The sequence below is a fragment of the Moschus berezovskii genome, chromosome 3 (genome assembly GCF_049115385.1).
Source record: "Moschus berezovskii isolate FMDL1 chromosome 3, NW_MosBer_1.0, whole genome shotgun sequence".
In the NCBI taxonomy this organism is placed as follows: Eukaryota; Metazoa; Chordata; class Mammalia; order Artiodactyla; family Moschidae; genus Moschus; species Moschus berezovskii.
In genome coordinates this window covers 27060900-27123320 of record NC_142462.1, presented here as the reverse complement: position 1 = coordinate 27123320, position 62421 = coordinate 27060900, and the positions used below count along the sequence as shown (strand labels likewise).

The 62421-nt window shown below is 38.1% G+C and overlaps 2 protein-coding genes across 2 annotated transcripts; both read right to left on the bottom strand.

Annotated features, from left to right (window-relative positions):
* Positions 1-26150: 26150 nt before the first annotated feature.
* C3H7orf78 (chromosome 3 C7orf78 homolog) lies at positions 26151-32361 on the bottom strand. Its single transcript, XM_088832141.1, has 4 exons — positions 31982-32361; positions 29342-29428; positions 27947-28086; positions 26151-27387 (listed from the first exon to the last, which is right to left on the bottom strand). The coding sequence occupies exons 1-4, from the start codon at positions 32337-32339 to the stop codon at positions 27292-27294; spliced, it is 681 nt and encodes a 226-aa protein (XP_088688267.1). The 5' UTR covers positions 32340-32361; the 3' UTR covers positions 26151-27291.
* A 23456-nt stretch (positions 32362-55817) lies between these two features.
* On the bottom strand, positions 55818-56726 carry LOC129552038 (taste receptor type 2 member 2-like). Its single transcript, XM_055420226.2, has one exon. The coding sequence runs from the start codon at positions 56724-56726 to the stop codon at positions 55818-55820; it is 909 nt and encodes a 302-aa protein (XP_055276201.1).
* Positions 56727-62421: the final 5695 nt, after the last annotated feature.

Here is a 62421-nt window from a genome sequence, read left to right as displayed (position 1 = left end):
GTGAGGCACTGGGATACTTGGAGATCTCATAAAAAGATGGCAGAGTTCTTTTGTCTTTTACTACTATTTTTATTGTGTTTTTTCTTATTATAATAGTTACATATGTTCATTGAAGACAATTTTGAAAGTACCAATTATGAACGAGATTAAAATGATCCCTAATCACACAACCTAAGGATAAGTTCTGATAATATTTTAACCAAAAATAAGATCATGAAATGAAACTCTACATTTTGATATGTAGTTTGTTTTATCATCTCTAATATTAATACATAGATCTTTTCACTGGGTGGGTGGAGCTAAAATCAATGTAGAATTTTCAAAAGTCCTGTCCTCATCTTTGAGAAACCTTGATTTGTAAGGCATGAACAAATCATGTGTCATTTTAGAGTCTTTGAGAATATAATTTTACACTTTATTTTTATTTTAAAAAATTATAAGAGAGTCACACTCATGCATAATCACATTTTTCTTACTCTCTGTTTTGACAAACATTGTATTATTTAAGAAGTGAATGCCCATCTGGCCCATTGAAGTCCACTTTGTAGAGGATACATTTTAACAATCTGATGCACAGTTTTTTCAAGTTTTTCATTGTTACAGACATATCCATGAATCATCTTTATGACTTTCTGTCTATCCATCTCTGTTCATCCTCGCATCCACCCATCTCTGTGTACGTCAGTGGTTAAAAGCACAGTTTGGACTCAACGGTCCTAGGTTCAGTTCTCTGCTCAGTCACTTTGAGCTGTGTAATCTGTGGCACCTCAGTTTTCTCATCTCTAAAATGGGGGGTACCACATGGTAGGATGGCTGTGTGGAGTAAATAAGTTAATATAGATAAACTTGAAAAAATTCTTGGCAGATAATGAACTCTCAATAAATGCATATTAATATTCACACACAAACGCATATATTCACATACATATTTCAACCAAAATGGAGTCTGTATTCATATGTAGCTTGCTTTAAAAATTATTAATAAATTATAAACATCATTTCAAGTAAGGATATATAAAACCTTATTAAAAATAGTAACTGCTTTGTATTGCGTTGTATTAATATACCATTCCCCAATTATATACTTCTAGTTACTTTCAAAAGCATCAATTTAAATAAAATTTCAATAAACAATCTTCCATATGTATTATTCTTTATGCATGTGTCACTATTTCTGTAGAGCAGATTTCAAAAGTGAGATTTCTAGATCAAATAATGTCTACTCATGTCTATGTATTGATTTGAAAGATAATATATGTCATACATGAAATTCTTATTTCTAGGCTTCCTATTCCATCTACTGATTTATGGATTCATTGTGGCATGCTTCTTTTATCACAGTAATTATATTTTCCTTTAATTTCTGCTGTGGTAGGTCCTCACCATTTTCTTCAAAACTTCCTTGTCAATTCTTACATATTTGGCATGTAATATTAAGAATCATTTGAACATTAAACTTCTTGAATGACATTTATTGTTTTCTTTCTAATGTTACAAGACATACATAAATACATAAAGATTAACAATAACCCATAATCCCCACCCCATAGAGATAACCGTCACTAGCATTTTGATGCATTTCTTCCCAGTGTCTATGTATTTTTTTAATTGAAGTATAATTGATCTATATTACTGTTAGCTTCCAGTACACAACACTGTGACTCAATATTTCTGTACATTACACGTGACCATGATATGTCTAGTTATCATCTGTCACCATCAAAGATATAACAATAGAATTGACTGTATTCCTCTTGCTGTACATTTCATCCTCATGTCTCATGTTTTTTGATAACTCTTAATCTACCTCACAAGGAGATCCAACCAGTCCATTCTAAAGGAGATCAATCCTGGGTGTTCAGTGGAAGGACTGATGCTAAAGCTGGAACTGCAATACTTTGGCCACCTCATGTGACGAGTTGACTCACTGAAAAAGACTCTGATGCTGGGAAAGGTTGGGGGCGGGAGGAGAAGGGGACGACAGAGAATGAGATGGCTGGATGGCATCACTGACTCTATGGACATGAGTTTGAGTGAACTCCGGGAGTTGGTGATAGACAGGGAGGCCTGGTGTGCTATGATTCATGGGGTCGCGGAGAGTCGGACACGACTGAGCGACTGAACTGAACTGAATCTACCTCACCTATTTCACTCATCCCCCCAAACCCTATACCCTCTGGGAACCACCTGTTTGTTTTCCATATTTATGAATTTGTTCTTTTGTTTTATTTGTATATTCTTTAGAAGATTCTACATATAAGTGAAATTATACAGTATTCCTGTCTTATTATTTCACTTAGCATAATACCTTCTAGGCCCATACATGCTGTTGCAAATGGCCAGATTTCATTCATTTTTATGGCTGAGCAGTATTTCATTGTATACACATATACCACATCTTCTTTATCCACTCATCTTTTGACAGACACTTAGGTTGCTTTGATAGCTTGGCTACAGCAAATAATGTCGCAATGAACATAGATGTGCATATATGTTTTTGAGTTAGTGTTTTTTTCCCTTCTTTGGAAAAATACCCAGAAGTGGAATTGCTGGATTCTATGGTAGCTCTACTTTAAATTTTTTGAGGAACCTCCATACTGTTTTCCACAGTGGCTGTACCAATTTACATTCCCACTAATAGAGCACAAGGGTTCCCTTTTCTTCACAGCCTAACAATGCTCGTTATTTTTTAAAAATTGATTTTACTAATTTATTCATTTATTTTTGACTGTGCTGGATCTTTGATGTTGTGCAGGCTTTTCTCTAGTTGTGATGAGCAGAGAGCTCTCTCCAGTTGCAGTGCATAGGCTTCTCATTGTAGAGGCTTCTTTTGTTGCAGATCACAGGCTCTAGCGTACACAGGCTTCAGTAGCTGTAGCACTTGGGCTCAGTAGTTGTAGCTCCAGGACTGTAGAGCACAGACTCCGAAGTTGTGGCACATGGGCTTAGTTGCTCCATGGCATGAGGGATCTTCCCCGATCAGGGATCCAACCCTGATGTCTCCTGCATTGGCAGGCAGATTCTTGACCACTGAGCGACCCCACGGACTGCAGCCTACCAGGCTGCTCCATCCACGGGATTTTCTAGGCAAGAGTACTGGAGTGGCTTGCCATTGCCTTCTCCGACTGAGCCACCAGGGAAGCCAAATGCTAGTAGCTATTTGTTGTCTTCCTGATAATATGCATTCTGACAGGTATGAGATGATATCTTATTGTGGTTTTGATTTGTATTTTCTTGATGATTAGTGATGTTTAGCATCTTTTCATGTAACCATTGGCCATCTATGTCTTCTTTGGAAACGTGTCTATTGATTTTAACATTAATTTAATCTACTATGTTGGGAACATGGTATAATCTTGGCAATTAGTCATGTCTTGGTTTATAAAAATCAGTATTATTTTAGGATTTTAAAAAATTCTTATTCCTAAATCTTTTATAATTAAATATATGATACGTCTGCTTTGTTATATGTGTGTAACAATAGGCTCATCTTCAAGATTAAAAGAATAAAAATGATATAATTATATCAATAGATGATATAAGTGGATTTGATAACATTTAAAAATGGACATGAGTTTGAGTGAACTCTGGGAGTTGGTGATGGACAGGGAGACCTGGCGTGCTGTGATTCATGGGGTCGCAAAGAGTCGGACACGACTGAGTGACTGAACTGAAATGAACTGAACTGAAATGAACTGAAAAGGTTTAGAATAATATAGAATGGTTGGAAAGTTTTTCTTAAAATTTAAATGAAAGAAAAATAAAACAAGACACAAATTAGTATTTGAGAAGGAAATGGCAACCCACTGCAGTACTCTTGCCTGGAGAATTCCATGGACAGAGGAGCCGGACAAGCTGTAGTCCATGGAATCGAAAAGAGCTGGACATGACTGTGCAACTAACTTTCACTTGCACAAATTAGGATCTTCAGATTTGACTTTAAATTGTAAATGAACACCTTTTACTTAGAGTATTTTGTGTGTGCCATGTACTGTTTAAGTATTGCCAACCTAGTCATGCAACAATCATATCAGATGGGTGCTACTATTATCAGCTCCCTTTTTTTTTTTTTTGACCTCACCAGTGCAGCATGTGGAACTTCCCTAACCAGGGATTAAACCCATGTCCCCTCCAGTAAAAGTGTGGAGTCTTAACCACTGGGCCATGAGGGAAGTCCTTATCTCCCCTTTCATGATAGAGAAACTGAGATAGAGGTGGAATAAGGAATTTGTCCAAAGTCACTTTTGTAATTAGTGCTGAATTGGCTTCTGAAACTAGGCTATCGAAGTGCTGAACTCACCATCTAGACCAAGTGATCATCCCAACCTCTACCAGCGTCAGTACTAACATGTGCTGTGCTGTGCTCAGTTGCTCAGTCGTGTCCGACTCCTTGCGACCCCATGGATTGTAGCCCGCCAGGCTCCTCTGTTCCATGGGGATTCTCCAGGCAAGAATACTGGAGTAGGTTGCCATACCCGCCTCTAGGAGATCATCCCAACCCAGGGATCGAACCCAGGTCTCTGGCATTGCAGGCAGATTCTTTACCAGCTGAGCAACCAGGGAAGTCCATGAACACTGGAGTGGGTAGCCTATCCCTTCTCCAGGGGATCTTCCCCACCCAGGAATCAAACAGGGGTCGCCTGCATTACAGGCAGATTCTTTACCAGGTGAGCTACTAGGGAAGCCCTAGTACTAACATATCCAGGTCCTAATCAGGGGGACAGCATAATTCATGAAGTACAGTAAACTGATTTGACATATATTTGGATGTACCTCAGCAAGACTACGGAGAAGGCACTGGCAACCCACTCCAGTACTCTTGGCTGGAAAATCCCATGGATGGAGGAGTTTGGTCGGATTCAGTTCATGGAGTCTCTAACAGTCGGACGCGACTGAGCGACTTCACTTTTCCTTTTTCCTTTCACGCATTGGAGAAGGAAATGCAACCCACTCCAGTGTTCTTGCCTGGAGAATCCCAGGGACGGGGGAGCCTGGTGGGCTGCAGTCTATGGGATCGCACAGAGTCGGACACGACTGAAGCGACTTAGCAGCAGCAGCAGCAAGACTATGATTTTTAAATCTTAGAATCAAAGATAGTGAGAGTTGATAGGACCTTGGAGGAGCATGCAGTTCTTAGTTCTAGGAAATAAGCCATAATTTGTAAAAGTAATGTATAAAAGAATAACATAAATATTTAAAAATGAAAAGATATTCTAAATAAATGTCAATAAATTTGAAATTCAAAGTAAAATTATATTTCTAGAAAAATGTAAAATGTTAAAATTAACAAAAGGAGAAATAGAAATTCTTAATTGACCAATACGCATTAAGTAAACAAGGCCCCTTAAAAAGCAGAAACTTTTCTTCCATAAAGTACCAGGTCCAAAAGTTTCATAAGTGAGTTTTACCATGTATATCCTGTATTGTATACTAATATATCTAGAAAGGAGGAAAAAAGTTTCCATGAAGCAATTACAGCATATAAACTTCAATAAGGGTGGTTCAAGAAAATAAAATTACAGTTCATTTTGACGTATGAATATTAACACCATATCAGATCTAAATTTTTATCCAACCAAGTAAAAAATGAGTTTTGTTTAAAAGAAAAAATAAGATAATCTCAATATACTAAAAAAAAAAAATCTCTTTATGTCAACATTTTTAGAAAACTAGGTAGCTTTGGGAAAAGGGAACTTTCTTAACCTAATGACATAATAATAAATTAGAGCAATAACATATCAAGTGGGGACATTTTAGAAGGATTTCATTTGAGACTGGAAAAAACTAATAAGAAAAGGCAATGGGAACCCTAGTATCTCAGTAATGCTCAAGTGGGTACAGGAAGTCATGGGCAATACAAGACCAGAAAAATAAGTAGAAGAGATTAAAAACTGCTAGAAAGAATCAAAACTCATTATCTGCAGATGTTAATTTGAAAATTAAAAGTTTAAGAATCCTACTGACAAACTGATAGAACTAACAAGAAAGTTCAATAAGATTATGAAATGATTAGAATAATATGATACAAAATACAAAGTCAAAAGAATTAAATATAAAATTGGATGTATCTATGATTTCTGAGTAGAAAAGCTTTCTTAATACCAAAAGTAGCACAAAATATAAAGAGAAAAACTGATAGCTTTGACTACAAGGAACTAAAGATATGGTCTTAAAATAGGACAACAAAGATAAAATTGAAGATGTGGGTAGATTGAGTGAAAACCTTTTAATTTCTGTAAATAACTAAGGATATCAAGAACACATGCAAATAAAATAAATGCAGCAAGAATAAAGTCAAGGAACTTTATGGAAAAGTAATGTAAAGATATGGAGCACATTACAAAGAATGCTTATTTGGGTACTCGTTATTAATTGACGGAACTACATACACATCCAATATTTGAGTGCCACTACTCTAAGTGCTTTTAAAGTACAACTGTTCTGTTCTGACCTTAGAGCAACTCCATGAACTAGGCATCATTATTGTCTCCTTTTCCAAATTAGGAAACCAGGAACAGAAAGTTACACAAGCATTTAGGGGTGGAATGAGAATTTGAGACCATACGTGCTTGCATGCTCAGTCATTTCAGTCTTAACCAATTTTTTGTGACCCCATGGACTGTAGTCCACCAGGCTCCTCTGTCCATAGGATTCTCCAGGCATCCTATGGAGTGGGTTGCCATGCCCTCCACTAGGGCATCTTCCCAACCCAGGGACTGAACCCACATCTCCCACGGCTCCTGTACTGTAGGCAGATTCTTTACTACTGAGCCACCAAGGAAGCCCTGAGGTCACACACATAACCTCTGAAACTGGTATGACTCCACTGCTGTTACACCATCAGGTTGTTAAAAATTAGAAAGATAACATCAAAGGATGGCAAGGATGTGAGGAAATAATCTCTTATAATATTGAGAGAGGCAGTTCTAACACGATGTAACCATCTCGAGTGCAGTCTGGCAGCACTGAGTGAAAATTGTAGGCATATTTGTTGTGCCAAGTTCACTCCTGAGTGTGGACTTGAGTGATGCTCTTCTCAGATGCTCAAGGAGACATGTACAGTGATGCCTATCAAATTATATTGTGCTGGAAAAAGTTGAAGGCAATCTAGGAGTTGAGAAATAGGTAAATTGCTTTTAGGTATAAGCAACATGCAGTGTATTAATATGCGTGAGAGGGATCCTTATGCTTGAGGCAATGATCAGCATGGAAAAGAGAGCAGTGTAAGCAGATTTCATAACTATGAAGTTGAATAGAATAGTAAGGAACAGCATGTGATGCCAGTCATGCCAAAAAGAGCATATCTACATTAACAAAAATAAATTTCATGAATGCTCACATTGCAAATGACCACAAACCCCATGGAATGTGGATTGGAAGAGTGTACATTAACTGCATATGAGTAGAAGTCTGGTGGGGTTTGGAGGGGGTTGATGATGCAGAAATGAATGAGAAAAATCATGAAATAAAACATAAAAGAGAGAAGATGCACTGGTTGACAATAACAATTTGCCAAGAACCAAGGAGTATAATCAATTCAGTTCTGTGCACTTGAGATCCAAAATCCCAAAGCAAACAAAAATAAAAATAGCAACAAATTTTTAAAAATCTACCCATCTATCTATATACCTATCTATCCATCCATCCATGCATCCATTAATCCATCTATGTGACTGAGTTTTTTAAAATGTTGATATATCAATATATAAAATTTAGATCTACTCTAATAAAAAAATTATGTAGTGTTTTAAAGAAATGCAGGGCCCTAAAGAATAGCACAGAGGGAATTATTGAAGATGAATATAGTGGTTCTTGTTGCATTTTTCCTGTATGTTCTTTTAGTTTGTGTGACAGAAAGAAAAATATCTAACACAGGAAGTGTTTCACATGAATTGCAAAACCTGGGTTACTTATTTACTATTTTATTACAGTCTGGCTTAAGAATGTACAGAAAAATACTTGTTGCTATAACCTGAAATCGTTCACCCTTATAACCTGTCATTACAAAAGCATTCAAAAAATGAGGAATCATATGCTTCATATTGCATTTATGTTGGCCTTCTTTTTTTTAGTTTCTAAGCTTATAATGACCCAGAAAACATTTTACTTAGTGAATCAAGGAAACTGGAAGAAGGAAACAGCATGGTAAGTAAGTACTTAAAGAGAAGGCAGAAAAATGGGGAAAATTCCTTTCCTTTCAGCTACATTCTTTCCAGTGGTCTTAATTACTATCCTCTTGCATTCACGGCCTTTGTTAAGTAGTGCAATATTTAATTATTTAAATCAGGGCAATATTACGATGAATATATTCCTTAGTAATAAGAGGTTAAAAAGATAAAAGGATCTCATTCTCATTTAGAAATGTAGTAAAATGTGTATGAATAAAACAACACAGTGTCTGGGATTTACGTTGAGGGACACCAGGAGGAAAGCAAGGGAAGGTTAGAGGAAATGAAAGTGATAAAGTGGTAACAGTGTTGTTGTTGAGTGACAGGAATATAGAGGTCCGCTATTCTCTTAAGTCAACTTTTGTATAAGATTTAGATTCTTCTGTTATAAAAACTTTTCCTCTAAAAATTTTAAGCTTGGACTTTGTAAGGTTTAAAAAATCATTCTGCTATAATTGCATTCTGAAATAGTTATGAAATGAATAAAGCTCTTAGCACTTCATGGCTAGATACATTTGGAAGAGTTTAAAATGTCAGTCCAAAAGTCCAGCCACCGCATTCAAGATGAAGCATGGTCTGACACACATCTCCCATTTCCAAAACAACTGGCAGGTGTGGGCTGCTTTTCCACATTTGGAGTAAGCATTGGCAAGATTTCTTCCTCTCTGAGTTTATATGGGGCAGCTCCTGGCTGTAAAACTTGCTTTCCCTCTCACTGAGCAATTTCAAAATTTAATTGTCAAATAATAAATATTTATTGTAATCAAGTAGCTTTGCAAAGAAAGAGAAAGGGATTTTTGTTTGTTTGTTTGTTTACAATTTCCAAAAGACAGTACAGGGAACAATGACCTCAAAAGATTTTACTAACCTAAAATTGGTTAGTATGGATACGGTTTAAATTGATGAGTCATTTGTTTTAGGGAGAATTTTCTACACTAAAATACCCATTGAAAATTAGTGACATTTGGAAGTTCATGATAATTAAATATTTTAAGTTATGAGTACTAAAATCTGAAGGAGACTGTTGAGACGCTGATGAAAACTCTGGAGGTTTCTGCCAAGCAGTCTTTCCGATATGACAGCATAACTAGTTGGCTTCTTTCCCTTTCAGACGTGGTTACCAGAGGTGGTGAGGGGGTAGGAGGAGGGGAACTGGATGAAGTTAGTCAAAAGGAACAAAATTCCATTTGTAAGATAAATAACTACTAGGGATGTAATGTATAACATGATAAATATAATTAACCCTGTTGTATGTTATATAAGAGAGTAAATTCTAAGAGTTCTCAAGAAGAAAACATTTTTTATTTTGTATCTATATGAGATCATGAATGTTCACTAAACTTATTGTGTAATTATTTTATGATGTATGTAAGTCAAATCACTGTGCTGTACACCTTAAACTTACACAGTGCTGTATGTCAATTATATCTCAATAAAACTGGAAGGAAAATAGAAATAAATAAACTATAAATAGCAATGCCTATGTATAACTGACAAAATAATTGTTTTGAAGACTTTTTAGAAACATATTTGCTGTACAGAATGATATAAAAATGCAGCACAATTGAGTGATTCTAAAAGTTGTCCTGAAATTCCCTGAAAGAGACAATTTTTTTTCTCACTGGAAAACTACTTTCCGTGAGTTTTAAACTGCATCTGGTTTGAATTAGCTTTGGAAATCCTTGCTGTGTTTTTCTAAAGTAATGCTGGATCATCTCCACATGATCCTGATGATGGCACCATTTTATTTTATTTTGTTTTTGATATTTACTTCATTCCTCAAAACTTTCACAAAGAGAAATGTAAGTAGCAGGTTAGTCCTGGGCCTTTACCTATTCTTAATGCAATTGTTTGACTATTGATCATGAGCACAAGAGTAGGTCCATTTCTAGCTCACCATTGTTGTACAATTGTATGCAAATATAGAACATTTTCTCTCACTGTTTTCAACTCAACTATCAATATTCTCACCAACCTCAGAATTAAATCAATATTCTTGTGGTGCTGACACAAAGCTTCTCATCATACAGTGACAGTATTTTCTTCAAAAGCTATTTCTCACCTAATAGGACCTTAATATTTTAAAGTCACTGACCTTCCATCCTATTCAGTAGAGGTATCAAAGACAGATTTCAGCTACATATTGCCGGAGAAGAAAAGGAGCCTCAGCCTTTAAAAAATGCCCCAGAGCTCTTAAACTGCTCATGAATGACTCAAAGAGAGGCTAGGGTCCTTGGGAGCCTACAAGACCATGTACTAGGCCATGTCGGTGGTCCACTGTCTTGTTTCAGGCCGAATCTGTTCAGAGAAGTTTAATGAAAGGTTTAAGAGATGTGGGTTCTGGAGAACAACTGTTGAAATCAGTTCCAGCTCTGTCACCTAACTGTGTGATTTGGGCAAATTGTTTGCGGTCTCTAAAAATGGAGACTACTACTCTAGTTCATTGGATAGTTCTGAGGATTAGTTAAACGTATCCATGTAAAGTGCTTAGGATAGTGCCTAGCAAAAGGTAAGGACCTAGTAAATCCAGACTGAAGCATGTATGCTGCTGCAAGTCGCTTCAGTCGTATCCAACTCTGTGCGACTCCATAGACAGCAGCCCACCAGGCTCTGCCGTCCCTGGGATTCTCCAGGCAAGAACACTGGAGTGGGTTGCCATATGATTCTCTAATGCATGAAAGTGAAAAGTGAAAGTGAAGTTGCTAAGTCGTGTCCAAAACTTCGCGACCCCATGGACTGCAGCCTACAGCTCCTCCATCCATGGGATTTTCCAGGCAAGAGTACTGGAGTGGGGTGCCATCACCTTCTCCAAAGCATGTGTTCAGTTCAGTTCAGTCCCTTACTAGGGTCCGACTCTTTGCGACTCCATGAATCACAGCACGCTAGGCCTCCCTGTCTATCACCAGCTCCCGGAGTTCACTCAAACTCACGTCCATCGATTCGGTGATCCCATCCAGCCACCTCATTCTCTGTTGTCCCCTGCTCCTCCTGCCCCTAATCCCTCCCAGCATCAAAGTCTTTTCCAGTGAGGCAACTATTCACATGAGGTGGCCAAAGTATTGGAGTTTCAGCTTTAGCATAAGTCCTTCCAGTGAACACGCAGGACTGATCTCCTTTAGAATGAACTGGTTGGATCTCATTGAAGTCCAGGGGACTCTCAAGAGTCTTCTCCAGCACCACAGTTCAAAAGCAATTCTTTGGCGATCAGCTTTCTTCACAGTCCAACTCTCACATCCATACATGACCACGGGAAAAACCATAGCCTTGACTAGAGGGACCTTGGTTGGCAAAGTAATGTCTATGCTTTTTAATATGCTATCTTGGTTGGTTATAACTTTCCATCCAAGGAATAAGCGTCTTTTAATTTCATGGCTGCAATCAGCATTGGCAGTGATTTTGGAACCCGAAAAAATAAAGCCTGACACTGTTTCCACTGTTTCCCCATCTATTTCCCATGAAGTGATGGGACCAGATGCCATGATCTTAGTTTTCTGAATGTTGATCTTCAAGCCAACCTTTTCACTCTCCTCTTTCACTTTCATCAAGAGGCTTTTGAGTTCCTCTTCACGTTCTGCCATAATGGTGGTGTCACCTGCATATCTGAGATTATTGATATTTCTCCCGGCAATCTTGATTCCAGCTTGTGCTTCTTCCAGCCCAGCGTTCCTCATGATGTACTCTGCATAGAAGTTAAATAAGCAGGGTGACAATATACAAACTTGATGTACTCCTTTTCCTATTTGGAACCAGTCTGTTGTTCCATGTCCAGTTATGACTGTTGCTTCCTGACTTGCATACAGGTTTCTCAAGAGGCAGGTCAGGTGGTCTGGGATTCCCATCTCTTTCAGAATGTTCCACAGTTTATTGTGATCCACACAGTCAAAGACTTTGGCATACTCAATGAAGCAGAAATAGATGATTTTCTGGAACTCTCTTGCTTTTTCCATGATCCAGCGGACGTTGGCAATTTGATCTCTGGTTCCTCTGCCTTTTCGAAAACCAGCTTGAACATCTGGAAGTTCACGGTTCACGCATTGCTGAAGCCTGGCTTGGAGAATTTTGAGCATGACTTTACTAGCGTGTGAGATGAGTGCAATTGTGCGGTAGTTTGAGCATTCTTTGGCATTGCCTTTCTTTGGGATGGAATGAAGACTGACCTTTTCCAGTCCTGTGGCCACTGCTGAGTGTTCCAAATTTGCTGGCATATTGAGTGCAGCACTTTCACAGCATCCTCTTTCAAGATTTGAAATAGCTCAACTGGAATTCCATCACCACCACTAGCTTTGTTCATAGTGATGCTTTCTAAGGCCCACTTGACTTCGCATTCCAAGATGTCTGGCTCTAGGTCAGTGATAATGTTATCGTGACTATCTTGGTCGTGAAGATCTTTTTTGTACAGTTCTTCTGTGTATTCTTGCCACCTCTTCTTAATATCTTCTGCTTCTGTTAGGTCCACACCATTTTTGTCCTTTACCGAGCCCATCTTTGCATGAAATGTTCCCTTAGTATCTCTAATTTTCTTGAAGAGGTCTCTTGTTTTTCCTATTCTGTTGTTTTCCTCTTTTTCTTTGCATTGATCGCTGAGGAAGGCTTTCTTATCTCTCTCTCCTTGCTATTCTTTGGAACTCTGCATTCAGATGCTTATATCTTTCCTTTTCTCCTTTTCTTTTCACTTCTCTTCTTTCCACAGCTATTTGTAAGGCCTCCTCAGACAGCCATTTTGGTTTTTTGCATTTCTTTTCCATGGGGATGATCTTGGTCCCTGTCTCCTGAACAATGTCATATATCAGTTCAGTTCAGTCACTCAGTCGTGTCCGACTCTTTGTGACCCCATGAATCACAGCACGCCAGGCCTCCCTGTCCATCACCAACTCCCATAGTTCACTCAAACTCATGTCCATCGAGTCGGTGATGCCATCCAGGCATATCATTCTCTGTCGTCCCCTTCTCCTCCCGCCCCCAATCCTTCCCAGCATCAGAGTCTTTTCCAGTGAGTCAACTCTTTGCATGAGGTGGCCAAAGTATTGGAGTTTCAGCTTTAGCATCAGTCCTTCCAATGAACACCCAGGATTGATCTCCTTTAGAATGGACTGGTTGGATCTCCTTGCAGTCCAAGGGACTCTCAAGAGTCTTCTCCACCACCACAGTTCAAAAGCATCAATTCTTCGGCGCTCAGCTTTCTTCACAGTCCAACTCTCAAATCCATACATGACCACGGGAAAAACCATAGCCTTGACTAGACGGACCTTGGTTGGCAAAGTCATGTCTCTGCTTTTTAATATACTATCTATGTTGGTCATAAGTTTCCTTCCAAGGAGTAAGCGTCTTTTAATTTCATGGCTGCAGTCAGCATCCACAGTGATTTTGGAGCCCCCAAAAATAAAGTCTGACACCGTTTCCACTGTTTCCCCATCTATTTCCCATGAAGTGATGGGACCAGATGCCATGATCTTTGTCTTCTGAATGTTGAGCTTCAAGCCAACCTTTTCACTCTCCTCTTTCACTTTCCTTAAGAGGCTTTTGAGTTCCTCTTCACTTTCTGCCATAAGGGTGGTTATGAGCCTTTAGAAACCAAATAAATATAGAGTACTGATACAGAAATTTTTTTTAAGTGGTGGCTCAATTTTTTTCATCACATTGTGAATATAGAAGAGATTTTCTCTTTGAAAAGCCGTCAGCACTCATTTTCATTATACCATTCTCATATATAGATATAAATATATATCTACTCATGTGCACACGTACATACACAGACATATAAATATTCAATACATGCCAAAAGAGTGTGCCTTTTGATTTCATCTTGCAATTTTTACCTATCATGTATTACTTTTTCAGGTGAGTACTTGTGTATTTCATTAAAAAATTGCCATCTTGTAACACGTAATATTGATGCATCATTTTACATTGGTGTACCTTTAGTTTTTACTTACAGGTTTCTTGGTTTATAAATAATACTTAAAGCTGCAGTGTTCTATAGATAACTTTGTCTGTAAATAGCACTCTTTCTGAAGAATAGATTCCTAGAAGTGAAAGTGATTGTTCAAATTATATATGTGTATGTGTGTGTGTGTGTGTCTGTGTGTAGTCTCTTAATTCCCAGACCAGAGTTCAAACCTGCATCTCCTGCATTTAGAAGCTCAGGGTCTTAACCACTGGACCACCAGGGAAATCCCTCAAATTATATTTTTATTTAAAAAAAATTGATTGATAGTGTAAAGTGTTCACCAAGTACATTATGCCCACTTTATATTAACGGTTCTGGAAACTGTTCACCTTGCATTTCCACAGACCCTAACCAGTATTTAATGCTCTTAATTTAATTATTATAAATCTACTGGGTATGATATTGTACTGTATTTGGTCTTTATTTTCATTTCCCAGCTAAGAGGAAAGTTGAGCATATTTCCTTATATTTATTGGCTGTCTATAGGTATTTTATGACTTTTATGTTTTTATTATTTATGTATTTACATATTGTATGGTTTCTTTAATCTTTTTAAATTTATTTCTTTAATCATTGTGTATATTAGGAATATTAACTCCTTGTCTTGTGTATGTGTTACAAATATTTTTTCCAAGACTGTTGGTGACTGTGTGTAGACATTTCTCCTCTTTACCTGGGCCTTTCCACACCGAGCTTAAAATATTTGGCCATACTGTGTTCTAATAATCTTACAGCTTTGATTTTGCTCCTTAGTTATTTTATCTACATATAAAATAATTTTGCATTATTTTGGTGGTTCAGTTCAGTTCAGTTCAGTCGCTCAGTCGTGTCCGACTCTTTGCGACCCCATGAATCACAGCACGAGAGGCCTCCCTGTCCATCACCAACTCCCGGAGTTCACTCAAACTCATGTCCATCGAGTCAGTGATGCCATCCATCCATCTCATTCTCTGTCATCCCCTTCTCCTCCTGCCCCCAATCCTTCCCAGCATCAGAGTAATTTTGGTCGTAAGTAGGTTTATATATAAATATAGTGAATTTCCTCATAATTAAATAAATGTGAAATCACAGATAGAAACTGAAAGATGAATAGGACTTTAAAGATTATTTAGTCCTTAGTCCTATTTTGTTAGTCAGAGGAGTAAAGCCCAATATGAAGAAAAGGAGTCATTTACTTGAGCTCTAAGGGTAATTAAAATTGAATGTTAAGGCTTGATGGCTGATATGAAATTGTTTTATTTGACCAGATCCTCTCTTCCCAGGACACTTCCTGCTACATGGGTCTGTATTAAGCAGTCTGGCTAGCAGTATTTTCATGGTTTGCTTCCCCCTCTACATATTTATTTCCTTCTCAGAAATCACAGTCCTTTATAGCATTACTTTAGATAGGTATGAATTATTTTTGAACTCTTTTTCTTTTAACATAATTTTTTTTCAAAACTCTTCCCGAAAGAGCCAACTTTTGGTTTGGCTCAACTTTTCTGAAAATAATAAAATTTAATATTCCACCTATAAATATCTACCAGGTATGAAAATATTCACTGCTCTAGGCCAAACTCAGGTAGGAAACATAAAATTTGATTCTTAAAATATGAAAATACTTGACAAAAAATTTGAAAGGACAATCTGTGGTATAAATTTGTTTTTGAGAAGGATGATTTTAGCTTGGTTTTAATTTTTATTAATATTACTTATTAGCATTTATTGTTTCTTTTCTATGTGCTAAAGTAATGCATAAACTGAAGACAATATTGAAAAATTTAGAAGAAAATTTTGAAAAATTTAGAAAATATTTCTAAAATAAATTTAGAAAATATTTTAAATTTTCTACTCTGCATAATCACTGTAAATATTTCCATATATTTTATGTTTATGGTTATATATATGACATTTTGAACAAAATAAACCAGTCAATTCTATAGGAAATCAACCTTGAATATTCATTGGGAGGACTGATGCTAGAGCTAAAGCTCCAATACTTTGGTCACCTGATGCTAAGAGCTGACTCATTGGAAAAGACCCTGATGCTGGGAAAAATTGAAGGCAGGAGGAGAAAGGGATGACAGAGGATGAGATGATTGGATGGCATCACCAACTTGATGGACATGAGTGTGAGCAAACTGAAAGTGATGCTGAAAGAACATAATAAAGTATTATAGAATGTGCACTTCTCATTCTAGAAGACGATTCAAAGCTTATACAGCAGTAAATAGAGGAAAATGTATAGTTTTGAAAACATTGTTTAGAGTGTAAAAAAGAATATTAAGTATCTAAGCCTTTAAATAAAGATAGAAAATGACTAACAATAAACAGAATAGCAAAAAATAAAATAAATAATAATAATAGTCATTAAATGAAATGGAAGACAGAAATATGATTTATAAAACTGAAAGCTATTTTTTTAAGGATCAGTAGGTCAGACATACATTTGAAAAAAACTGATCATCAGTAAAAAAGCATGAATACAAACACCACACAAAATGAGGTGAAGTAACTGAAGACATTGAAACTTATCAAGTTTAATTATGAATAATAATTTAACAGTACACTGACAACCACATTAAATGGATAATATACAAATGTAGTGACAAAATTAGTAAAAGATGAAAAAATAACTTGAATAGACAAATAGCCACTAAATATATTACTAATTCTAAGTTTTCTCTCTTAAAAAGCTCCAGACAAGGAAAAGTTAATAGGTAATTACTACCATATATTCAGGGAACAGGTGCTTAGTTGCTCAGTCATGCCCAACTCTACAACTCTTTGGACTGTAGCCTGCCAGGCTCCTCTGTCCATGGGATTTTTCAGGCAAGAATACTGGAGTGGGTTGCCATTTTCTTCTCCAAGGGATCTTCAAGTCCCAGGGATTGAACCAGCATCTCCTGTGTCTCCTACATTGCAGGTAGATTCTTTACCTGCCTAGCCATCGAGGAAGCCTAATCCCTTATTTCTACAAACTGAACCAAAAACCTGAAAAACAGGAAAAATGCCAAGCTATTGTTTTGAGACTACATTAATTTTCCTTGGCCGCCCTTTTCCAAGAAGATATCTTTTAAGAAATCATTTTGAAAAGAGGTTTTTTGGGGGGAGAGGGTAAATTGGAAGTTTGAGATATACACAGTACTATAAAATTGAAAACTAATAAGGACCTACTTTATAGCACAGGGAACTCTACTTAATACTCTGTAATGATCTATATGGGAAAAGCATCTAAAAAAGAATGAATGTATGTGTATTTATAACTGATTCACTTTGCTGTACACATGAAAGTAATACAACATTGTAAATCAGCTAAACTCTAAAGAAAATTATTTTAAAAAATAAAAAAAGAGCTTTTCCCTTTGGCCATTTTAGTTTCCATTTGCTTTTTAATCTAAAAGTTCTTCAAAACTAATTTTTATGATAGTGAGAATCAGAATTAATCTCTTCTGTTATCTCTCAAAAAGGAGACGCTTCCAAGCCAAAGCTATAAAGTAGGACTAAGATAGTCCTTAGTTTTAATTTTCATAACAAATGTATAGTTATTTAGTCAATATGGGTTGCAAGAGTTAATTTTGAAGTCATCTCTGTATATTGCATATTGGTTAATGGCTCAGATTTTGCTGTTAAGAAGCCTGGGTCTTATTTCTGGTCCCTCCTTACAAGTTATGTAGCCTTTGGCAAGTTAATGTAAACTCTCTTAGCCTTCCCATCTCTAAAATGCTAACAATATCTTAAGGAATTTTTGTGAGAATTGAATTAGATAATAAATATAGAGAGATTTAGAATAACTGGCTCACAGTAATCCTCAATACCTTTTGGTCACTATCTGTGCTATGATAGATTTTGTTAGAATAGTTCAATTATAATTTTAAGAAAGAATCTTTAGCCTAAAGTTTAAGCAACATAGTGTTTATGATTGATAAGAAGTGTCTTTAAAATAACTGTTTATAAAACTAATTTATTGCCCTAAATGAAGTAATGCTATAGAATGATACTCTTTGTTATCCTTGAATGTCCTAAGATCTAATAAAAGACTTAAACCCCCAGTATTAACTAAAATGACCCAAATAAAGCCAAAGAAGTACAGCATGACCTTTCAATATTATCCTTGGGCACTATTTAACAAGACCATCCAATACTATACTGTCCAATATGCTAGCCATTCTTCATGTGTGGTTACTGAGGACTTGAAATGTAGCTGGTCAGAATGAGATGGCTGTAACTATAAAGTGGATACTAGATTTTCAAGACTTAGTATGAAAAAAGAATGTAAACTCTTTTAATAATTTGGTACATTATGTGTTAAATTGATGGTATTTTTGATATACTAAGCTAAACAAAACTTATTATTAATATTCTTTCTTTTTTAAAACATGCCTACTGGAAGATTTTGAATTACATATGTGGTTGACATTTTAATATTATTGGATTGTGCTGATCTTGAGACTATAACCTTGTATGACTCCTCATTTACAATTAATTAAAGCCTGAAACCTGTGAAGTTTCATATTAACTGGTGTATCTCCAGTAGGGATATAAATGATTTCCCTCTGGTAGAAAAGATAACCTCACAGGTTACAACTTTATTGTCGTGAAGGACAGCAAGCAGTTGTGTAAATGACCAGGAATCTTATTACATCATTTTGTAAATCATGTGTATCAATACCCAGAATCATAAAATGACCTTTTAACCAGCTCTACCATCTCCTTGGTTGCCTCACTAACGAGAGTAAAACTTTGCCAGGTGTTGACGCTGCAGGATTTAATAGATAGGCTCAGTCGCGACCGACTCTTTGCGACCCCATGAATCACAGCATGCCAGGCCTCCCTATCCATCACCAACTCCCAGAATTCACTCAAACTCATGTCTATCGAGTTGGTGATGCCATCCAGCCATCTCATTCTCTGTCGTCCCCTTCTCCTCCCGCCCCCAATCCTTCCCAGTATCAGAGTCCTTTCCAGTGATTCAACTCGTTGCATGAGGTGGCCAAAGTATTGCAGTTTCAGCTTTAGCATCAGTCCTTCCAATGAACACCCAGGATTAATCTCCTTTAGAATGGACTGGTTGGATCTCCTTGCAGTCCAAGGGACTCTTAAGAGTCTTCTTCAGCACCACAGTTCAAAAGCATCAATTCTTTGGCGATCAGCTTTCTTCACAGTCCAACTCTCACATCCATACATGACCACGGGAAAAACCATAGCCTTGACTAGACTGACCTTGGTTGGCAAAGTAATGTCTCTGCTTTTTAATATACTCTCTAGGCTGGTCATAACTTTCCTTCCAAGGAGTAAGCATCTTTTAATTTCATGGCTACAATCAGCATCTGCAGTGATTTTGGAGCCCCAAAAAATAAAGTCTGACACTGTTTCCACTGTTTCCCCATCTATTTCCCACGAAGTGATGGGACCAGATGCCATGATCTTTGTTTTCTGAAGGTTGAACTTCAAGCCAACCTTTTCAATCTCCTCTTTCACTTTCATCAAGAGGCTTTTGAGTTCCTCTTCACTAGGCTTTAGAAGAGTTCATTTCCAACTAAGAATATACATGAAAGAAAGCCTTTTTAAAAACTTTCTGAAAATCATATTGTGATGGGAAAAATTCTTACAGTGTTGTAAAATCTTTGAACTAGTTTCGCTTTTATTTTTTTGATTGCATGATATTTTTCTTAAAATTCAACTATGACATATGCAATTTAATATTCTTCTGAAAGCCACTCCCCAATTCACAAAAATTCTCAGAGGAATTTAACCCATTTATAGCATAGCCTTTTCCCACTGTTTTCTGTAAGGATATGAACACAGATATCGTAGAGGTAAATGTTAATTAGACTACTTTTGTTATGCAACCTTGAGCAATTAATATATTCTCAGCAAGTCTTAATATTAAGCCAATACCTGTCTGGTGCTGATAGAAAAAAGTCTTACCAATCATTTAAACACAAGTATTTTCCCTAAGGGCTTCATTTCTTGCCTTGTCAGTTGATATTTCTATTTCAAGTGCAATATACAAGAATCTTAAATTTTTATTAACATTCCTGATAGTGTGTGTACTTCTACACAAAAGTATTCATTTAGAAATCAAAGTTACATTTCACCTACTGTAAGCTAGAAGAGAAGTGGTAAATAACTACAACGGCTAGTGGATAACTTTAGCTTCACTGACTCCTAAGAGTGGGAATCAATAACTAGATCATCTGTACCTTATGCATCTCTCAGATTATTCTACTTAAGTCATTCATTCAGCAGATATTTAATAAGTACCTTCTATGTACTGCTGCTGCTGCTAAGTCACTTCAGTCATGTCCGACTCTGTGTGACCCCATAGACGGAAGCCCACCAGGCTCTCCCACCCCTGGGATTCTCCAGGCAAGAACACTGGAGTAGGTTGCCATTTCCTTCTCCAATGTGTGAAAGTGAAAAGTGAAAGTGAAGTCGCTCAGTCGTGTCCAACCCTTAGCGACCCCAGGGATTGCAGCCTACCAGGCTCCTCCATCCATGGGATTTTCTAGGCAACAGTACTGGAGTGGCTTGCCATTGCCTCCTCCGAGTTCTATGTACTAGCTTCTCTAATTGGCATTGCAGCATAACACTGAACACACTGACAGACTCTCTGCATTTATGAAGCTTTTCTGTTAGTAGGAGGAGCCCAGTGGCTGAAGAAGTATAAATAAACAGAGTTGTAGATGAGGGGCCTCCCTGGTAGCTTAGCTGGTAAAGAATCTGCCAGCAATTCAGGAGTCCCCGGTTCCTGAGTCGGGAAGATCCCCTGAAGAAGGGATAGGCTACCCACTCCAGTATTCTTGGGCTTCCCTGGTGGCTCAGTGGTAAAGAATCCGCCTACAATGCACGAGACCTGAGTTCAATCATTGGGTTGGGAAGATCCACTGGAGGAAGGCATGGCAACCCACTCCAGTATTCTTGCCTGTAGAATCCCCATGGACAAAGGAGCCTTCGGGTGGGGGGTGCTACAGTCCATGAGGTCACAAAGAGTCAGACACAACTGAATGACTAAGCACAGCACAGCACAGCAGATGAGAACAGAGAAGTAATCAGAGCCAGAGAGCAACGGACCATGTAGGATATTGAAAGAACTTTGGCTCAAGATGTAAAGATGCTGGAGCATTTCCAGCAGAGAAATGACATGATAGAAACTGCATTCTATAAAAGACAACTCTGCCGTTGTGCTGAGACTAGACTAAGGTAGGAGTGGGCTTCCAGAGTGGACTTTCAGATAGGGGGCTACTGCATAAATCAAGCAAAAGATGCTGGGGATTTGCATCCATGTATTTACTAGAAGTGGTAGAGTGGGTGCCTTCATGGTATAATGTGAAGTAAAAAGGACAAGATTTGCTGATAAAGGTGTAGACTAAAGAATAGAGACAAGAATAAACCCATTTTTAAAATGGAAGAACAGAGTTACTCTTTTTAATGAAATGGACAAGACTGAGAGGATTGGGGCAGAATCTTAGGACTAAGTTTTGGATGTAGAAAGTCTGAAAGGCTTTAGACATCATGGGGGTGATGTCAAGTATGTTATCATATGTAAGAGTCTAAGAGTTCAGGAGAGATGCCAGGGCGAGGAATACACAATAAGGTAGGTATGCAATGACATTTAAAGCAGTAAGAATGAGTGAAATCACTAAGGGAATACATATAAACAGGAAAGAGATGAGGGCCAAGAGCAAAACTCTGGAATACTCCAGCCTTGTTACTCATGTGCCCCAAGTAAATTCACCTAGTACCTTTAATCCAGTATTTGCTGCATTTATTTTTCTAAGGAATACATTTTCTTTTCATGGATCACCTATTAAAATTTCAAGAAACTTGAATTATGCAGAACATCCTTTGCAGAATGCAATAACTCATTGCCTCATCTTTCCACTTAATGCTGCTTATATAAACAGAGCTATTTAACCCTATTTGACTGTATTTCAATTAGTTTTGGAATTGGAAATTAGAAAGAAGATAGGATAATTCACTTGATAACAATGTCAGAGACATGAGGTTCCATCCTCATTTTGTTTTTTAAGATGATAATTATCAAATCTTCATCAGAAAAAAAGAAATTATAAGTGATTTCTTTTTCTTTCCTGCAAGATTTTTAAACAGAATTTTAGAAACTGATTTCAAACATTAAAAGAAAGACTATTTCCCCCTCTGGAACTATAAATTCTCCAAAGCTGATGATCTTCAAGAAGGACATATTTTGTCTCTGTTAGCTGAAGATCATCTGTCTTTTAGTTTATCTGAGTTTCTCAAGTAAACTTTAAAAAACATATATTGAAAAAAAGTGAAAAATAAAGATTCAGGTTTTGACTTAATATGCAGTAAACATAAAGTAAACTTTGACTGTTTTAATCTATGTCACCTTGTAAATATGAACATGAAGTTCATACATAAAACTCTTGAATTTTTCTTTGAGAAATAAATACAATCACAGACCATCTGGCATCTTGTGATTCCTGAAATAAAATCTACTTCTGGGAACAATTTAAGACTTAGGAAAACATTGCTATGCCACAAATTAAACTTTCCTATTTTTTTGTCTTGGAATAATATCCCCCCTGGAAAAGTGTCTTTTTTTGTGTGTGGATTACTTCCACCCTGGTTGCTACATTGTCTTCAATTTTTTTAGGTCAAAAATTTCTACCCTTAACCAGCTGACATGTTAGTTGCTCAGTTGTATCTGACTCTTTGTAACCCCATGGACTGTAGCCCACTAGGCTCTTCTGTCCATGGAATTCTCTGGGCAATAATATTGGAGTGGGTTGCCACACCCCTCTCCAGGGGATCTTCCTGACTCAGGGATTGAACCTGGGTCTCCTGCATTGCTGGTGATTCTTTGCTGAGTCACCAGGAAAGTCTACCTTTAACCAGCTGCTGCTAAGTCGCTTCAGTCGTGTCCGACTCTGTGCGACCCCATAGACGGCAGCCCACCAGGCTCCCCCGTCCCTGGGATTCTCCAGGCAAGAACACTGGAGTGGGTTGCCATTTCCTTCTCCAATGTGTGAAAGTGAAAAGTGAAAGTGAGGTCTCTCAATCATGTCTGACTGAGTGACCCCATGGACTCAGCCTACCAGGCTCCTCAATCCATGGGATTTTCTAGGCAAGAGTACTGGAGTGGCTTGCCATTGCCTTCTCCATTTAACCAGCTATATCCCCTCAAATAGTGTCACATTCACCCTTTAAAAGAATATACTCTATATATTAGGAATTATCCTTGTTACTGTGAAGGATACAAATGTAAAATTTGCAATGCCTGCCTCAGGAAAGCTTAATGGTGAAAACTAACAAGGATTATTCTTGTTTATCTCACTCTTCTTATCCCGAGATTAGACATGTCTTTAACTTTGCACATTACCAGAAAGTATAAGTTTTCTCAACATTTCCAAATATAGTTGAAAGTTCCTTCACAAACAAAATCAAAACCCTGATGAGTATTCTTACCTCTGTTACATCAAGGAACTTTGAAGTCAGATAATCTTTTAGTTTGAAAATTTTGTTGTTCTAAAACTTTAAAACCACTTTGTTTTGCCTCTGAGAATGTGTAAATTTCCCTCTAATCTGGTTGATGACAAACCCATTAATGTTCTCATAAGGAAATGCACAGAAAATGGATATTCACGAGGGACTTCAGCAAGTCCCATGTTCTTTTGGTTCACGAGCCGTCTAATTGAACAAAGGAGAAATGTGAGACAGATTTTCCTGAATTAGCTTCTATAAAGGGTGAGGTATACCTGATGTATCACTCCCAGAACCAGAAACTTGACTGCAAATGGTAGATGTCATCTGTTCAGTCCTCTTAATTCATCTAGACCAAGTTCATACCTCCATGATAAGAAAAATGACTCCTTGAATAGGGCTACAGCTGTGATACGGACTAAGAACTATATGTGTCAGTCAAGAAATTTATTTGGGGTTATTGATCAGAAAGGATGCACATGTTACTGTGATCTGCCACTCATTGTTTTTTGCAGTGACATCATTCATAAGGGTTATGAACATTAAATTTCTAATGGGACTTCGGTTTCCAGGTTTATAAAATTGCAATAATAGTAATACCTAACTAAACGTTACATGCTCTGGAAAGAATTGAGTGAAATTATGTCTATGAAAGTGATTGTACATTGCTGAGTTTGATTTGTAAAAAAACTACTAAAGGATGCAAAAACCAAGGACTCATACACATATCCTATCTCACACAGTTAAGCATCTCCTCCATCAGCCACAGGAAGATGGCGGAGTGCTGAGGAGTATAACAAAACAGACCACTTTATTTCTAATTCCTGGGAATCTATATACATGTATTACTAGGACCCTCATCCAGTTTCCTACAGTCATTCAATGAGCAAAGTTTTAGAGTACTACATTCCAGGCACACGACAAGGCCCTGTTTTTCACTATTTAGAAAAAGAAGCAGTGCATCACTTACAAGCATGTACACACCTGTCAGAATGGCTATCAGCAAAAAGAACATGAATAACAAATGTTGGCAAGAATAGAAAGGGAAGGAACCTTTGTACTCAGTTCACGAGAGTGTAGAATGGTGCAGCCACTGTGGAAAACATTATGAAGGTTTCTAAAAAAACTAAAATTAGAATTACCAAATGCCCCAACTGTTCCACTCTTGCGTATATATCCTCAAAAAACTCAAACATTAATTCAAAATAGACATTCACACCAATGTTTATAGTAGCATTACTTATAATTGCCAAAATATGGAAGCAACCTAAGCATGCAACAACAAATGAATAAATAAAGAAAATGTAGTGTTTGTGTATATATATATATAGGCTTCCCTGGTAGCTCAGTTGGTAAAAAATCTGCCTGCAGTGCAGGAGACCCGTGTTTGATCTCTGGGTCAAGAAGATCCTCTGGAGAAGGAAATGGCAACCCACTCTACTATTCTCTCCTGGAAAATCCTATGGATAAAGGAGCCTGGTGGGCTACAGTCCATGGGATTGCAAGAGTTGGACACAACTTAGCTACTAAACCACCACTATACATATGCAATGAAATACTGCTGCTGCTAAGTCGCTTCGGTCTTGCTGCTAAGTCGCTTCAGTCGTGTCCGACTCTGTGCGACCCCATAGATGGCAGCCCACCAGGCTCCGCTGTCCCTGGGATTCTCCAGGCAAGAACACTGGAGTGGGTTGCCATTTCCTTCTCCAATGTGTGAAAGTGAAAAGTGAAAGTGAGGTCGCTCAGTCGTGTCTGACTGAGTGACCCCATGGACTGCAGCCTACCAGGCTCCTCCATCCATGGGATTTTCTAGGCAAGAGTACTGGAGTGGCTTGCCATTGCCTTACTCAGCCATAAAAAAGAAAAAAATTGAAAATTGCCATTTGCAACAACATGGAGGGACTTGGAGCGTATTATCCTAAGTGAAATTAGACAGAGAAAGACGAATAGTGTATGATATCACTTATATGTGGAATCTAAAAAATAAAACAAATAGCAAATACAGCAAAAAAGAAACAGACTTATATAGATAACTAGTGTTTACCAAAGGGGAGAGAGAAATGGGGAGGAGTGATACTGGGGTTAGGGAGTGAGAGGTACAAATTACTCTGTATAAAATAAATAAGCTACAATGATATACTGTATATCACAGAGAATATAGCCTATATTTTATAATAACCATAAATGGACTATAACCTTTAAAAATTGTGAATCGTTATGCTGTACACCTGAAACATACAATATTATACATCAACTATGTTTTTGTTGTTGTTTAGTTGCTATGTCACGTCCGACTCTGCAACCCTGTGGACTGTCGCCTGCCAGGCTCCTCTGTCCATGGGATTTCCCAGGCAAGAGTACTGAAGTGGGTTGCCATTTCCTTCTCCAGGGGATCTTCCTGACCCAGGGATCAAACCCGCATTTCTTGCATCAGCAGGCAAATTCTTTACCAATGAGCCACTCAGGGGTTACTTTAATTAAAAAAAAAAAAAAGCTATGCTAGATAGAGGTATGCTCTGGGTAATGTTGGTGCCTGGATGGACAGGGGTATTCAAATAAGACTGCGGTTGTGGGGAGGGGAAGGAAGACCAGAGGAAGGCTGTTGGGAGGATGACTCCCATGAAATAGCTGAAGCCCCCTTGAGGAGTTAGAGAGCTGGTGCGCCCAGGCTCTCAGGTGACAGGAGGTAGAGTTCACTGAGGCAAGGAATACAAGTGTTAACAGGGTGTGGAAATGGGATGATTCCTGTTGTCTTGAAAGGAGGCAAAAGCCCCAAAGCAGAGAACACAAGGAAATAAGTACTCCTGTGTTTCACAGAGAAGCTGCTAACAGGCTTATTCCTACAGGGCTTTTTAAAGTGTGGGCAGGCAAGACCTGCTACTCTCACACTCCATTCCATCCAGATGAAGTAAATGATTAAAACTCTGAAGGCCTTTTTTAAGAAGCAGGCATTATTATCCTTGGGGGGAAGCACTGCAGAATATCCATTCTGGTTCCTCTGAGGAAGGAGCCAGTTCAGAGGGGCCAGAGTCATCACTTATAGAGCAAAGGGACCAAAGGTGCCTACGAGAGAGGGAACTGGCAGAAGCAGACATTTCAAGGATTCTAATGAAATCATGTAATTCCTCAGATGAGGGTAGAACCTGGGCAGGTGATAAAAGAAAAGGAAGGAAGTCAACAAAGTGTAAATAATTACCGAGACAATGGGAGTTGAACCCCCTTATGGAGCCCTGGGGAACCCCCTTGGGGAGCCCTGGGGAACCTCCTTGGGGAGCTCTAGGGAACACTGTGAAACAACCACCTCAGTTCTTGCTTCAGGGCTGCTGCTAGCAGATATAAAGCCAACGGTTACAAGGACCTGCTGTGGTCACTTCCACAGCCAGAGATAGCCCTTGGGCAAGGAGACGCGGATGCTGGCCTTTGAAAGTTAAGCACAAATTCTCTGGAATAATAAAGACTGAGGGGAATTGGCTGGCACCAGCAGTGTTGACGAAATTTGGAATTGTAACATGATCAATGTGTAGTTTTCCAGAATGATGCTGAAATCTAGGAAAAATCATGATTATTTCATCAAGGGACTGGATTCTTAAAATGGTTTAAGCACGACACAAATACTTCATTTATAACTCCTGTGACAGTAGAGCTTCTGTAAGATAAAGTACATTGTAGTGAAAACAGTCATATGAGTAGTAATTCTAAAGAGTTAATATAACTGTTCAACAAGAAATTTTAAAATTTTTGCCTATTGTTCTTGCAGGTCTTATTAAACTTTTCTTCCACACGATCCATAAACGCACTGTATGCATCTCGCCGCCTTCTGTGTCTCTTAAGGAAGATGGGACAAAGGAAGTTAGTGAAAGCAAGCATATATCAACTTTAATTTTCGTTTATCTTTTTAAAAATTGCTATTTAATAATCTTTGGCTTTAAAAACTTGCTCCATATGCCAAACACACATCTTGTTCTGTTTGTACATGCAAGACTATTCAAAGAAACCTAATTTGTCCAGGGAGAATTTGAGGCATAAAATGTGTTTCAGCATCTTTTTCAGGGTGTTTGGGAGAGCCTTCTTGTCAGGCCTTACTTGAGTGCAATACACTCAAAATGCTCCAAAAAAAGTGGGAGTAAATTTGGGAAAGATTTCCCACAACATTTAGGCTTCAATCCACCATGCCAACTATCTTTGATATAAGGAAAAAAAAAAACCTCAAATACTAGATAACCCGTTATTTGCATTTTAAGCAAAAGCAGAAATCTGAATGCTTCACTTTTAAATATAGGCATATCTTTCACTATAACAAATGAAAAATTCCTGCATTAAAGCAATTGTTAACAACAATGCTATATACAAACCACAAGAGCTATGGAAAAAGAGGCAAACTCACTGTGTATGAAGCAGATTTAATGGGCCAAGGGGATTTTGCTAAAATTAGCTTTGAATCCCAGGTACATTCACGAGGCTTGTAGGTGATAAATCTTTCTGTACTGTTCTGTTGGCCATTTTTCAGCAATGGGCATCCACTTACTAGAGACAGGAAGACAAATGAGAAACTTAGCAGTGACATGAGTCTTTTTGTTCATGAAGTCTCTCACAAGATGGTCTCATTTTTGGAGATCAGGACCCAGGAGCAGTAAATAGCTGGGCAATTTATAGGTGCAAATCTAAATTTAAAATTGCTTATCCCTTCTACTATTTCTGCTGGAATTAATTTTGCCCTTCTCCAAACATCAATTCAGATCCTGCCCTATTTTATTTCCTTGGGAACCTCTTAAAATTTTTTTTTTCTCATTAATGCTTTTGAAGGGCATATTTTGCATTCTACTTTATATTTGACTTAGATGTTTCCTAACATCAAAGACCTGGTCTTATAAAATATTTTTGGTGTTTCCTTCCATAGTGACTTAGACACGAGGAAATTTGAGATGACCTAATTATGTACCTAGACAAAGCCTTTTAAATTTAATCCATGCTAAAATGTGTACATTGTTTGCAAATAAATTATCTTAATTTTACAATTATAAAATTATTTGTTACTCATTTTGAAAAGAAGAAAATAAAATTCAACCATTATCCCACTATCCAGAAACAACCATTGTTAACACCTTATTGGTTTATAATTGATATGTAACTATAATAGTAAATACAGTATGTATTAGCCTTATCCATATAAAAATACTGGAGTATACAGATTAAGTCTGCATAAACACCATACAAATGGCACCATAATAATACTAATGGTATGTATATTACCATGTGCTAGACAACATATGCTTTACATACATTATTTACTAGCTGCTTTACATATGTATGGGCTTCCCTGGTGGCTCAAATGGTAAAGAATATGCCAGCCTTGCAGGAGACCCAGTGATTCAATGCTCACAAAAATTTTATGATGTAAACTCAACTATTATCATTCCCATTTATAGGTAAGGAAACCAAGGTATAGACAGCTTAGGTAATCTAGGGCAGTGAGGCCAGGATTCAAAGCTATGCATCTTGCTTCTGGAATCTATTTTAACTCATTGGTTCTCCACACAGAACACGCTGAGTTACAACGCGATTTTTAATAATTTTTAGTAATATATTAAAACTTGTGGATAACAAAGCATAATGGGTTTTTGCCATCAATGAACTGAGAATTTAAAAAATTTACTGTATCATTAAAGGTGATAAGTAAAAAAATACCTTTTTAATTATTTGCCTTTTTAAATATTCCTGTTAAGATGTAATGCAGAAAGCTTATGTTTGCCATGTTTATAACTTTATGATAACAACTTACCTGTACTTAAGTGTTGTGACTTAAATTTTAATCCAAAGGGATCCTTTTCATAAGTTGTCACAAAATTTGGTAAATCACGTTCGTTCTAGCCATGTAAAGAGAAGATTGTTCTATTACTAAGAAATATTGTTTCTTATTGCTAACATTCTACTTGGAATTTAGTTACTCCAAATAGTAAATATTTCACCAGTAAAATGTATTCTGAGGATTTTGTTGTAGCATATATAACCTGCATATGAACAGTTGATGTAATAATCCAAGATTCCAGACAGTGTTTAACCAGTTCATTTTATGATGGCATGAGAACTTCACTTATCCTTCTGTGAATACTTTAGAAAAGATATTTTAAACAGGACGAAATAAAAAGAATCTATTCAGAATTTAGCAAAACAATCTCAAATGCAAATAGAATTACATGTTTTATTTCTAGAGATGAATTTATTTCGGGCAATAGGAAAAATGTTGAATAAAGATAAAAATGATTTGCTGGGACTGGAATAAAATAAATATTGATTGTTTTTAGTATATTATAAAACAAAGTTTTTTTTTAATATGGCTTAAATGCACCAATATGAACTAAAATGGAATTTGTACACTTCCCAGAATCTAATCAAATAAAACAACACAAATGTCTCTGCTTGAAAGCTAAATCTGTGGCACGAAGGAGAATGAACTTGGGGATGTGATGCAGAAGTTAGACAAGGTTCTCTTCTCAGTGTTTCTAGTTATGCCACAGCAAATAAGAAAACACTAAAAGTCCCCAAGGAAACTCCTTAATACAAAATTTTTATCTTTCATCAAATCCAGTGTGAAGCCAAGTTAGTTTAGAAAAAAAAAGAAAAAATTGTCAGCTGTTTAAAGCTGCAACAATACTGCCATCTGGTGGTTGTATAATTTATATCTTGCGGCCTCCCATTCACTCTTAAAAAACTAATTAATTGACATAAAATTTCAAAGTCCGGGAACGGGATTGACATATGCACACTGCTATATATCAAACAGAAAACTAATAAGAACCTACTGATAGCACAGGAAACTCTGCTCAATGACCTATATGAGAAGAGAATCTAAAGAAGAATGAATATATGTATATTATATATAACTGACTCATTTTGTTATTCATCTGAAACTAACACATTATAAATCAGCTATGCTCCAATAGAACTTTTTAAAAAGTTCCTCATTCCTTGAACTTTTACTTATCCAAGTCGTGCAATTCTAATTTTCAGTTCAGTTCAGTTCAATCGCTCAGTCGTGTCTCTTTGCAGCCCCATGAATCATAAATAATTAAAATTAATTTAAATTAAATAAACTTGATATTTACTTGACCTCCCTTCATTTACAAAAGGTAATATGTTTCATTTACTACAAACAGAAGCATTTAGATGCCCTGGATTAAGTAAATAAGGTTATAGATCAAAGCTTTTTGAATTTCCCAACTTTTAGCCTAATAGTTCCTAAAAGTTCACTTTTATTGAGTACCTCAATATTTCCAACTTTGTTGTAAGAAATTTGTATATAATTGTCTCCTTCATTACTTAAAATAACCATATAAAACATGTAGCATTTTATTCCAGTGTACAAGTAGGGAGAGAGGCTTAACAACTTGTACAAAATTATTAGAAAGTAAGAGAACTAGGATTGGAGAGAGCGATGGCAGCCCACTCCAGTACTCTTGCCTGGAAAATCCCATGGATGGAGGAGCCTGGTGGGTTGCAGTCCACGGGGTTGCAGAGAGTCAGACACGACTGAACGACCTCCCTTTCACTTTTCACTTTCCTGCATTGGAGAAAGAAATGGCAATCTACTCCAGTACTCTTGCCTGGAAAATCCCATGGGTGGAGGAGCCTGGTAGGCTGCAGAGAGTCGTACACGACTGAAGCGACTTCGCAGCAGCAAGAGAACTAGGATACTCAATGCTCTTAACTGTTTTCCTATATTTTCCCACTGGAATAAGCTTTTTCCTTTTTCTGTTTTCTTTTTTAGATTTTCTGGTATTATCAGTCCTATTGCTTCTCTCTTTACCCAGCAAGAGTCATATTTATGTGTTAGATTATAGACCTAAGTATAGGATATATTCATGTTCTAATGGAATTATATTTTGACCTAATCACATCTCCTTAAATATTTATTTCCCACAACAATTTTAAATTAGGAATTCTTGCTCATATATTATTCAAAATATTAGAAAGACTCCAAACCATTAGAAAGACTCATTGAAGTAACACAATATCCCCCCTTTGTCAATTTTCATTCACTCATCCATTTGTTCCATGACTGAGTCATTACTAGACAGTAAACTCCTGGAAACAGTTTTCCAAACATACTTCAGTACAAGATCTTCTTGAACACTTTCTTAAATGGCTTTCTAAAGCCATTCCTAAATTGATCATCCCTTCCAGGAGATAAAACCCCATCAGAAACATCAACCAGGGTCTTGCCTCTCCTTTGCCATTTGTTTATTGCTGAATTTGAATTGTATTGTTCCGTGAGAAATACTGCTGAAACTTTATACACAATATATTCACATATACTTTTTTGTTCATATAATAGTTGTTATAGTTAAGAAATGAATAAAAATAATATATTTTCCCCATATCTGTTTTAAGTTATTTAGAATCAAATGCTTTTTTTATCCCTGTCGAAAGTCATGTGGTTTTGGATTAAGGTATACACCATTTGGATATTTTCCACTCTCCACAAACATTAACTTTGCTTTATATGAATCCAGACGTGGAAATGTAGTTATAAATTTAGGAGATATGGCCTTCTTGGGAGGATTCTTTAGGCTGGGAAGGTGAACCATTTTTCCTGGAAAATCAGGGATTTTTCTTCTTTCTTCTTCCATGATGGTCCTTGATGGCTTTTCTGCAAGCCTCAAAGATGTATACAATTTATAACTAAAATCAGGAGGCTTTATTTCCCATATGTTGACTTTTACTTCAGATTGTGGTGGTTGCAGTGTATTTATTTTCCATTTGGAGTTGCGATCTTGCATGAGACAGTGCAGCCTCTCTGCAGTATCCCTGCCTCTCCTACCTGTCTGGGACACAAGGGCGTTTTCACAGGTTGAAATCTGCAACAAATATAGAAACTGGTGAAGTATGCCACTGTAGCAACAGTGTTATCGAATATTTTCTCTCTGGGCCAAGGTAAGCTCTAAAAGATTTATGAAACAGGAAAAAAAAATCTCAGAAATGATAGGGAGGGTGTGTAGAGGTGAAGAAAGTATTGTGGTGGCTGCAAGCATTTATTCAACATGTTTGTCACAGCAGTTACTGAGCTAGGGGCTAGGAATTCAAAACAATTAACTTGAAATCCATATCTGTAAATAAGTGAGAGAAATTGGGAGAAAGGAATGAAGACAAAAAATAAAACCTATGTAATATGATAGATACCACAATAGTTTTATGAATGAAGATAAAAAATAAAGCCTATGTGATATGATAGATATTACAATAATGTTAAGAGAGGCCTGGGAGAGTGCACAGCTAGCTCCATCAGGAAAATAGAAGTGACATTGAAAGAAAAATTGTCATTTGCACTGATTTTGAAGAATAAGGAGAAATAAGTCAGGTCGGTAAAGTAAGGAATTAGCATTTCACCAAGGCACAGACAGTACGGAAAGCTTGTCATAAGCTATTTCTGAGGCATCTGTGGCCATCTAAACCATGATAAGTGTATTGGGCTTCCCTCACAGCTCAGTTGATAAAGAATCCACCTGCAATGCAGGAGACTCTGGTTCGATTCCTGGGTCTGGAAGATCCCCTGGAGAAGGGATAGGCTACCCACTCCAGTATTCTGGCCTGGAGAATTCCTCGAACTATATAGTACATGGGATCACAAAGAGTCGGACAAGACTGAGTAACTTTCAGGTTCTACTATTGGGATCTATAGATAAGAATCTGAGAAAGAAAGAGGAGCCTAATAGGCTGCAGTCCATGGGGTCGTGAAGAGTCAGACACGACTGAGCGACTTCACTTTCACTTTTCACTTTCATGCATTGGAGAAGGAAATGGCAACCCATTCCAGTGTTCTTGCCTGGAGAATCCCAGGGGTGGGGGAGCCTGGTGGGCTGCCGTCTATGGGGTTGCACAGAGTCAGACATGACTGAAGCGACTTAGCAGCAGCAGCAGTTGATAAGAATCATGGATTTCCTCTTTGTTGATCTGTGACAAGGAAATGGTTGGCACAGTTGAGGATTTAGTGAGTGTAAAGAATCTGCCTGCAATGCAGGAGACCCAGGTTCAATCAGTGGGTTGGGAAGATCTCCTGGAGAAAGGAGTGGCTACCCATCCCGGTATTCTTGCCTAGAGAATCCCATGGACAGAGGAACCTGGCAGGCTACCGTCCCTGAGGTCACAAAGAATTGGTCACAATTGAGTGTCTAATATGATAGTAGACAGTGCCAATGAATTTGAAATCTCCGTGGAAAGAGGGATAAAAATAAAATTCATCTGGCTAAGTGGAAATAAACAATGCTGGTGCCCAGGAAATAAGAGTCTGAGGTAGGTACTTGTGCTAGAATTTTATGCTGTTTGATAAAACATCAAAACAGAGAAACTTCAAGATTCTAAATGCTATTATGCAGTAATTTGAAATTGAGAATAAAGAAAAGCTACTTTGGAGAAACACTGACAATGTCAACTTAAAAAATTAATAATAAATATTTTGTAAAATATAATAACTAGTTGTTTTTCAACCTCTAATATAAATATTTTTTAAATGACTATGCACAATTGCACTCATCTCACATGCTAGTAAAGTCATGCTCAAAATTCTCCAAGCCAGGCTTCAGCAATATGTGAACCGTGAACTTCCATATGTTCAAGCAGGTTTTCGAAAAGGCAGAGGAAGCAGAGATCAAATTGCCAACATCCGCTGGATCATGGAGAAAGCAAGAGAATTCCAGAAAAACATCTATTTCTGCTTCATTGACTATGCCAAAGCCTTTGATTGTGTGGATCACAATAAACTGTGGAACATTCTGAAAGAGATGGGAATCCCAGACCACCTGACTTGCCTCTTGAGAAACCTGTATGCAGGTCAGGAAGCAACAATTAGAACTGGACATGGAACAACAGATTGGTTCCAAATAGGAAAAGGAGTACGTCAAGGTTGTATATTGTCACCCTGCTTATTTAACTTCTATGCAGAGTACATCATGAGGAACGCTGGGCTGGAAGAAGCACAAGCTGGAATCAAGATTGCTGGGAGAAATATCGATAACCTCAGATGTGTAGATGACAGCACCCTTATGGCAGAAAGTGAAGAGGAACTCAAAAGCCTCTTGATGAAAGTGAAAGAGGAGAGTGAAAAGGTTGGCTTGAAGCTCAACATTCAGAAAACAAAGATCATGGCATCTGGTCCCATCACTTCATGGGAAGTAGATGGGGAAACAGTGGAAACAGTGTCAGACTTTATTTTTTGGGCTCCAAAATCACTGCAGATGCTGATTGCGGCCATGAAATTAAAAGACACTTACTCCTTGGAAGGAAAGTTATGACCAACCTAGATAGCATATTAAAAAGCAGAGACATTACTTTGCCAACCAAGGTCCGTCTAGTCAAGGCTATGGTTTTTCCCGTGGTCATGTATGGATGTGAGAGTTGGACTGTGAAGAAAGCTGATTGCCAAAGAATTGATGCTTTTGAACTGTGGTGCTGGAGAAGACTCTTGAGAGTCCCTTGGACTGCAAGGAGATCCAACCAGCCCATTCTAAAGGAGATCAATCCTGGGTGTTCATTGGAAGGACTGATGCTAAAGCTAAAACTCCAATACTTTGGCCACCTCATGCGACGTGTTGACACACTAGAAAAGAGTCTAATGCTGGGAAGGATTGGGGGCGGGAGGAGAAGGGGACGACAGAGAATGAGATGGCTGGATGGCATCACCGACTCGATGGACATGAGTTTGAGTGAACTCCGGGAGTTGGTGATGGACAGGGAGGCCTGGCATGCTGTGATTCATGGGGTCGCAAAGAGTCGGACACGACTGAGCGACTGAACTGAACTGATGATCCATTGAGAGAAAAGCAAGAGGCATGTGTAGCAGAAGCATAGCATATGCATGTGAAAAGGTAGCAGAATAAAAAGATTAAAAAAAAATCAGTTGCAGTTATATCACCAAAGGTCTTTTATGACACATCACTTTAATGAATCAAAGATACCACAAAATTTCTTAACCAGGATAAGAAATACAAGAGGAGGAACAGTTTATGGAAAGAAGTTATAATAATAAGTAGATTTAAACAAAATATATGTCCACTATATAACTCGAAGTGTAAGCCTGTGGCTAAGTCAGCTTTTGCTATAATAATGCTTTTTAACAAACCGCCCCAAAAGTCAATGACTCAATGGCAACTGGAGGTCCCTCATCCCCTTCTGTCCTTAGAGTGTGTGCCTCGCTTGAGTTTCCTGATCTAGAGGTTGGCTGAGATAGTACTGTGTTGCTGAGGCTATCTGGACAGTATACGTGACTTTAACCAGGGTAAGTGAAGTTGCTCATTCATGTCCGACTCTTTGCGACCCTGTGGACTGTAGCCCACCAGGCTCCTCCGTCCATGGGATTCTCCAGGCAAGAATACTGGAGTGGGTTGCCATTTCCTTCTCCAGGTGATCTTCCAGACCCAGGGATCGAACCCAGGTCTCCTGCATTGCAGGCAGACTCTTTAACCTCTGAGCCACCAGGGCAGACCCCTGGGAACCAGGGAAGTCCTCTCTATAAACTTTCAAGATTCAGGCAGAGAGTGGGGAGCCAGTGCAGAGATCTACTTGTCTTGCAACTGCCCAAGACAAACCACATATGTAAGTTTCTTTGCTTCTGAAACCTGCCTACCTTCCTATCAGCAATGGCCTACCTCTGTCTTTGGTCTTTCCTTGCCTTCCATGTACAGGGGCCAGGTTCAGATTACACCTGGGCAGCTCCTGAGGAGGTGGCAAACTAACAAATGGATGAAGAAAATGTTGTATATACAGAAAATATTCGGCCTTAAAAATGAAGGAAATTCTGCAATGTGCAACAAGATGAATGAAGTTGGAGGTCATTATACTCAATGAGATAAGCCAGTCACAGAAGGACAAATACTGCATGATTCCACTTATATGAAGAAATCTAAAATAGTCAAACAGAAGTGGAGAGTAGAGTGGTGGTTGCCAGGGCTTGGCGGGGAGGAAAAATGAGTAACTGGTATTCAACAGGTATAATGTTTCAGTTATACAAGTCGAATAAGTTCTAGAGGTCTGCTGTACAATGGTGTACTATGTTAACAGTATTGTACACTTGAAAATGTATCTAGATCTTATGTTGAGGATTCTTACTACATTTTTTTTTAAGCTGAATAGAGACGAAAAAAAGAGTGATACTTAATATCTGAGTGAGAAGATTAGAAATTCTCCCAAGTGTTCAAAAATATATTATCCTCTGTTGCTCAATAATATAATAAAAATAAAGGTGATTTGATGAATAGGGAGCCACTTACAACCTCTACAAAATTACTGCAAAATAAGTTAATCATTAAAGTACTACACCAATTAACAAAACGTGGATATAGGATGTAGGTTTATCATTTCCTAAGCAATGCTAAGAATATAAGTTAAATTAAAATATCTTAATTTCATGTTTCTATATTATGCTGTTGTTCAGTTGTTAAATCATTTCTGATTCTTTGAGACCCCATGGACTGCAGCATGCCAGGCTTCCCTGTCCTTCACTATTTCCTGGAGTTTGCTCAGATTCATGTCCAAATAGTCCCAGCACCACACTGACAGTGGTGGCATCCAACCATCTCATCCTCTGCTGCCCTCTTCTTTTGTCTTCGATCTTTCCCAGCATCAGGGTCTTTTCCAACGTGTTGGCTCTTCACATCAGGTGGTCAAAGTATTGGGGCTTCAGCTTCAGCATCAGTCTTTACAATGATTAACTCATTTGATTTCTTTGCAGTCTAAAGGAGTCTTCTCCAGTACCACAATTCCAATGCATCAGTTCTAGGGTGCTCAACATTTTTTATGGTTCAACTATCACATCCATATGTGATTACTGGAAAACCATAAGTTTGACTATATGGACCTTGGTCAGCAAAGTGATGTCTTTGCTTTCTAATACACTGTCTAGTTTTGTCATAGCTTTATTACACAGTAAACAATAGGAATGTCTGCATAGAAATTAAAAGGGTTTGTAACTAAAGGATGTTAAAAGAGAAAGGGTGAGAGTTTGAAAGTTGGCCATACCCTTCCAAGATTCTTCCAGAAGGGAGGGCATGCTGGCCCAAAATTGGTATTTTTATTTCCCTTCTCATATCTATGCATAACTTTTCATAACCTGGGCCATTTAACTATATAACCAATAATTATTATTTTTATCTAACTTTAACCAAATAACTCTTAGATTATCATCTGGTTTCATATGCACAGTAGTCTACTGGAAGATAGTGAACTGGAAAGAAAACATGAGTTCAGTCAGTTCAGTTCAGTTCAGTCGCTCAGTCATGTCCGACTCTTTGTGACCCCATGAATCACAGCACGCCGGGCCTCCTTGTCCATCACCAACTCCCGGAGTTCACTCAAACTCATGTCCATCGAGTCAGTGATGCCTTCCAGCCATCTCATTCTCTGTCGTCCCCTTCTCCTCCTGCCCTCAATCCCTCCCAGCATCAGAGTCTTTTCCAGTGAGTCAACTCGTCGCCTGAGGTGGCCAAAGTAGTGGAGCTTCAGCTTTATCATCAGTCCTTCCAATGAACACCCAGGATTGATCTCCTTTAGAATGGACTGGTTGGATCTCCTTGCAGTCCAAAGGACTCTCAAGAGTCTTCTCCAGCACCACAGTTCAAAAGCATCAATTCTTCGGTGATCAGCTTTCTTCACAGTCCAACTCTCATATCCATATATGACCACGGGAAAAACCATAGCCTTGACGAGACGGACCTTGGTTGGCAAAGTAATGTCTCTGCTTTTTAATATGCTATCTAGGTTGGTCATAGCATATTAAAAAGCAGAGACATTACTTTGCCAACCAAGGTCCGTCTAGTCAAGGCTATGGTTTTTCCAGTGGTCATGTATGGATGTAGGTTGGTCATGAGATGCCGGCTCCGGCGGCACAGACGCGAGAGAGAGATGCCAGCTCCGGCGGCGCAGATGCAGCACAACCGACCATGTGCAGAATCTTGGCCAAGAGGAGCTACCCCGTGCCCAAGGTTAGGGCGGTGGCCGAGAGGAGCTGTCCCACGTCCAAGAGGCGGTGGCTGCTTGGGCACAGGAGGGCCGAGAGGAGCTACTCCACACTCAAGGTCAGGAGGGGAGGCTTTGAGGAGATACCCCTTCTCCAAGGTAAGGTACAGCAGGTGCACTTTGCTGGAGCAGCTGTGAAGAGATACTCGACGACCAAGGTAAGTGAAACCCAAATAAGAGGGTAGGTATTGGGAGGGGGCATTAGAGGGCAGACACATTGAAATCATAATCACAAGAAACTAGTTGATCTGATCATATGGACCACAGCCCTGTCTAACTCAATGAAAATAAGCCATGCCATGTGGGGCCACCCAAGACAGACAGGTCATGGTGGAGAGGTCTGAGAGAATGTGGTCCACTGGAGAAGGGAATGGCAAACCACTTCAGTATACTTGCCTTGAGAACCCCAGGAACAGTATCAAAAGGCAAAATGATAGGATAGTGAATGAGGAATTCCCTAGGTTGATAGGTGCCCAGTATGCTGCTGGAGATCAGTGGAGAAATAACTCCAGAAAGATTGAAGGGATGGAGCCAAAGCAAAACAAATACCCAGTTGTGGATGTGATTGATGCTAGAAGCAAGGTCTGATGCTGTAAAGAGCAATATTGCATAGGAACCTGGAATGTTAGGTCCATGAATCAAGGCAAATTGGAAGTGGTCAAACAGGAGATGGCAAGAGTGAACATCGACATTCTAGGAATCAGTGAACTGAAATGGATTGGAATGGGTGAATTTAACTCAGATGACCATTATATCTACTACTGTGGGCAGGAATCCCTTAGAAGAAATGGAGTAGCCATCATGGTCAACAAAAGAGTCCGAAATGCAGTACTCAGATGCAATCTTAAAAATGACAGAATTATTTCTGTTCATTTCCAAGGCAAACCATTCAATATTACAGTAATCCAAGTCTATGCCCCAACCAGTAATGCTGAAGAAGCCGAAGTTGAACAGTTCTATGAAGACCTATAAGACCTTTTAGAACTAACACCCAAAAAAGATGTCCTTTTCATTATAGGGGACTGGAATGCAAAAGTAGGAAGTCAAGAAACACCTGGAGTAACAGGCAAATTTGGCCTTGGAGCATGGAATGAAGCAGGGCAAAGGCTAATAGAGTTTTGCCAAGAGAACGCACTGGTCATAGCAAACACCCTCGTCCAACAACACAAGAGAAGACTCTACACATGGACATCACCAGATGGTCAACACTGAAATCAGATTGATTATATTCTTTGCAGCCAAAGATGGAGAAGCTCTATAGAGTTAGCAAAAACAAGACCAGGAGCAGACTGTGGCTCAGACCATGAACTCCTTATTGCCAAATTCAGACTGAAATTGAAGAAGCTAGGGAAAACCACTAGACCATTCAGATATGACCTAAATCAAATCCCTTCTGATTATACAGTGGAAGTAAGAAATAGATTTAAGGGTCTAGATCTGATAGATAGAGTGCCTGATGAACTCTGGATGGAGGTTCGTGACATTGTACAGGAGAAAGGGAGCAAGACCATCCCCATGGTAAAGAAATGCAAAAAAGCACACTGGCTGTCTGAGGAGGCCTTACAAATAGCTGTGAAGAGAAGAGAAGCGAAAAGTAAAGGAGAAAAGGAAAGATATAAGCATCTGAATGAAGAGTTCCAAAGAATAGTAAGGAGAGATAAGAAAGCCTTCCTCAGCGATCAATGCAAAGAAATAGAGGAAAAAAACAGAATAGGAAAAACAAGAGATCTTTTCAAGAAAATTAGAGATATCAAGGGAACATTTCATGCAAAGATGGGCTCGATAAAGGACAGAAATGGTATGGACCTAACAGAAGCAGAAGATATTAAGAAGAGGTGGCAGGAATACACAGAAGAACTGTACAAAAAAGATCTTCACGACGAAGATAATCACGATGGCGTGATCACTCACCTGGAACCAGACATCTTGCAATGTGAAGTCAAGTGGGCCTTAGAGAGCATCATGATGAACAAAGCTAGTGGAGGTGATGGAATTCCAATTGAGCTATTTCAAATCCTGAAAGATGGTGCTATGAAAGTGCTCCACTCAATATGCCAGCAAATTTGGAAAACTAAGCAATGGCCACAGGACTGGAAAAGGTCAGTCTTCATTCCAATCCCAAAGAAAGGCAATGCCAAAGAATGCTCAAACTACCGCACAATTGCACTCATCTCACACGCTAGTAAAGTCATGCTCAAAATTCTCCAAGCCAGGCTTCAGCAATATGTGAATCGTAAACTTCCAGATGTTCAAGCAGGTTTTCAAAAAGGCAGAGGCACCAGAGATCAAATTGACAACATCCGCTGGATCATGGAGAAAGCAAGAGAGTTCCAGAAAAACATCTATTTCTGCTTCATTGACTATGCCAAGGCCTTTGACTGTGTGGATCACAATAAACTGTGGAACATTCTGAAAGATATGGGAATCCCAGACCACCTGACCTGCCTCTTGAGAAACCTGTATGCAGGTCAGGAAGCAACAGTTAGAACTGGACATGGAACAACAGACTGGTTCCAAATAGGAAAAGGAGTACGTCAAGGTTGTATATTGTCACCCTGCTAATTTAACTTCTATGCAGAGTACATCATGAGGAACGCTGGGCTGGAAGAAGCACAAGCTGGAATCAAGATTGCCGGGAGAAATATCAATAACCTCAGATATGCAGATGACACCACCCTTATGGCAGAACGTGAAGAGGAACTCAAAAGCCTCTTGATGAAAGTGAAAGAGGAGAGTGAAAAGGTTGGCTTGAAGCTCAACATTCAGAAAACAAAGATCATGGCATCTGGTCCCACCACTTCTTGGGAAATAGATGGGGAAACAGTGGAAACCGTGTCCGACTTTATTTTTTTGGGCTCCAAAATCACTGTGGATGCTGATTGCGGCCATGAAATTAAAAGACGCTTGCTCCTTGGAAGGAAAGTTATGACCAGCCTAGATAGCATATTAAAGAGCAGAGACATTACTTTGCCAACCAAGGTCCGTCTAGTCAAGGCTATGGTTTTTCCCGTGGTCATGTATGGATGTGAGAGTTGGACTGGGAAGAAAGCTGATTGCCGAAGAATTGATGCTTTTGAACTGTGGTGCTGGAGAAGACTCTTGAGAGTCCCTTGGACTGCAAGAAGATCCAACCAGTCCATTCTGGAGGGGATCAATCCTGGGTGTTTATTGGAAGGACTGATGCTGAAGCTGAAACTCCAATACTTTGGCCACCTCATGCAACGAGTTGACTCACTGGAAAAGACTCTGATGCTGGCAGCGATTGGGGGTAGGAGAAGACGGGGATGACAGAGAATGAGATGGCTGGATGGTATCACCGACTTGATGGAACTCCGGGAGTTGGTGATAGACAGGGAGGCCTGGCGTGCTGTGGTTCATGGGGTCGCTAAGAGTCGGACACGACTGAGCGACTGAACTGAACTGAACTGAGGTTGGTCATAAGTTTCCTTCCAAGGAGTAAGCGTCTTTTAATTTCATGGCTGCAATCAGAATCTGCCGTGATTTTGGAGCCAAAAAAAATAAAGTCTGACATTGTTTTCTCTGTTTCCCCATCTATTTCCCATGAAGTGATGGGACCAGACACCATGATCTTAATTTTCTGAATGTTGAACTTCAAGCCAAATTTTTCACTCTCCTCCTTCACTTTCATCAAGAGGCTTTTTAGTTCCTCTTCACTTTCTGCCATAAGGGTGGTGTCATCTGCATTTTGTTTGGTTTATTTTTCTCATAAACTAATAAATTTGCATGTTTAGGTGCTTCTGAATCTGGCTAATGTGACTTCAACACTGACCCACCCACTCACTGGGAGATGATGAAAATAAGCCCTTGACAGTCAATGATTAATTTGTTCCCAGTTCATGCCTTCTTTTATAACTCTCTTGCCTCACCTATGACCCTTCACATTTCTTTTGAAATATATTTTTTAATTTCTGAGGTACACCGAAGGCTCAGTCTTGACTGAAATTGTAAATATACCCATCTCCTGCAAGGCTCAGAAATCTGGTTACATGAGCAAAGAAAACACATGAGGGTATTGATTCATGGCCAGGGTTTTGTAATCAGCTGCCATGAAAAGACATGGAGGTTGAGGGTGTTGGTAAGGGAGACAACAAAGTGTCTCACCAGGATGCACACCTAGGAAGAAACTGACCAGGAGGTTTATAAACTGGAAGAATAAGAATAGGTCTAATTGATATGAAAAACAAGTATCATGGTAGTAAGACAGCTAGACAGTCGATGGATTAAGAAGCTCTAACTGGAGAATGCAATGAGGTCTAGACTTCTTTTTGACTAGGTAGCTGAGAGTAGACACAAGCTCATCTATCACCTTCTTGCCACTACTGCTCATTTCTGTCTCTGTATATTTCTGCGGCTTCCTGGGTACCCAAAACTGTAACTATGCAATATATAAACCAGGGGTAAATTATCTTTAATTTGTATGATACTTCATTGTGTCCTTATATTATAAAGTTATTGTTACATATTATTCAAAATAATAATATGCATGTAAAATTAAGCTTCTGTGATATATGAATCATGCATTAGCATATGTCACTGTGATCTCGGGTGGCCTAGGTCGGCAATGGCTTGGAGCAAGGCTTTGGTTCCCAGGATATTGTGACTGGGTCACAGAAGTGAAAGCACCAGATCCTAGCCACTAGACCAACGGTCAGTGACAAGGACCCTGGCCCTTTAGCTTTGCAGAAAAGAATTCCCACAAAGATGGAAAGTACTGAAATAAGTAAAGTATTTATTAAGAGGAATAAAAGAGTATAATGGAAATCAATTCTGGATATTCATTGGATGAATTGAATGATGCTGAAGTTGAAGCTTCAGTACTTTGGCCACATGATGTGAGGAACCGACTCATTGGAAAAGACCCTGATGCTGGGAAAGACTTAGGGCAGGAAGAGAAGGGGACGAAAGAGGATGAGATGGCTAGATGGCATCACTGACACTATGGACATGAGTTTGAGTAAGCTCCAGGAGTTGGTTAGGGACAAGGAAGCTGGCATGCGGCAGTCCACGGGGTCACAGAGACGGACAAAAATTATCAACTGAACAGTAAAAACAATGCTTGGAAAGACACACGGTCAGACTCAGGGAGAAAGAGGGGGACTGAGTCACACCCTCATGGCAGTTTGAATTACTTTTATGGGACATTTCTTCTGGGTTTCCTTTGGCCAGTCATTTTGATTTGTCTGGTTCACTGTCCATATTTGGTATATCTCAGGATCCTCCCCCGTGTGTGCATGCATCTCTAGGGGCCAGGCTCGTCCCTCAATTGTCCTGTTATTCTCATCTTGGAGTTTCAGTCCATAGGGAATGAATCTCCAACTGCTTTACCCTTGGGATGGGGGTGACCCATCTGCCTCCTCCCTCAATTGTAGTTCCAGGATACCCCAGCAGAAAGAAATCAACTGGAGATCTAGTTGAATGATTGAAGCTTCTGATGGCAATATCACATTATGCTCCTCTCTCTATGTGGAAAAAGCTAAGGCATTGAGAAATATGGTCATAAGATGTGAGGTTGAGAAAGTAAGAAAAAATAAACTAGCAATCTCACTTAGTCAAAGATTTAGTGGTAAATGTTGATATTGAAGAAACTGTACTTTGCCAAAGATGTCTCACTGGAAATAATAGAATAGTTTAATCTGCATTCAACAAGCCCAGTTATTCCCCATCTATTAAATTACCTGGTCTTAAGGATTAGTTTAAATGCCACTCCAATAAAAGCTTTCCCATATCTATCAGGGTTCATATTTCCTTATGAATACAGCAGTGGAACTTGAAGTTACATTTTGCCTTGTTCCTTGTATTAGTTAATTCCAAGATCTTACCCAAATTAGATTGTACCATTGAGTCAAATATACCTATTTTTACAAACACTATGTAGGGTTCTGCATATTTTAGGTTGAGTCATGTGAGATTTCTTTTATTCAATGATTTTTCAACCTTATAAAAATGCAAACTTTAACTGGTTCCATGATAAGAGGAATAAGAATTTTATGTGCCAAATTCTGGAAATTATAGATATATATTTTTGAAACTGTATCTAAAAGTTCAAATATCTAATTACATTTTTTTCTAAATAATGAAAACTTCTAATAGTGGCAATATAAAAAATAAACTTTAAATTTCTTCCTCAATATTTTCTACTAGAATGTCACAAAATATTTTTATCTACTTTTACAATCAGATTTTTAAATAAATGCATTCTTTAGGTTAGTAAATGTGTGCAAATTTAAGCTTATTTTGCTCACAAATATGAGTTTAATTTTGTAAACTTACATATTTGGGAAGCTAGACAGACAGAGACATAGATTGACACAGATAAATACCTGATACCTAAATGCTGTCAACAAGCAAAGAGCATTGTAAAATAGTCTGCTATTAAGATCACAGTGAATTCCTTAGACCAGGAATTCATTTACATTTGTAGATTTGTAAAGAAATTCAGCACTTCCAGCTTTCTCCTTAACATATCTCATGATTTCCCATTTATAATGCTATATATAAAGAGATCGCTTCTCTCGTAAATGAGTTCATGTCATATATTTTCACATAAAGTACGCAAATTCCAAAGACCTAGATAAATTGACAAACTGGAGTAATCCAAAATAAACACAAAAAAGGGACATTCCTTAGAAAATCAGTAACTTCACTCACCATTTAAAATTGCGAGTTTTAATAAAATTGTTTTTGGCAGTATGTCTCAGAAGATCTTTTCTGCAAAGCCAGATGAGACTAAGCAAACAGTTTACAAGGAAATATTTAGCCTTTGCTTTACAAAAGCTCTCAAGTGTATTTAAGTTTTACCCACCTGGGTTGCTAAGAAACTGAATTAATTTTCTAAAGGACTCAAAGCAGAGTAGGAAAACAAGAGTGAAAGTAGGACCTCTAATGTTCTCTAAAACCTAGCAACAAGGCAATGACTCCTGATTTCTTTTTGGAAATGTTAGAAAATCAGTGTACTACAAAATTCAAAACTTAGTAAACATCAAGAGAGAAAATAATCCCACTCTAGAGCAGTTTTACTAAATAATGTCTTGACAATTCACTTTTTATATTTGTTTAGTAATCTTTTTGTAAGTCAGCATGAGTTTAACATTTAATATAAGCACAGTTTGAAAAGCAGGTTCAACTCTTTTATTACCTTGGGCTTAAGAATGTTTGAGTTAATTTCCTCAATGTTCATTTTATAAGGCAAGTGAGGATTACAAGTTCTTCTTCCACAATTTACTGCTTAACCTACTGATTTCTGCAAAATAAATTATGGAGAAAGCTTTCTGTTTTCACTGGTCAGATTCTACACTCAGTGATCTCTTGGTGAGATTAAAAAAAAAAGAAAACAACCTCATAGAAAATTTCAAATGTGTACCAAAATAGAATTGCATAATGAATCTTCATATTAACATCACCTGGCCAAAAAATTGATCAACTTATTTAGCCCAAATTGCTTTAAATATCCTCCAACTTATCTCCTTCTCATTATTATTTTGATGCATCATGTCAACTTATCGAGCTTCCCTCGTGGCTCAATGGTAAAGAATTCTCTTGTCAATTCAGGAGATGTGGGTTTGACCCCTGGGTTGGGAATATTCCCTGGAAAAGGAAACAGCTACCCAGTCCAGTATTCTTGACTGGGAAATCCCGTGGACTGAGGAGCCTAGCTAGCGGGCTACTGGCCATGGAGTCACCAAAGAGTTGGACACTACTTAGCGATTATACAACAACAAAACAATCAACTGATCAGTAATTATTTTAGAATGTTTCCACTAAAAGAGAAAACACTTTTTTAAAAAAGCATAAGCATAGCACCACTATGAAATCTCAAAAAAGAACATCAGTTCATTGATACTAATATCTAGGCAAATTTCAAGTTTCAAATTACACAAAAGTCATATATATTTTTGGTTTTACTTTTCTCTTTACACTTTGTTTGTGATTTGGGCTAGTTATTTACCCTCATTTGGTCGAAAAAATTCCTGTGACCTGAGCATTCAGTTAAGTTCAGTTCAGTTCAGTCGCTCAGTCATATCTAACTCTTTGCAACCCCATGGATCACAGCCCGCCAGGCCTCCCTGTCCATCTCCAACTCCCGGAGTTGATTCAAACTCATGTCCATCGAGTCGGTGATGCCATCCAGCCATCTCATTCTCTGTCGTCCCCTTCTCCTCCCGCCCCCAATCCTTCCCCGTATCAGAGTCTTTTCAAGTAAGTCAACTCGTCACATGAGGTGGCCAAAGTATTGGAGTTTCAGCTTTAGCATCAGTCCTTCCAATGAACACCCAGGATTAATCTCCTTTAGAATTAGCTTCTCTTTTTCTCATATTTTCCTAATGAAGTTAGGGCATCTCAACACACTCCAGTATTTTTGCCTGGATAATTCTATGGACAGAGGATCCTGGCAGGCTACAGTCCATAGGGTAGAAAAGAGTTGGACACAACTGAAGCAACTTAGCAGGCACGCATGCATAAAACTGCCTGAACCAAGATCCCTAATGTCTGGAGTCTTTTGACTATCCTATTATTTCATCTGAAGTGAAAGTTCACCACTGGGTGGCAGTGAATTGCTTATATATAATTTTATCCCAGCTTATAAACTGAAACTCAAACATCAGTTCACCTGCACTGTTTTTTCCAAAATTCAATTTCATTGTGTTTTTTTCTTTGGGGAAATGACAGTAGAGTTGGGTTTACTCAATCTCTTATAGTTTTGGAATAAAATTAACCTATTTTTATGCTATCTAATATGTATCTCTGTCACTCTCTGCATAAGGATGCATATGATTCTTTTTCAAAAGAATATGTTCAAAGTGCCTTTTTATATTGGTTCAGTAGTATTGTCTAAGATGCGAAAATACACAGGGCATGGCCTTAGATTTCAAGAAAATTATAAATAATTCACTAGAAAAGATACAAACCTATAAGAATACATCTTAAGGCTAAGTACTAAATGCCAAATGATCAGTCCTGACAGTTACTCTCCTGGGAAATTAATGAGGCGGTAGGTCCTTGAAATAAGAACATCTCTGAAAGTTTCTTTAGAGCAACAAAGATCTAGTCTGATCTTTCACAACAACAAAGTTCTTAGTAAAAAGGAGAGGAAGGGAAGGTGATTTAGATGTGGGGACACCATAAAAACTACTATAATTCTCTATAATGCTTTCACAAATGCTTTTCAAGAAGTTTCTGCTAGGGAAATACAGTTTTGTGGTTAAGTGACTGAAGTTATATATAGAACCATCCAAAAATCTCCTGTTATATAGATATTTTGAATGTATAATACATTTTTACTGCACATAAATATCTACGATATGTGAAAGGATCTGGTGCTCAGCTTCCCTAAAATTAGGAAGGTAACCTATTGTGACAAATAAAAATCTCCACATTCTGACTTTCATGTCTCCTGGTACTAAGTGCTGACTGAAAAAAAAAATAAGCGCAACCTGAAAGTTGAGAGTTAGATTTTATTCAGTGGGAATTGTTAGGACTTGAGCCCAAGAGACAGAATCTCAGGTGACAAGAGTTAGATTTTATTCAGTGGGAATTGTTAGGACTTGAGCCCAAGAGACAGAATCTCAGGTGACAAGAGAGCTACCTCCAAGGAGGCAGGGGAGGAGCCAGGCTATATACAAGTTTGCAGCAAGGAGCAGGTAACCTGAATATTAAAAGATTACTCTTAATTAAGAAAAACTAAATCTCTCACATGAAGAGATTTAGCAGTCTTCAATGTATGAGAAGATGCAAGCATCCGGCCTTGCTGAAATAATCTCTTTCATATGCATCCAGCTATCTGGGGCCAATCCTGCTTTCTTTGTTATTTACATACTTGTTCCTTGTTTACCATAAGAGATGGCAAATCTGATGGCTGCCTCACACATCCCCCCAACTCCTCAGCACTTACCAAAGAGAAAGAAGCTGATGGCTTCCAAATAGCTGGCTTTATTTCACCTGGGCTCAGAAATCTGCATTTGGAAAAGGCTTATTTACTGGTAGAGCTTAGAGTAGAAAACATTTTATTTTACACAAGGAATGTGCACATTTCTTAAAAAGCTACTTGAATAACATAATAACATATGCTTATATCGATTCAAATAAATTAACTTAAAAAGTATTGCAGTAATAATCTTATTACATAGCTGGTAACTGTAGTTCAAAATACTCCATAAATTAATAAGAAAGTAAAATAGGTTTTCAATTATGTTCAGAATTAAAAAAAAAAAAGGATGGCAGTTTCTTGGGCAGAAGAAATAATATTACTGTATGCCATATGCAACTAAATGGCTTTGTTTCTATTTTATGTCCTTTATGAAAGGGAACAATTTCCATACTGAAAATAGCAAAGAAAAATAGAAACAAATTGAAGCTTGAGTTATGTGAAAAGACAATAAGATAGCATAGTTATTTACATGAATTTGGATCTATAAAACCATAGAGGTTACATTTCAGAACAGAATTGGCAGTAGGAAATGTGGTACTCTTTGAATATTTGTCAAGAGGACAAAATTGTGTAAGAGTTGTTGGGGGAGTGTGTAATTTCCCCAGTTCTATCTCACCACAGCAAAAATTTGAAACAGTGGACCAGTTCAGTTTTATTTGTCAGACCAGTGTTATAGCTCAGTTTTATTTAGCAAGCAAAGAAAATACATGCTCGAGCTGTGAGGGCGGGCCATCCCCAGAGAACTCAATTTTGGCTCCTCTTTTTATTTGTTTTGTTTTTTTATCCTCTCTCTGAGCCTGCCCTATGTAAACTGGCTAGCCAGGAGGCCTGTTTGTTTCACCTGAGGTTCCCACTCCAGTCCTTGGATTTTCTTCTGTTCCATTTTTGTGGGCTTTTCCTTTCTTTGTCCTTCAGCCACCACCATTTTGGACTCCTTTTTCCTATTGTAACTCCCAGTATACTAAAAAGCAGAGACATTACTTTGCCAACAAAGGTCCGTCTAGTCAAGGCTATGGTTTTTCCAGTGGTCATGTATGGATGTGAGAGTTGGACTGTGAAGAAAGCTGATCGCCAAAGAATTGATGCTTTTGAACTGTGGTGCTGGAGAAGACTCTTGAGAGTCCCCTGGACTGCAAGGAGATCCAACCAGTCCATTCTAAAGGAGATCAGTCCTGGGTGTTCATTGGAAGGACTGATGCTAAAGCTGAAACTCCAGTACTTTGGCCACCTCATGCAACGAGTTGACTCACTGGAAAAGACTCTGATGCTGGGAAGGATTGGGGGCAGGAGGAGAAGGGGATGACAGAGAATGAGATGGCTGGATGGCATCACCGAGTCGATGGGCACGAGTTTGAGTGAACTCCGGGAGTTGGTGATGAACAGGGAGGCCTGGTGCGCTGTGATTCACGGGGTCACAAAGAGTCGGACATGACTGAGCGACTGAACTGAACTGAACTGAAACTTGAAAGAATCACAGCAGAGCCCTAGAAAAAAATTGCAAAGTTGATATGATATACCTTTATTTCTTGATCTTTTTCTCATTCCATCCCTTACTGGCTCTCAAAGGAGATTCATTCCATCCAAGTCAAGCATGCAGAGAGTTTAAGTTTTAGGACCTACTCCCTTATTGAAACTGACCTTCTCTGTTTACTCCATGATCAGAGGTCAAGTAACTAACACACAATTAATTCATGCTATTATTAGAGTTCTGCCTTCTGATAACAAATCAATGTTTGGTGTCACTGTTACTATGAGTAACATAGTCATAAGTGAAGTTGCTCAGTCGTGTCCGACTCTTTGCGACCCCATGGACTGTAACCTACCACTCTCCTTCATCCATGGGATTTTCCAGGCAAGAGAATTGGAGTGGGTTGCCATTTCCTTCTCCATAGGATCTTCCCAACCCAGGAATTGAACCCGGGTCTCCCGCATTGTAGGCAGATGCTGTACCATCTGAACCAAAGATAAAACCTGCATGCATCTTTTCATCCTGAAATTACTTTTGTGTAACTGATTCATGGGGTCGCGGAGAGTCGGACACAACTGAGTGACTGAACTGAACTGAACTTATTGGTAATTTCCCTATCCTTTAGAAAAAATTAGGAAGCTTGCTTAATAAAAGGGAAGTAGTTCTTAATAAAATTTTGTATTTCTTATTCTTTTAGGAAATTGAATAGATATGTATGTGTAAGTGAGGAGGAAGCTTTTAACTTTCAAAAGATTTACTATTTAAGCAGTGTCACACAGAAGAGGCACAAGATATCAGGGCTTAACTAGGAAAAGTGTTCTTTCTACTAACTAGTAGCTAAAACTAAAACTTTTTACTGATTAATTAAATATAAATTCTATAGTGTTGATCGGAGGAAGGGAGGTATGTGACTATTGAGGAAGAAGCCAGAAGAAACAGAATAAATATAGATATCCTCAAATTCATTTTTAGGTTTGAATCAGCTGTGACTTGCCCAAGAGATGGAAACATAAAAACCTCTGCACCTTTCAGTATTGGCTTATTTTATATGTCGTTTTATACAGTAAAGATCTCACCTGCCTATAATAAGTCTTCTTGGATACAACAGTATCTAGAACATATTGGGAAGATAAGCCAAACTTCTATTTGCAGATCTCAAACTCCCACTCCCAGTGACATGAAAAGTCTTTGTGGAATTTACGGTTACCCCTTCACTTACCTAAGTCCTAAAAAAGTCCTGTTCTGTATTTTTGCACTAAACATCTTTGCCTCGAACCATTTCAGTGCACAACTAATTGGCCATAATGTTATTTCTCTGTAAAAGGTAAATAACTAGGTTGACAGTTACATTACACTAGAAAAGGTAAAAGACAACTTGCAAATACAAAAGTCTTCAAAAACCCTTAGGTGAGCTAATCCAAGCCAGATTGTTCACATTTTCACAAAATTTATCTGGAAACATGTATTTTTGTTTTTTGGTGGAATAGGAGGAGCTTGATTCTTCTTTTGTCTCCAACTTCTAATATTGTGTGATAAGTTTGGTAAAGAGGGCATTTGAGAATAAGCTATTGAATAGGTTCATTAAAGCTTTTGAGAACTATTGTGAATTGGTAGCTGTCTCTTTTATGTTTGCGATTGCTTGGTAAATGTTTGAATTTGACATGAAGGCTCACTGAAGGATTTGCAAAAACTGACATGTTATTATACTGAGGTTGGAATTATCCAAGGAGAAAACTATGGTAGAGAAAAGATACACATAGAAGGTAGAGACTAATTGTCTCTAGTGAGAGAAGGAAAATAGGTAGAGAGAGCTGACTCACAGTCATGGAGGAGCACTAGAGAAGGTTCCAAAAATATTGGCTATTGGGCACTATAGGCTGCCTTTGTCTAGCCAGCACTGGCTTCTGTTTTTGTATTTCCATGATAGTATTTCTTCTTTATCATTCCACAGGCATTCCATATGTTGCTACATTAGATAATCAAAATATAAATCAGTTCCTATGAACCAAAAGAGTATAAATAATAAATGCCATTACATTTCTCCTAAAAAAGACTTTATTTTGATGTGAATAGGCTCCAATCAGTAGCACTGATATACTGTGGTGCAGTGAGTCACAAACCTTGGTCCACAAAAAGTTGTATCAGAATTTCCTGAGGAGGTTTATTATGCATTCTGATTTTTTGGGTTCCATCTCCAGAGACTGTATTCAGCATGTCTTAAGATAAGTCTGGGAATATACAATTAAAAAATGCTTCCCAGGTGACTTTGAAGTACTATTAACTTTAGGAAAAAAAATATGAAAGTTAGATTTAGAAGGTGAAACAAGTCTAGATAATTCTAGACCAATTCTATTGTATTTTCAAGTTAGATTTCCTCATCTTTGACATAGACAACAATATTCTCTATCAGGTTGTGAGGATCCCTGAAATAATATACAGAAAAAAGGCAATTTTGGAATAGCAAATAAATTACTAACTACTAAAATTCCTTTTCTTTTTTTTTTTTAAAGATTTTATGAAATCTTAGAATGCTTGCAATGACACAGCTTCTTGCACTGACACAGTGGACATGGGTTTGGGTGGACTTTGGGAGTTGGTGATAGACAGGGAGGCCTGGCATGCTGTGGTTCATGGAGTTGCAAAGAGTCAGACATGACTGAGCAACTGAAGTGAACTAAAAATTCTTTTTTTTTTTTCACAGATTTTATGAAATCTTAGAATGTTTGCAATGACACAGCCTCTTTCTAAAACATTCCCAGCCTGAAACCCATTCCAAGGAATTCCAAGCCCATACCATCATCACAAAAGATTTCCATGTCAACAGGCCCCATGCCAAGAGATTCCCATGGTGGATTTTTTCAAGGCATTAGTACCAATTTGGTTACTCATGTATAAATATTATTAATAAGAGTCTCCTCTTTTGATCGTAAATTTTCATTTCACATTTTATGTGTTTTGTTTTGTTTGGGTGAGCTTCTTTTTTTCCCCCTAAATAATATAAACATTGTTTTCAACTCTATAGTTCTCTTTGTTAATGGAGATACAGGTTAATTATAGAAAAGTGGTTAAAAAACAAAGTTACAGCCATAAAATAAAATATTATTAAGCTGTTAAAATATGCAAAATTTCACACATATAATATAAATCAAAGTAGCATAGAACATAAAGTATGCATATAGCAGATTCCTCATAATATAATAAATTATGCTGTGCTGTGCTAAGTTGCTTCCGTTCCGTCGCTCAGTCGTGTCTGACTCTTTGCGACCCCTTGGACTGTAGCCTACCAGGCTTCTCCATCCATGGGATTCTCCAGGCAAGAATACTGGAGTGGGGTTACTGTTTCCTTCTCCAGGGGATCTTCCCGACCCAGGGATTGAACCCAGGTCTCCCACATTGGAGGCAGACGCTTTAACCTCTGAGCCACCAGGTTGCTTCAGTTGTGTCCAATTCTTTGTGACCCTATGGACTGTAGCCTACCAGGCTCCTCTGTCCATGGGCTTCTCCAGGAAAGAATACTGGAGTGGGTTGCCTTGCCCTCCTCCAGGGGATCTTCCCTACCCAGGGGTCGCACCCATGTCTCTTACATCTCCTGCACTGGTAGGAGGGTTCTTTACCACTAGCACCACCTACACATATATACTTATATATGTCTGTATATTTCAAAGTCCCAAAGAATGTATATGAAGATTTTACCTGTGATTGTATCAGGTTCACTTCTAATATTTCTGTATTTTCCCAAATGTTTTGTTTTTCTTGACCATGACACATGACTTGTAGGATCTTAGCTCCCTGACCAGGGATCAGACTTGGACCCTCAGCAGTGAATGCATGGAGTCCTAATCACTGGACTGACAGGAAATTCCTCTGTATTTTCCATATTTTTATATTGTGTATTATTTTACAATTTAATAAACAATTACTAAAATTATTTTTTAAATTAAAAAAATAGATGAGCATAGTAGAGGATGTAAATGGCTTACTGATATTAGATGTCATTATGGAAATATATGCCACAATTCCCCGGGTAATTTAGACACTAGCATGAGTAAGACTTTCATTTTGGCTTAGGAGAGCAGGGGGTGTGATGCAAAAGTGTGAAGGTGTGTTTTATAATCTGAAGGGTAGGTTCCAGTTACACAGTTATCCAAAACTCAAGGTGTAAACATAGTTAATAACAGTTTTCCCAGCAAAGACTTTAGTACCACCTGACTATAAAACTGAGACTGCTACAGCAACTTCCTTACCACATAAGAGTCAAATGACACGAAAATATAAGTTGGGGCACCTATGTATAGCTGTCTCAGGCTGTTAGGAAACCAGATATGAGAGGAAATAGAAAACAAATAACTTGACCAAATAATAGAATACTTCAGACATTTATGAAAAAGTTTTAAAATTGTCTTTCTAGGACATAATGAAGAAAGGTCATAGGATGTCATAAGTCATATGTTGAGTGTCATTTCTTATCACAACTTTCAGAACCTAAAGATGCCTATAAAGAATAATGGAAAGAAAACTAAACAGAATGAACTGACTTTAGTGACAGAAGAACCAGGTTTGAGTTCCAGTTATGGTACTGGAGTGTAGTTGAGTGGACTTAGGCATATATAATAACTTCTCCAAATCTTAGTTTCTCAACTGTAAAATTGAGATTATTCTACTGCCTACTTTACAAAATGTTCTGAGAATGAAATAAGCAATTGTGTGTGGAAATATTTTGTAAAGTAAAAAAAGACTTCACAATTACACATGAATATACCCACACACATATCTAGTTTTTTTTCCCTTACCCTGGAAACTTTTAGCCCATTTAAATTACAATTCATTTACAATTAAAATGACTACCTAGACTTTTTTGTTTGTTTAAAAGTCAATGAGGATGTCACAGATCGAACAGATATTCTGAGATATAAGATATTACAAAAAATATTTTCTTCCCCAAAGCAACAGAATTTAAGACTTTAAAAGAGGAGAATCTATTCAAATCTAGCAATAGATTTCAAAGCTTTTACCTTAGATCTTCAAGTCATTTGCAACAGCCATACCTCAGACAAGATTCCCAGTTGGAGGGAAATTAAAGCATCAGTTGAATGATATCGTGCTAGAACTTCATTGTCAACAACCTCTCTCACATCCAATTTGGGCATAACTTTCACACTTCAAGGGATTAAAAAAACATTTATTTAACTTGTAAAAAATGTTTCTTCAATTGCATTGTGTATCTAAATGCCAGCTCTATTTGACCTTATCATTTACCAACCTGAGCTAGTAACTAAATTCAAAAATATATCTAGCAAAATAAGACTTTAATCTGTATCTCTAGCAAAATAAGACATTTACCTGTGTATCTAAGTACATTGCCTGACATACATACACTTTCAACATATAATTTGCATTTTTAAATAATTATACTAAATTATTATTATTATAATTAGTATAATTATTATAAATTATACTTTTTGGAAAATAGCTATGTGCAATCAAATAGCCAAATTATTATATTGTTCCAAGTCTTAGACTAAATCAATGTGATGTTGATTATCTAAACCAGAAGACATGTAACAGAATTACTTTGGTCCGTGAAATGAAATCTTAGTATTTTTTTTTAATATCTAACACAACTGGTACTCCAATGCAAGTAAATACTATTTATTTATATGTTACTGTCATAATATTTTTTAAGTACACAGGTCCTAGAAAAAGAAACATCCATCCAACATTAAAATCAGTGCTTTCAGTGGAGAGAGAGAACACACGAAGCACATAAGTAAACAAAAATAAAACACAAGTCCATTGAATCCATGATAAGGAAGTACAATTTTACATTGATCCTCATCTTCATTGACTCCTTCTGAGGCAGAGAAGTCTCCTGATTGGTTGCTGGAACTTAGAATTACTCCAGATCATTATAACCGAATGGCCAGAGGGATATGCTGCCATAATATCCTTTACCACAAAGAAGCAATGACTTCCATAAGGAATACTGAATGTCATATTTGCCATGAAGGCACCAAAGTAAGAAATAAAGAAGCAAAAGAATGTTATCACTGTTCTTAATGCATTAATATGGGCTTCAGTCCTGGTGTCTCTAAAACCAAGAGGTCCATTTTGCATCCGATGAGTGTGCTTGTAGAGAGAAATGAATAATATAACAGTGCATATTACAAATATGGTCAGAGGAAATATTAATGCCAAGTTGACGAGAAGAACTTCATTCATTTGCTTTGTCTTGAGTTTAGTCCTCTTAGCTGTGTCATTCCCGAGGACATCAATATCCACAATTTTAGGGTAATCCACCTTCACACACAGAGCTGCAATGTTCACAGAGGTCAGCAGGCTTCCCAGAAGCAGCCAAGGCATTAACTTTGAGATCCTGACTTTCAGCCAAAGAAAAGAGGACTGGGTGAAGCCTGTTACCTTGAGGCAGTAAAATAAAGAGAGACAGGTGGCAAACCAGAGACTGACAGAGCTGAAAAACATCCAAGAAAACAGCATTGGTGTACCATAAATTTTTGTGCTATAAAAGAGTGGAAAGAACACTGAGAAAAACCCTTGTACCATTAACACCGTCTGTAGACCAAATCTAGACATCCCTATACATACGAACAGGAGTTGCATTGGTGTTAGCTTTCTGCTTTTGACCAATTCATTACAGTTGATGATTATAAGAAATCCATTTATTGTAACCCCTGTGATAAATTCTGCTGACATGATGATAACATGAGGAAGAACTGACAAAGAGATCATGTTTCCTACCACAAATCTTAGCTCTTCCTTGTGGACAGTGTTCCACATCTCCTCCAGATGATCTTGCAGATAGAAGCAGACAGCATTGAGAAATGTGACCCTCTGCCAACTCCTGGGTCATAAGTAGAGTGGATCTAGAGTCTACACTAGACTTCTTCCTTAAGGAAGAGAATCAGAGGGAGTACTTTTTAAATCTAATGCCCTTCATTCAAAATGGTGGGAATGCAAATCCAAAGATTTGAATGATGGTAAAGTATTCCAATTACATACTAGCAAAAACAGTCATGTCGACATTATTCAGTTCTCACAACTACTCAGTTATATAAAAATATCTGATTATAAATGTTTTATTTAGGTTACTACTGTTTTCTTTTCATTTTTTCCAAATGCTGCATTCTTGGGACAGACAACAATTTCTTATTATTGGCACAAGTATCCACTCTTACATGTGGCTCTTTCTTCAGTACACTTTTTCCCTGTTAATACTTGTTATAAGACACTTTAAATGAATTCTTGATTACCCTCCCCACCCAACCCTAGTCCTCCAAAAGGCATTAATTTTTTCTCCAGAATTGAACATTATTTCCCGGGACTTAACTTTATATAAGAATCCTTCATTACCCTAAATGATTTCTCATATTTTCAGTCAACCCCCTGTGATAAAAGTAGTGTGTAATTTATTCACATGCTCATGTGCTCATGCAGAAGATCATCATTTCAAAAGATAGATGGTACAGAAACTTAAAGCCAACAGCAGAGAGTGTAATTGCATACATGTTAAAATGATTTTTATCCCTTTTTACAAAGAGATGTCATACAACCTTGTTGAACTTTAGTTACAGCACATGTAAAATGTAAATAAATCATCACTGGGCTGTGTTTTTGCTTCTGTCAGGTCCATACTATTTCTGTCCTTTATTGTGCCCATGTTTGAAGGAAATGTTCCCTTGGTATCTCTAATTTTCTTGAAGAGATCTCTAGTCTTTCCCAGTCTATTGCTTTCCTCTATTTCTTTGCATTGATCGTTCAGGAAGGCTTTCTTATGTCTCCTTGCTATTCTTTGGAACTCTACATTCAGCTGGGTCTATCTTTTCTTCTCTCCTTTGCCTTTAGCTTCTCTTCTTTTCTCAGCTATTTGTAAGGCCTCCTCAGACAACCATTTTGCCTTTTTGCATTTCTTTTTCTTGGGGATGGTCTTGATCACTGCCTCCTGTACAATATCATAAACCTTTGTTCATAGTTCTTCAGTTAGAACTGGAACATGGACATGGAACAGTTAAACATGGAACAACAGACTGGTTCCAAATTGGGAAAGGAGTATGTTAAGGCTGTCTATTGTCACCCTGCTTATTTAACGTATATGCAGAGTACATCATGTGAAATGCCGGGCTGGATGAAGCACAAGCTGGAATCAAGATTGCCGGGAAAATATCAGTAACCTCAGATATGCAGATGACACCACCCTTATGGCAGAAAGCTAAGAGGAACTAAAGGGTCTCTTGAAGAAAGTGAAAGAGGAGAGTGAAAACACTGGCTTAAAACTCAACATTCAAAAAATGAAGATCATGGCATCCAGTCCAATCATTTCATGGCAAATAGGGAAACAATGTAAACAGGAACAGACTTTATTTTCTTGGGCTCCAAAATCACTGCAGATGGTGACTACAACCATGAAATTAAAAGATGTTTGCTTCTTGGAAAAAAAGCTATGACCAACCTAGATAGTATATTAAAAAGCAGAGACATTACTTTGCCAACAAAAGTTCATTTAGTTAAAGCTGTGGTCTTTCCAGTAGTCATATATGAATGTGAAAGTTGGACCATAAAGAAAGCTGAGCACCAAAGAATTGATGCTTTTGAACTGTGGTGTTGGAGAAGACTTTTGAGAGTCCCTTGGACTGCAAGGAGATCCAACCAGTCCATCCTAAAGGAAATCAGTCCTGAATATTCATTGGAAGGACTCATGGTGAAGCCCACCTGATGCGAGGAGCCAACTCAATGGAAAAGACCCTGATGCTGGGAAAGATTGAAAGCAGGAGAAGAGGACAACAGAGGATGAGATGGTTGGATGGCATCACTGGCTTGATGGACACTGGCTTGAGCAAGCTCTGGGAGCTGGTAATGGACAGGGAAGCCTGGCATGCTGCAGTTCATGGGGTCGCAGAGAGTCAGACAAGACTGAGAGACCAAACAACTGACCTGTGCTGTGCTTATTCATGTCTGACTCTCTGTGACCCCATGGACTATAGCCCTCCAGGCTCCTCTGTCCAGGTGGATTCTCCAGGCAAGATACTGGAGTGGGTTGCCATGCCCTCCTCAGGGGATTTTCCCAATTCAGAGACCTAATCCAGGTCTCCTGCATTGCAGGTGAATTCTTTACTGTCTGAGCTACTGCTGCTGCTGCTGCTGCTAAGTCGCTTCAGTCGTGTCCGACTCTGTGCGACCCCATAGACGGAAGCCCACCAAGCTCCCCTGTCCCTGGGATTCTCCAGGCAAGAACACTGGAGTGGGTTGCCATTTCCTTCTCCAATGTGTGAAAGTGAAAAGTGAAAGTGAAGTCGCTCAGTCGTGTCCGACCCTTAGGGACCCCACGGACTGCAGCCTACCAGGCTCCCCCATCCCTGGGATTTTCCAGGCAAGAGTACTGGAGTGGCTTGCCATTGCCTTCTCCAGGTCTGAGCTACTCAGTTCAGTTCAGTTCAGTCGCTCAGTCGTGTCCGACTCTTTGTAACCCCATGAATCACAGCACGCCATGCCTCCCTGTCCATCACCAACTCCCAGAGTTCACTCAAACTCACGTCCATCGAGTTGGTGATGCCATCCAGCCATCTCACTCTCTGTCATCCCCGTCTCCTCCCGCCCCCAATCCCTCCCAGCATCAGAGTCTTTTCCAGTGAGTCAACTCATCGCATGAGGTGGCCAAAGTATTGGAGCTTCAGTCTCAGCATCAGTCCATGAACACCCAGGACTGATCTCCTCTACAATGGACTGGTTGGATCTCCTTGCAGTCCAAGGGACTCTCAAGAGTCTTCTCCAGCACCACAGGTCAAAAGCATCAATTCTTCGGCGATCAGCTTTCTTCACAGTCCAACACTCACATCCATACATGACCACGGGAAAAACCATAGCCTTGACTAGACGGACCTTGGTTGGCAAAGTAATGTCTCTGCTTTTTAATATACTATCTAGGTTGGTCATAACTTTCCTTCCAAGGAGTAAACGTCTTTGAATTTCCTGGCTGCAATCAGCATCTGCAGTGATTTTGGAGACCCAAAAAATAAAGTCTGACAATGTTTCCACTGTTTCCCCATCTATTTTCCATGAAGTGATGGGACCAGATGCCATGATCTTTGTTTTCTGAATGTTGAGCTTCAAGCCAAACTTTTCACTCTCTTTCACTTTCATCAAGAGGCTTTTTAGTTCCTCTTCACTTTTTTCTATAAGAGTACAGAAAATAAAAAAGCATAGTACTGGATTTGCCACCCACTGTACCCATCATTCATGGTTTTACTAGCCCATAAATGCACCTTCAGAGCCACCTGTGTGACATTCCCCGGACACCTTCAGGTGACCTCCCCACACATCTTATATACACCACAGATATCCAAAATGTAGTAAGATGTATCCCATCTCTCTCTCTTCTAAAAGCCTGGTTTTGTGACCCATACATCCATTTCCCTTTAGTGTCTGAATTTGTAACCTTTCTTGTCTATACACCATGACTGTCCAGTGAATAGTATTTACCTTGCCTGGTGATGGCGCAGTGGTAAAGAGTCCACCTGCTAATTCAGGAGATGTAAGTTTGATCCCTGGGTCAGGAAGATCCCCTGGGATAGGAAATAGCAACCCACCAGTATTCTTGCCTGGGAAAACCCATGGACAGAGGAGCCTGGTGGGCCTATAATCCCTGGGGTCATATAGAGTCAGATATGATGGAGCATGTATGCACACATGACCTCTAGGGTCTATTCCCAGTTCTAGGTACAGGTGAAGAAGCTTCTTCTCAATTCCAGACTCTAGACCAGAATCACTATTCTGGGATGAAGAAGAAGAAACAGGGTTTGTACATTTCATAACTTGATGTCCTAAGTCACCTGAGACTGAGTTACAACTATTGAGTGACTGCATTTAAAAGTTTCTGATAACTGAGTTTTTAAATAGTATAGAAGGCTAAGGAATCTGGTCTTAGTCAAAATAAAAAGTCAAGTAATCGTAGCCTTCCATTAACAAAACCTTTTCTTAATTAATATTTTGCTATGATTGTATTTCACTGAATGAACTTGTTGAATTAAGTGATGTACAATAATTTGGCATGTACCTAATCAGTCAGATGATACTTATACGACAACTTAACTAAGTAATGTTAACTAAAAATGTGACTTTTGGGGTAATTTTTTTTTATTATAATAGATGTTCATTGTTCTTTGAGGATATTGTTGCAAGACATTATGGAAATGGTATATGAACAGGCCAAATGAATTCTATTCTAGTGCAGCAATGGGGATCTTTTATATTTCAGATATCTTCACAACAATAACTGGCATTTGGGGAGACAACAATCAAACTATCTTCTTCAGTCCCTGTTATCCCTTTTCTGTGGTTATTTCTCTCAATTTCCACAGTAAACTAGGGTAGTAAAATATGGGCCAATATATGGAAACTCTTGTTAGTCAAAATAATTAACAAAATTGATTTTAATTAAGGTTAATTTCTTATAATTATGATTAAATAAAATTGTAATCATTATAAAGAGAACTTCTTTTTTAAAAAATTGCATATTTATAACAGCTACCTCAGAATGCACATCTGCCACAGAGACATAAAATCTTAAGATAATATAAAATCACAAAGAACATTTTATGGGTAGGATTTTTGAAACACACAATAGGTAAAGATATAATTTATAACCTGGAATCTATTCTTACTGAGTGTCCAACTGCTTTAAAATTTTTTTCTGAGTTAGTTTTAAACAGCCTAGTTTTTGTCAAATTTTCACAGGTATCTGGCAGTCTGATTTGTGGATTATATGAATTTTTTAAAGAATTTATTTCAAGTCCTGGATTACAGCTCTAATTTGCCTCTCTAAATACTTCATTACTTAATTGAATACAAAGCTTGGATATTCCAAGAACTATTCTAAAAGTGTAATTGGCATTCAACTACCCTTTCGCTGGCTTGTATTTGCATTCGTGATTTTCCTGTCATATGTGAATTGTTTTGCATGTGCCCTTATTGAACCCTGTTTTGGAAGGAGAATTTTAGAGAAGAGTTTTCTTAGATCTGGGAAAAGTCCACAGGGAATGAGACAGTGTTGAAATTAGTAATGTATAGGCTTGTTTATAATAATTTTCAAATTAAACAATCTTTGAAAGTTTTACTAAAAAAAATAGATTTCTTTGAAAAGAGAAATAATAGTATCTACCAAGAGATTGGATACTTATGATTCATTAGGAAAATTTCAGAATTTTCAAATTAAACAATCTTTGAAAGTTTTACTAAAAAATAGATTTCTTTGAAAAGAGAAATAACAGTATCTACCAAGAGATTGGATATTTATGATTCATTAGGAGAACTTCAGTTTAGTCACCTTCCAGTAAATATATATGCTTCTAAATGCTCACATGAACCTTGCAAACTAGTGTACTTTCAGTGAAACTTTTTGTTTGTTTGCTTGCTTTGCTTTTGCTTTGAACAA

What these genes read in the sequence shown, in the direction of transcription:
- C3H7orf78 (XM_088832141.1), bottom strand. Translation starts at nt 32,339, where the DNA reads ATGCAAGATCGCAACTCCAAATGGAAAATAAATACACTGCAACCACCA. An exon ending in AAAACCACATGACTTTCGAC is followed by an intron (nt 29,429 to 31,981) that starts AGGGATAAAAAA and finishes CTTTACATGGCT; the next exon opens with AGAACGAACGTGATTTACCA. An exon ending in GTCACAACACTTAAGTACAG is followed by an intron (nt 28,087 to 29,341) that starts GTAAGTTGTTAT and finishes TCCTGTCTCTAG; the next exon opens with TAAGTGGATGCCCATTGCTG.
- LOC129552038 (XM_055420226.2), bottom strand. Translation starts at nt 56,726, where the DNA reads ATGATCTCTTTGTCAGTTCTTCCTCATGTTATCATCATGTCAGCAGAA.